Genomic DNA, 61712 nt, shown 5'->3' on the forward strand with positions numbered 1-61712 from the left:
CCAGCCTGTCCCACACAACCTCATTCTCTGTGCTGCAGCCTCATTGGCCTTCCTGCAATTCCTCAGGAGTGCACTGGTTCTTTCCGCCTCAAGACCTTTGCACGTACTCTTTACTCTGCCTGGAATGTCCTTCCCCTGTACTCTTCTTCACTTATTTCCAGTAATCCTTCAGATCTCAGGTCAAATGTCATTTCCTCAGGGAACTGTTCCCTGAGGCTTCTAGACTAGATCAAGGCCCTCATCCCTACACTCTTATAGCACCTCTGTACTTTTCTTCGTAGCACTTGTCTCAGTTTGTAACTATACATTTATTTGTGTGACATTTATTTGGATTCTTTACCTTCTGTAAAGAAGTGTCCATTTTACTTACCACTGTATCCTCAGCACCTGGCATGATACATGTGGTCGGTAGGCACTACTTGGTAACTACTGGATGTATGAATGAAGGGCGAGCAAATAAATGAAGTTAGAAAACATAGTGTTACTCTTGTACACACATTCATACAGCATTTGTATATGAGATACAGTGCCTCATTCTGGCCACTCGGCTCCCAAAGAATACGTATCAGAGTCCAGAGAAAGTCATCTAAATTGGTCAAGGGAAAAGCGGCGGTTACCAGATGAGGCAAAATTTAAAAGATTGTGGAAAGATGGAGGCTGAGGATACGATCCATGCATATGAAAATATCAAGAGGAGAGATGCAGATTTGTTTATCAAATCCCAGAAGGTCAGCGTGAAGGAAAATCTTTTGAAAACTAGACTGTGGACTCCCCAGAGAAAAGACCGTGTGTTATTCACCTCTGTATCCCCAGCACCTAGCCTGATGCCTGGCACACAGTAGGAGCTCAAGAAGTGTGTGTTGAACTCTTTTGTTGTTGAAGCTTAAAGAAGGTAGACTTGGGTCTGGGGATGCGATAGTATGTAATTATTCACTTGGGAAACCCCAGAGGCAAAAAAAAGAAAAGTATGAATCAGTCCAGGAGGGTTCCTTTACGTGTAGAGACAATAGCTATACAATAGACTGTTTCAGGGACATTAGGGCTATTCAAGGCCCATCCCTTGACCTTTTGAGACCATCCTTATGAGGGGCAATTATCACACACTCTCACGAAGTGCATCTTCTTTCTACCAGCAGGGATCAAATTCTAAACGACGTATATAAAGCATTGGTCTCACACTAACTCACAGTGTTATCTCCTTCAGCGCCCTCCAGACTCTTGGGCACATGCCCTGTTGGTCCCCTGGGCACATTCTACTCTGGTTTTTACCAGAGAAGGGAAAATCCCAGAAGGTGGTGCCCTTCAATCAGAAGTAAAAATGGCTGCGTCTCTCAGGGCAACCAGAGCCTGGACCTGGTATTCCTGAGCCCACAGCAGGGAGGCCATTAGCCCCTGTCCCAAGAATCCCTGCAACCAGCATCCCTGGCATTTAGCCTTCCATCCCTGGCACTTAACCCCCTGGCCCCTTAAGCAGGGACATTTCAAATAGTTTTTCTTGGAGCCATGGAGCGTTCAAAAGAATTCTTGTACATTAAAAAAATAAATCCTCCAAAAACAGCTATGGAGCTGCTCAACCTCACTTATTTCTTCCCTCTCCCAGCAGTGTGGTGCTTAAAGAAAAGGGTGAGGATTGGGATGTGTGTCCACTAGCCTCATTCCAGCCAGCTCCACTGGTCTCATCCTAGATGGTCTGGCAGTCTTGGGCCCCAGGAGGGGTGAGGGCGATATCTTGTCCCAAAGCTGCGCCTGAAGGCACAGACATCAAGAAAATACTTTGACTTTTGTCAATGGTGTGCTGACACGTCATGGAAACTAGTCCCAGAGGCTTCCCCTCTCTGGCTTCCCCCTCCCCTTCCAGCAGCCTGTAAATCACTGAGTATTAAACACTGTCTGGAGGACCCTTCTCCCCCAACCCCTACTCTGGGGCTCCCTGCCAGGGAGAAGGCTGCAAACTAAGCAGGGAGAAAAGAGAGAATGGGCAGCAGGCAGGGGTGCCCATCATTTATCAACCAAACGCAGCGGTCACTTTCCAGCCGTATTCTCACAGGCTGGGCAGGCAGTGCAGCCAGTGTTTTCTGGCAGTGGAGAGCACAGTCCAGCAAGAGTTCCCCTTATTTAGCTGCCCTACCCCAAAGGTGGGGAGACAGAGTCTAGGGGTGAGTCCCTTTATTTTTTGATTTTGGTGGTTTCAGAATTAAAACATACTTTTGGTCCTGGATAGATTCTTACCTCCTACCCACCTTCTTCTGCCAAGTCTTCCCAAGGGCCTCCTCTTGTAACTTCTCTTTTGACCCCACGAAGAGGTTTCTCACTTTACCTGGCACACTACAGAAGTGTCTTAAGAGTCTCAGCTCCGGAGCTCTGGCAGGCTTCCTTAAAGGGCAGCACCACCCTTCTGCCTCCTCGAATCTTCTCTAGTTTCTTCTTAATGGAAATCCCCTAGCTTCCCCATCTCTCTGTCCTCCCCCAAGGTAGGAAGCTTGGAGAAAGGGAATGGATTTGGTCCTAGGCTAGTCCACTGAAGGAGAGACATGCTTTTGCCAAGGAGAAGTTCCAAAAATTGTTCAACTCCCACACCAGGAACAGCTGGAACCTGCCAGACTCACCTCCATAATTTCTGAGCACTGCTTCCCTGCAATATAAACAAAGTCAGAGTTCTAGAGAGTGTAGGGCTGGGGGAGGTGACAGGGAGGCAGAGGAGTGGGTTATGGCATGTCTGGTCTGGCTTGTATTCTTAACCCTGACCTTCAACCTCTGGGTAAGGAGTGCACCTGTAGGTCTGCATCCCTCTGACCTAGTCCACTGAGCCCCCCAGCAGTGGTTATACACATAGTCTTTGAAAGCAGGTGAACCTGTCGCCTCTAGCTCTATAAACTTCAACATGTTTCCTGACCTCTCCGAGCCTCAGTTTTCTCACCTGTGAAATGGGGATAATTATACCCTCTGTATAGGGTAAAATAACTATGACTGAGGATTAAATGAGATTATGTATGCAAACTGCTTAGCCTACAGTAAGCACCCAGTAAGTGGAAGTTTTCTTCTATGCTGTGTAGCAGGGACACATAGCATGTAGCATCCTGATTATATTACTTCCTTCCCAGGGCCCTGATGTTACTGTCTCCACAGGTGGTGCAGGCTTCTTGGGCATTGTGAGGAATGCAGACTCACTACCAGTTCAGGGATCCCAGGATTTCTAATCTGTTTTGGGAAGAATTCAGAATTGGGTGTATAGGATCAAGAAATTGACAGAGTTGGTATCTAAACCCTGGCTTGACACCCAGGAGGTCAGAGAATTGGATGGAGCTTCTGGATGACACTTCCAGGGAAAGTGCCAACTTGTGTGATATTATCAGAGTAGCATGGAAGGAGCAAGGCCAAGCTGCTTCCTACCATATCCTTTATTGTTAAGGATGAGGAATCTTCATTTTAAAAAGGCTTCAGTTTAGCAAGAAAATTCAGTTCCCACTGAGAGGAAAAGAAGAGTTAAGGTGTGAACGTCATCCAGTCTGAATGAAGGAGAACAAACAAGTGAGATAACTAAGTCAGAAGACAGAAAGTGGTGGGCTGCAGCAAGGGACAAAATGTGTCAGACAAAGTACCGAAGGTCAAAATCCAGGCCATCTGGTTACATGGGAGTAAGAGGGAAGGGATATAGGGAGAGGGAGGACACTAGGGTGGGAGAGGTGTTGAGGGCGAGGACCCCCTCCCTACTCTGTTCCCATAACCTCATTCATTCCCTCAACCCTCCTTCCCAATCCCTCTCAGGCTGCTCTGCTCCTTCAGTTCTGACCCCATTTCCTCAGGATCTCGTTCCCCGAGGAGCCGGGCCTGACATTTCAGACAGAGGCTGAGGAAAGGAGGTAGGTCGGAAAGAGACACTGTGCATCTGCGTCATCTTATTTTCTGTTTTATGATTTTGGAACCTAGGGGCCAAAAACATAAGCATTTAGACCTTTACCAGGAAGTTCAGAGACAGTCTCCTGGGTACCAAGGAATATCAGGACTTCTCTATTCTCTGCTAAACAATTGCTGCTGACTATCAGATTTTGGAGAGTAAAAATGGTGATTTGGAATTCCCAATCTTGTTGGTTCTTGTGGCATAAATGCACAGGATGAGGGTCACAGTGCCCTGGAAGTAGGGCCTGGCAGCACCTTTGGAACTGGAAAGCTTCCCTTGGCTATGACAACCCCAGCCTTTTCTTAATTCAGTAGCCAGCAGGATAAGGCCTCCCTGCTGATCCTCTGATCTTCCAGAATTCCCCAAGCCTTTTGTCCTTGGTAGTCCCTCAGGCTCCTGCAGCTTTTAAGACCAGGCTTTATAGGGACTGCATGGGGAGTGGCTATACCTCTGACTCATACCTGTAGGAAAAATAACTCCAATTTCTTGAGTCCTCATTTATCTGTGACAGCTGTGGACATCCCAAGAGCAGGCTGGGATCAAGGGACTGAGCATTTGCTGTTGGAACCCTCTGAGGCAAATAATTCTCCTATAGATGAAAAACAATTTATTGATATACATGGTGTATATAATCCTACACTTTTGATGTTTTTGAGCGCCTGCCTCTGACCCAAAGTTCCTGAAAGCAGGACCAGGTCATGTCTCAATCTGAATAGGATCTAGCCGAGTGCCACTTCTGCATACAGGCTTCAAGGCCTGTGAACACCAGGGTAGGAAGCACGTCTCTGAACATTATTGTAATTCTTTAGTGCCTAGCTCTGTGTCTGGCACATAGTGGTCATTTCAATAAATTTGTGACGAGTGAACTAATTAGTGATAATCACATTGGTATGGATGATGGGGGGGACAGTGACAAATGTTTTCTTGCAAGCTAGAAGATGCTTTGTAAGCCAAGGCATCGCGCCTTAGCAGCAAACAGCCTCCCCAAAGCCTTGGCTTCTTTTATTGGAGGAAACAGACAGGGGTTGATCTTCAGATGAGGTCTTTATCCTCCCATATGCCCATGCCAAGAGAAGCTATCAATGATAGAGAAGGGAATAAGAGACAGCTGGTTGGGCATGATACCTGGGTAAGGAGAGGACAGGGATCTCCTATGCATGCCTTCCTTCTCACTCCTCCAGCTGGGTCAACTTTAGTGTCTTTTGCCAGCAACTTATCAGGAAGCACCATGACTCTCTGGACTGAGAAGATCCAGTTCTTCAGCTGTGCTACCTCCACTGGCTCTTCTTCCACTGCCCAGGCCCTCAATTCCTAGTACCTTGGCTTTGGAACAAAATTTAAACCCCATATCCTTGAGACTACCCACATTACCCTTCTCTCCAAGGGAAGAATGCATCTATCCAGTAATATGCCATTTTATCTTTAGAACAACTCTGTGAGGTTGATGGAGCAGAGGTGATTCTGGCGTAGGGAAAGGAAGCCACTTGCCCAAAGTATTTCAAGATTTCTCATTCCAGGGCTTTTACTCATAACACACACTGTGTGGCTCAACCAATAAAAATCACTCATCATCTCCTAAAACTGCCTGAGAATTTACATGTCAAGGGGTTCTAAAATGGAAAAAGTTGTCAGGCAAGAATAGATTTCAAGAGACCAACTAGTCCACCCTTTAGCTCTCAGGCAAGCCAGTGGTCTAGAAGTTGGTTGGGAACGTACTTGAATCTGGAGTCAAAAGACCTGGGATGTAAGTCCGGGGTCTGCCATTTGCTAAGTGGACAATCTTGGACAAGTCATCTAGCCTCTGTGACTTAGCCTTCCGTAAAATAGGGACAATAATATCTGCACGTTCTACCTTACATGCATATTGTGAAAATTAAATCAGATGATGTATGTGGAAGCTATAAAGTACTAGGCAAGTGTTAATTTTAACATCTTAGCCAAATTTACATCTGTGGAGACTTTTTATGTAAAATATAAACAGTAATCCTGTGTTCATAAGAAAGTTTTACAAGAATAGAGATTAGGAGTTTAGCTCTGGAGTCAGGCTGCCTGAGTAACCTTGGGCATGTTACTTCTTTCTGAAGCCTCATTAAAGAGAAGATGATACCCTCCTCATAGGTGTGACCATGAGCATTAAATGAGATAATGTATGCATGTGCTTAACATGTACCTGGCACGGAGAAAGGAGCTCAATGAATGTTAGCTGCTACCATTACTGATTTTATTAATGAAGATGTGAGGCAGGGAGGTCCAATAAAATCTGATAGAGATCTGAGCTAGGAATCAAAAGGACTCACCTTTTTGGGCCTCAGATTCCCTACTTGCGAATCATGGTTTTCTTCTTCCAGATTGTCACAAGGATTTGAAAAAAAAAGTATGTGAAGACTTTGAACTAAGTGGAATTGAGGAATGTTATAAATTGCAAGATTTTTTTAAAACTGAGTTAAGTGTATAAAGACTGAGTTTTTAATCGATTTATCAGTTTTTGTTCATTCCTTTCTGCCTTTGGTAAAGTTGTTCTCTTTATGGAAAAGGAGTACAGCATTTCCTAGTCAATAAAAAAGATTTCAAACGTCAGATCTTTCAGTAAAGCCTTCAAATCTGCAAGAGTACACTCTTTGCAAAGAAAACTTGTCTTCAGGATGTTCCGTTGCCTCAATTTGTTCTTGTATGTAGGCTGATTTTAATATACAACCAACTCTTGAATTTCCACTTTGGGTATTATCTGCTTTCAATATTTAATCCCAGAATGTCCTCTCCTTGCCTTGCAGCATGCTCCCAGAATATCTCCTTTTCTCTGATTAGTTAGTATGGCTTCAGGGAATATCTTCATTTTAACATTAAACTGGGCAAAACAGAAATAGAAAGATAAATCTGTAGCAAGATCAGAAATAGAATTCATAGCTAAATATAAATCTGGAGGGAATTATCCAATTATTTGGATGGTCCCTTATCACAGACAATCCAGGGTTGATTGCCTTTTACTTTTTCCGTATGTAGAACAAAATGGTTAATAAATACCATAAGTAATAATTTTTTTCTTTTGAAGAGTAATAATTTTTAATAGTAACTTAAATGCTGTTTTCTTTCCCAAATGTCTTCATATATATTATAGCATGTGATTTTCGCAACTGCATGCATTTTTTGGGGGGACCACCCAGTCTCATTTGACTTGTAGGTCAGAGAGCATTAAACTGGGAAGACAAGGATTGGCTAATGGAGTCACTGTGCAAATTTGGGCAAGTTTCTCAGTCACTTTGTTCCTTCCACGCTGCTGAGCTATACTTGGAATGGACGACTCTGAAGGGAAATTCCCTGCTCCTTTTCAGTTTAATTTAATTTACAGGCTAGCAGCTGTTTTTTTTTTTTTTTGGTTGGACCAACACCAAGTAGGGACTTGGAAATGTGGAGAAAGACAAATGTGGGTGTCACATGAGGCACGGTAGCCATTAAGTGCACGAATATAATGCAAATCGCATGCAAATATATGCAAACTTTGCATTAATTTGTAGAATCTTAGTTTGGAGCTTGCAAGCAGCACTGAGATCCTATGAGGATTCAAAACTAATGCTTTTAGGTTTAACCAAAAGTAATGCTTTTGACGTTATCGCTTTCTCGGTGCTTGCCAGGACCCAAGTACTCAAAGTTTGACACTCTTCCCTACCCCCATAATGATTTCTCTAGCTCTAGTGCTTGTAAGATGGAAATCTTACACCGGCCCCGCCCCCGCGCTGCCTGACGTCACGTGACATCGTATTTGCATACTACCTGGGACTGGGTGTGACGCTCCCCTTTTCTGCGTCTTCTCATTGGCGGCGCCAGAGAACCAGCCCTCTTCCGGACGGACCAATCAGTGGCCCCTCGGACATAGGAAAGTAGGCGGGGGTGGGGTAGGAGGTGAAGTCTTGGGCTGGATCGCTAGGCATATCAACCAATCATCCTCGGGAAAGGGAAGAGCAAGCCGAGGATTGGTTGGGAGGAGGGGTCTGGGGCTCTGTAGGCCAATGAGAGCTCTCGGCTGAGGGGGCCGGTCTCCGCCCCGTAGGGCAGATAAGCAGCTGCAGCGGGGGTTGGGGGGCTGTGTGGGGCTCGCTGTGGGGCCGAGGCAGGCAGGCGGTCGGGCGGGAGATGGCGGGGGCCGCAGCGGGCGGCAGAGGCGGAGGTTCCTGGGGGCCGGGGCGCGGAGGGGCCGGGGGGCTCCGGCGGGGCTGCTCTCCCCCAGCCCCCGCCGGCTCCCCCCGGGCTGGGCTGCAGCCGCTCAGGGCCACGGTCCCCTTCCAGCTGCAGCAGCCGCACCAGCGCCGGGACGGGGCTGGCCGCGCAGGTGAGCCGGGCCTGGAGCGGGTGCTGGGGGAGGAGCCGTTGGGGGAGGGGGGTGCGCGTGACGCGGGGGAGGGGTATGGGGAGAAATGTGAGAGTGAAGAGGATGGGGGCGAGGGAAGAGAAAAGGGGTCGCACAGAGTCTGCGAAAGCGGAGGGAGCGAGAGCGAGGAGCCGTGAACGTGGGGTACACTGCGCGGACAGAGTGTGCAGGGAGTCGGGGCCAGGAGGTGAGAGGAGGGTCCTGGCAGATGGAGGTTGGCTTTGGGGGCGTAACCGAAAAGTGGGCAGAGGTGTCGTGTGGGGGTGAGTGGAAGATGCAGGGGTGGCAGCGAGGTGTGAGGAAGGAGTGAGTGGCGCCTGATGGGGGCGCGCTGTGCAGAACTGGCGCTGGAGCGAGGAGCCGGTGGGCGCTGGACGTCTGCACGGGGAGGGGGAGGGGCATGGAGCGGAGCCCCGTGGAGCCATGTGTTACTTCTCCAACTTGAGGTTGGCTCCAGCATCCCGCTCTACAGCTCTGGAGTTCCTTTCCCCACGACTTCACGTGCGCTTCCCTTTATGCCACCTCCTGGAGCTGATTTCATCTGAGTCGTTGGAATGAGTTAGTTTAACGGCTTTTACTGCGGTACAAACGCTCCGCTCCGATTCCCTACATTCATCTTGGTGTCGCCCAGAAGTTGTATGTTCCCAGATCATTGATTTGCTTAATATGGCTGTCTCATTCCAACCATAGTGTGTGTGTGTGTGTGTGTGTGTATGTGTAGGACCTGAGCAGTTTGCCTCCTGCCTTTCCCTCCTCCCCCGACCTTGGCTGTTTTGTACTGGGCATTGCCAGCCAACGTGGCAGTGGGGTGAGGGCTTCAATCAAATACACTGTCACAAATACCCCCACTTTCTGAACAGCTTTGAAACGATGTCTGGATAGCAGCTTGATGTGGAGGGTGTGGGGAAGCTAGAGAGGAGCAAGCTTACCTTTGCTTTCACACTCAAAGCTGTGATGGGTCCCCCACAAATGCAGGCAGTTAGGAATGGGAAAAGGAACCTAGTTGCATGAGGAGGTTGGCAATAAGTTGAAAGTGAGGCTTGCATTTGATTCACACCAGATGTGAAAAGATCATTGCACACTTCCAAAGCCTCAGAGTCTACCAAATGCACAAAAGTCATGGTCCCTGCCATCTAACCGTTAATGGCATTCACTGAACCAGAGTTTCTTGAGCTTTTTGTGATTGCTAAGCTTAGTTGCTGCACATCCCCCTCCTGAAACTATAGCTGCTACAGTGCCTTCCCAGGTAGGAATGGGATAAAGAGGGTTTCTGAAGCAGAACGTCCAAGTCTACCTGGACCTCATTGTAAATGTTAGCGTTGCATCTTGGAACACAGAAACTTGGTCAAATCTGATAGCAAGATGGTAACCAACTAGTAAAAGTCTGCCTAGAATCTGGTGGTGTAGCGCAAGGCGGTGCCCAGACAAACTCATGCCTATCATGAACTAGAAAGAAAACCGCAAGACTACAAACCTGTTGCTTTTGTTTGGGCTTCCTTGGAGTCCAGGGAAGTTAGTAGAACAGCAAGCGCCAGAACCGTAGTCACTTTTAGTAGAAATCAACAGAAAGCCTGCTGTGTAGTAGCTGGAAATCTATTAGCAGCCATATTTTTTAAGAGCAGTTGTTTTGTGTCTACTATAGAACTAATATTAAAAGGACACACACTGATGGATGCTGTGGAAAGGAGAAGAGTGCAGATTTGGATGACTGGGTTCTTGACATGGCCTGTCCCTTTTACAGGGCCAGAGGCCCTAGGATACTGATAAAAACATAGGAAGCTGGAGCTCTGCATAACCTGTCAGGTGATTTAGGGCACATTGGGTGTTCTCTTGTTTATGGATTGGGCTGATGGGTTATTTCTCCACCTATTAGTATCCCAGAGGCGTTAGTAAGGCACTTACCTTGTGTGTAGTGGGATTATCTATAGATTTTTCAGTGAGACATGAGAGAGGAAAGGGGGATGAAGGAAAGAGTGGCCTGAGCCTGTGGACTTTTTGTGGCCAGACGTTAAGGGAAGGTACCTGGCCTTTGGTTTGGGGACACATCAGGTCTTCTACATGTTCACTTTAACCTTTATATGTGTTCAGATTGTGTCCGTTCCTTGGCCTTAAGAAGTGGCAGAAGTGGTTTCCTCTACGCCAGTAGGGTATATGTGGTAGAAGGAAATGCCTTGCGGTTATAAACCTTTAAGAGAAGGGCTTTGGGTGCCAGAATGCCTGGGTTTCAAGTCCAGGTTCTGCCATTTACTAGCTGTGTAGCTTGAAGGAAGTTACTTAACTTCTGTGCCTCCGGTTTCCTCATCGGTAACAGGTGAATAATATCTACATCGTAAGAGTCAAATGAGTTAATAGATATAAAGTGGTCGGAACAGTGCCTGGCACATAGTAGGTGCTATAAAAGTGTTTGCTGCTGCTTATCTTGTTATTCTCTCCACCTGGCCAAGGTGAGAGCACTGTTGGCCAGAACCCATTGCCTTTTCAGGCTTCAAAGAGCAAACCCATATTGGTCTGAAACCAGTACTGCAGGTTTCAGAATTTCAGGGCCTCCCTTTGCACTTTTATTCCCTCATCTTTTAAAATGAGCTTTCTAAACAGAACTCTGAAACCCAACTGTTTGAAAAGGCATGTGAGTGGGGACTGGGTTTCAGGAACAATGAAGTGTCGTCACTGTTTCTGTTTCCCATCTCAAAGTGATGTAGTGCTCAGGGCTGCGCAGTTATCTCTCCACCACACACACTGTTGTGTTCTTGAAAAGATATATTAGACCCTGTAAAAAAGGGTTATGGTATAAAGAGCAGGATTTACCTTCTGTGGCCATTCATCCATAAGGGATGTCTTCAGAAAGTGAGGAATGGCTTCATTTTTATGAGCCTGGGCTAGGGTTGTGGAAGGCAGGAGAGAGTAGAGAGAAAAATGAAAGTCAATTCTAAGAAATCTAAGAGCCACTAGGTCGTAGAAATGCAGGATAAATTTCTTACTGCAATTTCCCATTTAAGTAAATTTTCATTTGGGTCTTGTGTCAGTTGGAGGCTGCTAACTTTTATGTTCTTTCAGGACCATTGATGATGGACAAAACAGGACTGGGAGGTGAATTGTTCTGGGTTCCAGTCTTACCTTCCTGTTTAGTGTCTCTGTCTCCATATCCCTAGAATGAAGATAATGTTTAATCCAGTTTTGCAAATTCTTCTCCAGTGGACCAGCCCCACTGGGGCCAGCTGAGTGCTGGGGGAGCTACTCTGTACCTCCTCTGCCCACCAGAACCTTCTTAAACTAGGGTTTGGCAATTACAGCCTGCAGGCCAAATCCAGGCCTCTGCCTGTTTTTGTAAATAAAGTTTTATTGGGACACAGCCATACTCCTTCATTTAGGTATTGTCTGTGGCTGCTTTTGCACTACAGTGACAGAGTGGAGTGGTTGCAATAGAGACCATGTGGCCTGCAAAGCCTAAAATATTTACTGTATGGCACTTGACAGAAAAAGTTGGCCTACCCTTGTCTTAAACAATGTTCTTGACCATTATTCCTACATAAAGATCAGTTTCAAATGTGTCTAGTATGCACCTCCTCAGAAAATCCTAAGGAGGTAAAGAAAACTAACAAGCCTGTATCCCCACTCATATTTTAGAGGGAAAAGAAAAGGGGCTCATCAGGTTCCGGTCAGTTCTCAATCTTTGTGGAAGATCAGCACATCTGAATCCAGGCTGCCCACCCTCACCACTGTCAGGTGACATGTGTTCAGTAGACATAAACTCATTTGGATTTACATAAAAGCTTCACTGTTAGGCAAATTTGCACCCCCTCCCTCTTACCCTCCTCCTAGACCTAACAACCCACAACTACAGTAAACACATTTCAGAATCAGAGGGAAATTACTTTAGGCTTATCTCCTGTTTTGGACTTTCCTTGTTACCTTTTCTTTTTCTGAACAGATCATTGAGAGCTGGCAATTGTCATGGCTGCCCTAAAATACTGGCTTCCCCACAGGGACATAGGACAGGTTTATTTCAAATGTCAGTTAAGTTCTCCAGGATGGCTGGTTCAATGAATATAAGGCAGCATTGTTATTAGCAATGCTATTGGTAATTATTAAACTCCTTTCCTTGGCAATGGTTTGAAAACTTAGTCCTTGGGGGATGGGTGTTTAGAGAGGTATGGAACCACATAAAGGAGGTTGCTTATTGGGGACCCTGAGAGAAAGCCCTCATCAGACCATGGCCCTTCTGGACCCTGGTGCCAGAAATAGCCTGGAGATTAGAATAGAGTGCAACTTCTCAATGCTGAGGAGCCATTTCGCTATAATGAAGCTTGGGGGTGCAGTTAAAATCCCTTAACAGCTACAATTGTCCCTCAGAAACCTGTGATTGAGGCAGCTTCTGTTCGGGAAGCATTAAACACCAGGCACTTCCCAGCCTGACACTGCTAACTTGCTTTTGACAGCTTGGCTGGCACCAGGCACATGGTCAGCAAAATGCACTGCTGAAGTATCTGACTGGTTAAATGTTATCGTCAGTGATGGCATCCTTGAAATTGCGGACCACAATACCTAACTACTTTATCCCTTTGGTACCAAAAGGAGTATGAGTCCGTGTGTTCTTCAGTATTTTGGATAGCAAAGGATTTTATATATATGGGAAGTTCTCCACTTATGTAACATAGAGCTAGGAGATTTCAAATCATTTGAGGTCGGTGGAGGAGGGGTGAGAACAACAGTGGGGTGTGGTGGTAGAGGAGAACATTCTCTCTGGTTCCAGATGTAGATGGATCTCTAGACAATTTGAGGCGGGATTGCAAAATTTTCATAGTTATGGTGGCAATATGAGTGTTGCCAAAGTGGTTGATGGGCTTTAATAGCTAGAAAACACTTTACCTGCATTTTGTGCCAGTTTATACTGAATTATGTGATGGGCACCAAGGCCACACTATTCCTTGATCTTAGTGGAACTGTTAGAAATCGAGGGGCCTCCTCCAGATTCTTAAAACTCTCACGTAGAGCCTTTGTGCCAAAGGATTCAAACTTTAGGGTGTGACATATTCTGGGGGCAGGTCTGGTTTTTGAGTTCTTATTGACACTATTACATATATCAAATGCTGTTTGACACTAGCTCAAACACTTTACTAGACTTACCTGGGCCTACTCTATTCCATAGGTAGTTTGGAGCCCTTTTAAGGGGCTGGAAGGGAACACCTTGTGTTTCCTTCTGAGTTCAGAGTGAAGGTGTGTGCCCACCAGCAAGTTCATTTCTCTTTGTGGGTTAACAAGTTTACCCTGCTTTGAGATGGTTAGAAGAGAGAGCAGGGAAGAAGGGAAGCAGAGGAGAGATGAATGGGAGATCTAGTCAACTTTCCGTCTCTGCCTGAGTTGAATCTTCACAGAGGGCTCCATTATTTGGTTTGCAGAGTTATGAATTAACCAAACATTAGCCAAATCTATTCACACTGTTAGGTCAAAAATAAATCCTGATCTCAGAGAGAAAAGAGTTTTGGATTATATTTGAAGTTATAAATTATCTGTGCTCTAGTTCCTCTCCAGTCGTGTGAAGCTCGTGAAGGGGCCGTTGTTCCTGGGAACAGCTGTATGGTGGGAGGTTCTGCACAGCTGGCTGCTCACACTCAGGCCTCCAGCTTATGGTCTCCACTAAACCTCCTGGGTTTGAAAACTCTTCCTTTGGCACTTTGCTTTCTCCTCCCCACTTTTCCTCAGGGTCACTACAAAGCTGAATGCCCAGCTTGGAGTCATTTAAATGTTTATCCTCAGGCCTGAATAAGCCTCAATTGACTTTTACTGTGTGGGAGCACCACAGCCAATCAAGGGTGGCTTTAACGAACTTAAAAGAATGCTATCAAAGTATTTCATAATAGGAAAACTTTTAACTCCAGCCCCTGGGGAACCTGGAACTGAAGTCCGGGCTGTGTACAGACACTTACCCTGCCCTGCTCTGCTCACGAGCCCCAGACAGCTGACACTGGGGGTGGATGGGGAGCGCCTTGGGCTCAGCCCAGCCTGCACATTAGCAGTTCTTGCTTCCAGCTCCCTAGTAAAAGCTGTGGGGGCTGGGGAAGGCCTGGGAAGACTCCTCCGAGGGCTTTGGTTGACCTGAAGCAGCAGGTCTATGAGCAAGAGTCGGGGAGTCTTCTCTCAGAGGCTGCCTGAGTGTGGCTTCTTCGAGGATGGGCAGTATTTGGCAGGACAGAGATGTAAGTTTGGGATGCTTCTTCTCTGACCCTGAGCTCCCTATCTTGCGAATGGTGGGTGGCTTTTCGGGGAGAATTATGTTAACAAGCATAGATCTAGTCTACCACCAGCTCTGCCACCTGAACCCCTTATTGTCTATCCTAAATGAAAACATGCAGGAGAGCATTGAGGTCTAGCCTCCCTAAGAGGCAAAGGTAGGATTAAACATACAACTCTAAAAGCAAATTACTAACACGTCCACAAGTGAATAAAATATAAATTCAAACTGGAGGAGGCATAGAATGAAGGAATAGTCAATGTGAGGTAGGGTTAATTAGAGAATTACTAGGATGTTTCAAGTAGGCTTTTTTTTGTTTAATTGGTCAGCATATTATTCTCCCTAAGATTAGGTTTTTACTCTCTCCTCTCCTTTCCCTTTCAAAAGTGGCATTGTTGTGGCCTTGTCTGGTCAACTGTGTTCCTTAACTTTCTCAAATCTCTAGTCCCTTCTGCCCCATGCTGGAAATTGTGTGCCTGCCTTTTTAAAAGGTAGGCACCTCATGTTTCAAGTTCAAGTGCCATGGAACTCACCCTGCAGCTTGAACAGATTTGAGTGTTTTTGCAGAGGGAGGGCCAGGGCAGATGGGGAGTGTCGTGCTCAATAAATACTTGTTGGATTGAGTTGCTGGAAAGGCAGCAGGGGTGGGGAGAGTGAGCCACACTTCCCCCAGGCTCACTTGAAATGGTCTTTTCCACTTCTGGTCCCCACACACTGTGCCCCCTTTATAATACCTCTCTGCAGCTACTTACAAGGCAACCCCCCCCCCCCCCCGAAGTGTTAGTGTTCTCTCTCTCTCTTTAAATCACTGGTCTCCTATTCATCCTGGTCATTGGGCTTGAAGCCCAGCTGGTGGCAAAGACGTGGCATTTCCATGGATGTCATTGCTAGGCCTGTAGGTTCTCCTCTCCACATACTTAAAGCCAGAGGGTGAGCTTGGGCAGTTAGTTACCAGGTTGATCCATGGAAACAGCCAATGTTTGGGATTTTGTTATGAATTTGTAAAAAAGCCAGACTACCTGGCTTTAGGCTTAGATGTGGATATGGATGAGAGGCCAAGGAAACTGAGATGAATGCTGGATATCCTTACACCCCAGATAGATTTGCATCAAATTCCTAGTAGTGCTATAATGTATAGCAAAGGAAAGCAGGAAAACGAAATCAGAACCAGCAACTTTTCTAGGCTAGGGAGCAGAATCGTCTATTGGCCCCAGGGTGGCTTCAGAGGTGTGCCCCCCTCTCCTAAGCCAGACACCATTCTGTGATACGAAGCACTGCTCTTTCTCCTCCTCTTCCCCCATCCAAATGGGGAAATGCTGGGAAGAGATGCTCATTATCATTCCCCAATGATACACATGTCATCCATGGAGTCTGTGTTCCTCTGCCTTTAAAGTTGCCAACCATGGGCCTGGTGGCTTAGTCAAAAGGGTTTTATAAACCTGCCTGGCTGGGGGTAACTTTGAACAGAGTGAAAATGTAATTGGGAGGAAAGAAGGCAGCTTCTCTTACCTCCTCCTCCCTTCTCTTCTCCCCTACCTCACACACTGCCCTCCCGTTAAGAGTTTTCTGTGCTGTGTGTGTGTTTGATCACCCACACAGCTTTGAGAGAACCACTGCTGATAACACGTGCGCTCCCTTCCCCACACCTGAAAGCTGGCTAAAAACCTGCCCCAAGGCCCCTGTTTGGGGATTGTCTTTGTAACTCATGCCCATCAGATATGACGTACAAACTGGGGTTGAGGGTGGAGGTGGATAGCATTTGGCATGACAGAGGGGATGCAACCAAAGAGCTTTCACAATTTTACGTAGTCTGGCTTTAGAGACTGGGGAGAGGAGGGCAATGTGAGTCACATCGTCGGGTGTGTGCACATCTTAGTGCTGAGAGCAGCACCTGGACTCATTCTTGTTAGAACTGTAATCCTGAGTAGTTCTGTGTTCACAGCAGAAGACTAAAACAGCTGCTTCTGTGGAAAGAAAGAGTGTGAATCCCAACTCTGGAAGGCCCCAAAATTCATCTGTATTCTTCCAGGAAGTTGAGAGTATAGATAGCTTTAGTTTTGACCGTGTGTTCCGTTTGTTTAGCTCTTTGTTGCCCGTAGTCGGTGCTCTCGCATGTTTCTCATCCATCCTCACAGCAGTCCTGCAGGTGCAGGTGGCAGTCACTCGTTTTCGCAGATAAAGAAACAGACCCACAAAGGAAGTGGCTTGCCTGAGACCGTGAGCCGATCCCAGGGCTCTTCCCACAGATGTGTGGAGAATCCGTTGTGAATTTCCTCCCAAGCTGGCGTCCTCTGCTAACTGCCCAGCACATGCCCAGCTTTTGTTTCCCTTCTGCTTGTATACCTGTATTCCAGGAGCAAAAATTCATTTTTGTTCAATTGACCAAAAGAGAATTGGAAAGGAAAGTGGACTGCAAAGAAGTCCGTTTGTTCCTTCAGCACCTCATAAGTGACTATCCACTTGGTGTGGCTAATTGGAAGGTGATGGTTATTACATATTCTGTGTGATATGGTGGCAGCTTTTGAGTGTTTCTAACTGGTTGCAGATATGCAATTTCCGCATGGAATGAGAAACTAACCAAGGAGTGATAGGGCCCAGGAGGCTGGCAGGGTTTTCCTGCCTCTTTGGGGTCGTGGTCATGGTTACTGAGCTTGGGGGCATGTCGGGGAGATACTCTTAAGATGGAGCTTATAGGAAAGGGTGTCTTTCTTGTGTGGACTATGTGGAACCCAAGAAAAGCACCTGGGAATAAATGTGGATGGTGATTCCTGTGGTGGGGGGTAGGTGCAGGGGCATTGCGTCATAATGACAACTTAGCCCTCCATTTAGGGAACCCCTGGTGCAAACCTCCCCCCAACCCGCCGCCGTGCTCTACCTGAGCACGTCTCCCTCTCCTAGCTTTGTTTTTATTTATTTATTTGTTTATTTATTTATTTTGGTGAGGAAGATGAGCCCTGAGCTAACATCCGTTGCCAATCTTACTCTTTTTGCTGAGGAAGATTGGCCCTGGGCTAACATCCGTGCCCATCCTCCTCTACTTTATATGGGACGCCGCCACAGCATGGCTTGATGAGCGGTGCATAGGTCCAGGCCCGGGATCCGAACCCGCGAACCCTGGGCCGCCGAAGCAGAGCGCGCGCACTTAACCACTACACCACCAAGCTGGCCCCACCCTCTCCTAGCTTTAGGTTCACTGGGACTGGTGTCGTCATACGTGATAGTGCCTTTATGGGACGAGCATGTGCCCAATAAGGGGAATAGTGGAGACTTGAACCCGGGAAAAATCTCCATCTAGGAACTTGGTATCATGGCGAATTGCCTGGCCTGCTTCACAGAGGTTATCTAACCCTTCCGAGAGGGTTATGGGCAGCTCTTACCTCCTTACCTCTCTTACAAAACCAGATGTTGTATAGAATTCTTGAATGTTCTAATAACTAATATGCGTATGTAGAACCTTTCTTTCTCAGTTACTCCCAACTTCATAAGGTAAAATCCCATTATAACAAATATTATAAAAATGATTCTGTATAATAAAGCTATTTACATGGTTCATATAAATGCTTTGTTGTTGTTTTTTGTGGTTTTTGTTGTTTAAAGAAGAAGAAAAGAGTAACCAACTATCTTATGTAACGAGTACTTTTCCTGGTCCCTGTCCATGTAATGGTTCATCTCTAAACCAGAAAGTGCTTGCCGTTTGCATTGGAGGCAGGGAGAAGGGAGCGGAGCTGTGGAACCATCACCAATCAGCAAGGCCTCCTTTGCTTTCTCTTCATCTTGAACCTTCCACCCTCCAATACTTCCTTGTTTTCAAACAGAACACCACATAAAAACCCAACAAAGGATAGTATGTATATGTATCTGAATGTGAGTGTGTGTCTTGAGTGTAAATGTGGGAGAGTGTGTGTGTGTGAGTGTGTATGTGGAAAAAAAAGTGCACATGAAAGAAAGCAGATGATAAAGCAAATGGGGCAAACGTTTAATGGTAGGTGAGTCTGGGTAAAGGCTACATGAGTGTTCTATGTGCTATTCTTGTGCTTGCATCTGTAAGTTTGAAATTATTTCCAAATAAAAAGTTTAAAAAATGAATATATATATACAACTAATTTGACTGTACCAAGAGTTCTTTAGAATGGAAATTTTCTTCTATCATCCTTATAACATCTCTTTTCTCCCCGTTTAACAGACAGAACAACCGAAGCCCAGAGAAGTTAAGTGACTCGTCTGAGTTCATGTAGCACACTGAGGCAGAGGCAGGACTTGGACCCAAGTATTGACCATTATAGTAGGCCACCTCTCAGGAGACTGTACCTTGTCCTTACTGCTCGAGCTGGACAAGGTTGGCATCAGATTCTGAGAACGACTGAGTACCTGCTGCCGTGTGTCCGAGCCCAGTCCATGCCCAACATTGACCCAGCAGAGGGGTCAGCAGGGTTGCAGCAGTCTGCTGAAACACACTGAGCATACTCAGGATGTCCAGGTACCTTCTAGGGAAAACTGCTTCCTTATTCTAAGAAACGCTCTTACTCTGCTCTTTACTCTCTTTATTTCTTAAAATACACGAAATACACGTGCCAGAGCTGTGGAGTCATACTACTTCGCATTTTTATAGTAGAGATCTGAGGGGGAAAGGACTTGAGTTTGGTTTCGAAAGTGTTGCCAAGTTATGGGCCTGGGCCAGACAGCGTTCTCAGCTGTGGACCAGTCGGTTTGTTGACCGACTGCCTTGTGAATGTACAGGAGCCTGAGGGAGGGCATTTGTATGGTTTAGTGTGCCATGTCTTACAAGTGGACAGGAGTTACAACTTCATACACAAAGGGAGGGCTCACTCTTAGTCAATGAAAACTTTCCACTAACCACAGGGCCCAAGGAGGGGTGGGTGTGGTAATGACTGCTGAGCAGACAGAGGCAGAGGTTCAGGCACTGCTGTTGTTTCCCAGACCCTTTTCTCTCGCACCAAACCACGTGTTATACATCTGTCTGTGCTCCTTGAAGGCACTTGGATTATTCTTGACATTTTTGCTTGCTGATATTTCTCCTCAGTTTCCAGAATTGGGGTAAGTGAATGAGTCCTACTCTACTTCTTAACAGAGAAAAAACAGTTTTTTGAAAGTATTTAGTTTTAGCATATGTCCTTTATCTGAAATGCCTCCCCACAGCCACCCTAGAGCCATGAGACTGTGGTTAAGTTGGCATCAAAAGATTTTTTTCATGGGCTCCAGCCAGTTGTGTGAAATAGACCCATGAGCATTTACTATCTTATTTTTTTGTTATTAGTGCTGTCGAGTTGACTCTGACCCCTAGCGACCTTGTGTACAGCAGAGGGGAACCCTGCCGGGTTTTTTTGCACCATCTTCTCATCTTCTAGTGCTATATTAGACAATGCTCTGCTGCCACTCATAGGGTTTCATGGCCAGTTTTTTCAGAAGTGGGTGGCCAGGTCCTTCTTTCTAGTCTGTCTTAGACTGGAAACTCCACTGAAACCTGTCCACCATGGGTGACCCTGCTAGTATTTGAAATACCAGTGGCATAGCTTTCAGCATCACAGCAACATGCAGCTGCCACAATATGACAGGTATGGTTCCCTGACCAGGAAGTAAACCCAGGCCGCAGTGGTGAGAGTGCCAAATCTTAACCACTAGACCACCATTAGTGTATTATTACCCCAGCTTATATACTTAGGTTGTTTGTCTTTGGCAGTTATCAAGTTATATAGGCTATCCCCACTATTCTCTGATTCTTCTTGGCTCTGTCCTACCCCAAAATAAGTGTCGAGTGGATGGCATCCAGAATCAGGACAATATGCAGGAGGATGAGAGAAGGCTGCCCCAAATTCCTGTTGGGTTGTCTGCAGCTTAGAGGTCTGTGTGGGAGCTGCTGTGCAAATGGCCCAAGCTGTCTGCCAAGAGGGGACCATGACAACGGAGCCTTTACCTTTCAGTTCTTGGTGGCACGGATAGGACGACTTGGTAATTAACATTCTAAACTGTTTTCCTGGATCAGATTCTCCTTTTGCTTCAGAAGGATAAGCCTTTTCTTTACCTGACTTATAAAAGAAGGTGACATTACTGCTAAGCAGCTCTTGATTTAAGAGCAGATACAAAGCCCATCTTATTCTGAGAAGAGAGTATAACTTACCTTCCAGCGATGTGTGTTGCCATGCCCTCCTCTGCCTCTGGAAGCACACGTGGAGAGGTGACCTGACAAGCTATGACCTTCTGCTATGAAGTCATCAGTGGTCTCAGGCGTACGTTGATAGTAGGAAAAATCTTCGAGGCTCTTTCTGGAGGGGCCGTCTAATCTTGCTTTTCAGACTAGATTTACCCTGGAGGTGCAACATAACCTTTGAGCCGCCCTTAGGAGATCTGAGCAATCAGCAAGACCAGGGATTCAGAGCAGGGGCTGCCCTGGAATGTTGCCCCACACACTTTGGGGTTTTTCCACCGATAGGACACGGCCTGGGAATTTGCCACTGATTTGAGGTCAGGCTGGGTCAGTTCTAGAATGTCACAGGCCAGGTAGGGAACCACTAGATGGGATGTAGTGGTCTCTTGGATATCTCCTCTTTGAAGCTGGGGACACAGAGTAGAATTTGAGTAAGGAGATGGAGACAACCAGAGAAGACTTTTTGCAAGTGGAACAGAATGGTTCATGCAGATTTTCAAGGCTGTGAGTGTTGAGCAGAGTAACCCTAATAGGATTTTAAACCCTGAAGGCAAAGCAAATTTTGTGATTATAACTTCCTGGCCCTGAGGAACATAACTGAGCGATTGCTCTTTATAAGCCCCCCTCCCCACCCCCCAGGCCAGAGCGAAATGAACCAGAGTTAGGGTTAAGAGCAGAGGTCTTGACAGATTCCAACCTAGTGAGGTGTAGCAAGTGAGCAGACCTGCCCTCTGAGCTCTGATGTCTCCTTGGTGGTTACTCCCAGCTTGCCCAGTCATGTGACCAGACCTTCTGCTTGTGGCTAGCCACAGGTAAATTGAGCGCTATTTATACTCTCCTGCTTGGGGGAGGAGGTGGGAGAGATCATCTGGGAGCCCACAACACAGCTGTCTGATCAGCCTAGGTAAGGCAAATCTCCCTTTGACTTTGTTCTTTCCCCCCACTTAACTTTTCTTGCCCCAGATAACAGCATGGGCTCTGAGCTTTCGATTTAGCTGAATTGGTCAGTAGTCATACCTTGTTTGCCCTTTAGTAGTTGGGCAATTCTAGAACTAGAGGAGGCTCAGCCTCTTCTGGTGTAACCTCCTGCCTTCTGGAGGTGAATATTGAGACTTCTGGGGGCGTGTAATTATCTCTCCCACGATCTGTTCAGGGGCAGACTCTGCAATCTCCCTCATTCAATTCCGATGAGCAAGTTCTTCCTTTTGTCTATCTAGACTCTCCTAACTTTTTACTGCCCTTCATTTTTACACCTACACAGAAGAAGACTCATAAATTCTAATTTATTTCACCTTCCTCCTGGGATCTAGCTCCCTTCCCCCTAGCCATTTTTACCCATCTTCGCTGGGATCTCGCTGGTTTCTACATTCCTTTTGAAGAGCAATAATGGCAAGTGAATGGCCAGGGGTATCTTGGCTGAATATAGCTGAGGGTTATATCCAACTCCAACTGTGTTTCTGGACCCATAGGAACCCCTTCATTCTGCCCACAGTCTCAGTCTTGCTCCTGGGATGACGTGATACTTCTTAATTTAGTTTCAAGCCTCCTTCACTTAGTGTCTTTATTCTACCTTGCACTGATTTACATCTTTCAATTCCTTGCCTCCGATTAAGCCTCATTCACTGTTTCATTTCTTCTTGCCCACCTTCTCTGTCCTCAAATTAGAAATCCAAATCATTGACCCAATTGAATTTGACTACAGGCTGCCAAGATGGAAATACTAAAGGGTTTAGATCCTTGCTGAGGAGCAAATTGAATTTCTGTCTTCCCAAATCAAGCCAATTCTTTTTTTCTCACAACTTTATTTTGGAAAAATTTCAAACCTACAGAAAGGTTGTCAGCACAATGCACAGCCATTTATCTTTCACCTAGACTCGCTGATAATGCCACAATTTTGGTATCTCTCTTCTTTCCTTCTGTGTATTATGTATATGTGCGTTGAGACGTGTACACATATGTGCATCCATATGCACTTGTTTTTATTGAGGTAACATCGGTTAATAACATTATATAAATTTCAGTTGTACATCATTGTATTTCAACTTCTGTATAGACCGCATCATGTTCACCATGATGTTGTCATTCGTTACTGTACACATGTCCCTTTAACCCTTTTACCCTCACTCCTTCCCCTCTGGTAACCACCAATCTGTTCTCTGTATCTGTGTGTTCATGTGTACTTTTTCTGGTGAACTGTTTGAAAATAAGTTGCAAATATCATGACACTTCGCCCTTTACTCCAAGGACATCTCCTGAGAATAAGGACGTGCTTCTACAGAATCGCAATAACATTATTACACCTAAGGAAATTATCTATAATTCGATATCGTCTAATATCCAATTCATTTTCAAATTCCCCCTTGATGGCTCTTTTGTTTTTGTTTTTGATGCAGGATCCAAAGGTTCTCCTTTGGTTGTGTCTTTTTAAAAGGTCTATCTAGAATTCCCCTCCCACCCCTGTTTTTTTGTTTGTTTTTTTGGTTTTGGTTTTTTAATGACTGACTTGGAAAAGTGTGGACCAGTTGCCTTCTAGCTGTCCCACCTTCTGGATTTTTCTGACTTTGCTCATGGTGGCATTTAATTTGTTCCTCTATCCCCTGTATTTCCTGCAAATGGGAAGTTAGATCTGGGGCCTGATTCAATCCAGGTAAAACATTTTTGGCAAGAACATTTCATGGGTGAAGTTGTGTACTTCATAATATACCACTTTGGGAGACATGTAATGTCAGAATGTCCATTACAAGTAATGCTAAGGTTGATCACTTGAGATGGTGACCACCAGGTTTCCCATTGTAAAAGTACGTTATTCTCTTAATAAGTGGTTTATGGAGTAATACTTTGGCATTATTTAAATATTTTGTTCCCCACAACATTTCTCCTGGTAGTTTTGGCATTCATTGATGACTCTTCCTGATTGAGATATTACTTTAGGAGTTGCATAAAAGGCGGTTCTGAATTAACACTAATGGATGTGAGTATTGACATGAGCTGTTCAGAAGAGGAATAAAAAATTTTTTCTTTTGGGTTTTGGAATCATTGGAGGGAAGGTATCAAAATGGGACCATCAAATTCAGTCAAAGGTAGGTATTTTGTGTGTCTTGGGCTGATATTAAATTGAATATCAGTTGCTTACTCATATATTGCTATCTGGTAGTTTGCTTGAGGTTGGGGAGAAGGCAGGCTGGATGAAGCTAAAAATAAGTCGTGATTTGTTCACAAAGCAGAAATTATTTGGACTTTCTGAACATTATCTGTAATTCTATTCTTATTTCCTTTTCTTTCTTTCACTCGTTTTCCACTTTCCTCACGAGAAAAGGGATCCCTCATTTTTTAATTGTCTTCTTCCTCTCCTTGCCCAACATGCCCAGTGGGTAAAACAATGTTCCTGAGACCCAAGTGTGATCATCCTGGTTCCTAGCAAGGGAAGGGACTAGAACCTTCTCAATCCTTGGAGTAGTTCCTGAACCAGGGCAGCCAGGCAGTCGTGACAGTTGAGTCTGACAATGAAACACAGGGGTGGGAAATGTACTTTCAAAAGTCTTCTGTTGGGAGGGAAAAGGCCTACATCTCAATTTGCTCTGCAATGTTGGAGAAATCAATTCAACCCTCTATGTGAGGGCGTGTCATGGGCCCCCCACCTGTAACACCTTGGAAGCTCTTCCATGGGAGAATTCATGAGTGTGTGTGGCGTGACACATTCAGAACAGAAATCAGGATAGTTTCAATCACAGTTGTCCCCTCACAGGATTTATTGTAGATGAACCCCCCCAATCTCTGGTTCTTCCTTCACCTCATTTATCCTAAAAGAGCTGATTGGATGTCATGATTTCTTCTCTACTTGATAGGAATCAGATTGTTGTGAGAAGTGAAGATACTGAATACTCATGCCTGTCCTCTGAGTTTATAGGCCACCCAGAAACTCATCACTCCCAAATGGGGTGATGAATTTTGTTTAGAAGGAGAGGGCTAGGCTATGTGCGTGCTATTTATGCCCTTCTGCAAAGGCCAAGTAGATCCCAAAGGAAAGCGTGCTCCAATCAGTAGCTGCTGGTATTTTGTTTTATTTTAAAAATGTTGAAATCCTACAGAACTCCTCTACAGAAAGTTCAGATAAAAGGTGAAAAGTTCACACCACTTCCTTTTCTTCTAAGTGCATTTTCTTGATAATTGAACAAATGTCTAAGTAACTGCTATCTACTCATTTTATACACACACACACACACACACACACACACACACACTCTCTTTGGGATCACTCCTTTCCTCCTTGCTGATGCGAAGAGTTAGCATATTCCTTATTTTTTCCCCATGGTGACGTCTCCAGATGGGTTTCTCTTGGCTCTTCTCTCCAGCTGCCTACAGATATGGTCTGCATCCTGAGCAGTCAGACACACAGCCAGAAATGCTTTCATGTGAGCTACACACTTAAATACGGAGTTAGTAATTAATTGAGAGCCTGGCCAAGAAGTTTTTCCTGCGTATACAAATATCATCACTCTTTTCCATTTCTCGTTAGGTAAGCCCTCATGGTAAGGGGAATGTGATGTTACTCTTTTTTCTTCTTTCTTTTTAATCTAGTTTCTTGAGTTTCTTCTCCCTTCTGTGGTTGAAATGAGCTATTGCTTGCTGTTGAAAGAAGTCTTCAAAGCCCCAGGTTTAGTTTTCCCAGCTGGGGTGGATGGGGTCTCCTTGGGCTTTCCAAGGAGGGTATCTAACTCTTGTACAGTCATATTGGGGATTTCGGTTTGACCACAACTTCCCTCCAAACCCCACATGTCCCTGAGTTAAGCAGTTAAGCAGCAGTGGACCACAGGGAGCTCAGAAGACTGCCTGCACTGTTTAATCCCAGCACACATACTGAAATGGAAAAATAATCCCTGTGAAGCTGCTAGGAGGAACTTCCCCTACTTACTGCAAATCTGTTATTGGGGAAATGTTTAGAAATTCTGAATCCCTGTTTTACTTTGCTCCTCTCCAGATGAACATTCCCCCCAAAGTGCTGCATCGCAGCTAGGAGATGGGGACAGGGCAGAGCCTGCTCCCCCCATGTCCAACCATATGCCCTGCCTCTGGGCTGCCCTGCCCCTGCCTGCCTCTCCTTAAGTGAAGATCAGTGACTGAAAAAAGCAGATTGTAGAAAAACATGTATAATATGATCTCATTTTGTTAAAAATACATACGCAGACATACGTGCATGGAGAGAGATCAGGAAGGATGTGCACAGTGGTGATCTCTGGGTGGGAGCATGCATGGTGTTTGTTTTTCAGTTTTTGCTCACCTGCATTTTCTTATTTCCTCCAACATATGTATAACTTCTGTTATAATAAGAGTTATTTTCTCTGTAAGAGGGGAGGCGGGAAGACTAGTGCTAATAATGCTTCAAAGCCCAACAACATGAGAAAGTGAGTCATAACTTGTTTGTTGGACCAGCTAGTTGTTGAGTTTCTGCCATGCGTGAGATCTCATTGGCTGTCTCTCTGCAGTCCTTCTTAGGTATTTTGGGATCACTGGGCCTCCTGCTAATGGAGGATGAGTGGAGAGTAGCCTTGTCTTATTTCCCAGGCTTCTCTCTCCTACATTGTCCCAAAGATAGTAAAATAAGTGAAGTAGCTGCCCAACCAGGACCCTTCGGTCAGGGGCTGGTTTCTCCTCATAAGCTGCTGAGCCTCCACGCCACAGTCTCTCTCTGGCCAAGTTGAGAAGGGCAGCCACAAACGCCTCAAGTCCTGCATCATGTGTTGCTTTCCTTCTTCTAAGAGCTGTCATGCTTCTCCTGCAGGTTCCTGGGGTGGGCATTTGCTGGTGTGGTCAGGCCTGAGCTGATTTCCAGCCAGGGATATGAGGGAATAGCAGAGACAGATTGGTGGTCCTTCTGAAGAGGCGTTGGCTGGGGGTACCTTCAGGTGCTGTGGGACTGGATCAGCCTTCCCCTCTTCAGCCTTGCCAGCAGCTTCTTGTCCTGCTCCTTCTGTATCAGCAGTGCTTATAGCAGAGCTGGCTGTGGTGGGCGCTCAAAATCTGCTTACTGAAGGAATCAGTTTACTGTGGAGTGCCGGACCCCTCTTGGCCACTCTTGGTTCAGTATCTTGTCTGCTATTTGTGCACTTCCGCCTTATTGACTATCCAACGCACAGACGCTTGACCGCTGGCCATCTCCACTCAAGAGCGCCCTCTCCCCAAAGCCATACAAATGCAGTAGTTGGGAGACAGGCCCACATGGTTCTGGAAGATAGAACCTAAAGTTTCTTATCTCTGGTGTATGCTGTTGTGTTTTGTTTTTTTTCCATTTGCTGTTGCCCAAGAACCAAAGCATCCGCCACTGCTCAGCTGCATGGTAACGTGGCCTGGCCCCGTGCCAGGGTGCTTCGCCAGGTGGTTGGGCTGTGGAGGCTGCTGCATGCGATGGGCCAATAATACCCCACAGTGCTGTAAACAGGACACTCCACCCTCCTGCAGCCACCCCGCCAGTGCCCCACCAGCCTGCTGCTTTGTCACAGCCTGTCATGATATGAGCGTCTCTTCTCAGATAGGGGAGCCAATTGTCCCATATCCCACACACCGCGTTTCCCAAATCTGAGAGGGGTACTTTCCAGAAATGAAACCAGTTCATCTTCCAGCCACAAACAACCGTTGTGACTTCTCAACGCTTCTTCTCCTTTAACCATAATCACACAATTGCAGGGCAAAACCCAGTACCCAGATCTTTCCGGTATGCCCATGAGGGAGGGATAAGCCCAGGAGCCTCTATTTCAACTACACTTGCTCGTGAGATTTCTTAGGGGGCGTTCCCAACTGAGGTAGGTCTCAGTGTGTAGCACAACTTGAATGCTGACGTGCAGCTGCTGATGCCCATGTCCACAAGCAGCTTAATTCTCCCTGCACCGTTTATTCAAGGTGGTGTGCGTGCTGGGTCGGACTGTCACTAGTAAAGGAAAGGGGATGGTGGTGGCCAGAACTCACACTGCACGTCTTTTCTGGATAGTCTCCTCTTTCTCGGCTCCCTCTCCCCCAACTTTAATCCTAAAGGATTGTAGTGGGGGGAGGGATTAAGTGACAGTAATTGACTTGACATAATCTATCTACTGAAGACTTGAAAGCATTTTTGTATCGCATCTTCTGTTCTTTACAGCATCCCTAAGAGGTAGCTTAGACCAGGACTGTGCGCCTTCTTGCCAGTTGGGAGAGCAGGCCCAGCGAGGTTGAGTGGTATTGGCTGCAGTCGCAACACAGTGATGGCAGAGCTGCAATCAGAACTAGGTCCCTCACCTCTGAGCCCCTCCCAGCTGACCCCTTGGTTTAGCCCTTAACCAGTTTTGGTGCCCAAGTTAGCAGGTGCTCCCCAAACCGTTGGGGTTGAGGTTTTTGAAATAAGTGGTAAATTTTTTTTTTCTATCAAAATCTAATCTTTTTTTTTTTTTTTAAGTGACCCCCTCCCTTATTTTTTGGGCGTGAAGGAAACATGGCATTTTAGTGCCCTCAAAGGGACCCAGACATGCCAAGAATTTGGGAGGTTGGGAGGGGAGGGGGCCTTGCTGAGGGCTCTGAGACAGAAGGTAATTCTGTCATCTTGTGGGTAGTTAGTAGCTGTGCCAGCATCCTGCACTAGGATGTGGTCACTGTTGAAATAAGGCGGAGGCCCAGTTGTCTCATTTAAGGAAAAGAAACTGAGGCAAGTCCTCCAGTTTGACTTAGAGGCAGTGAGATCCTTGCAGGTCTAGCAGAGCAGAGGGGTCAGAGGTGGCTGGTTCTGGATTGGGGTGCTTGGTGTCTCCCCATTCCCATCTCTTCCCCCCTCCCTCCCTTCTATCCTTCCTTTTGTGTGTGTGTGTGTTTCTTATGGAAGAGCAAGTCAGGACCCCAGGACCTCAGAGTCTTTGTGAATGACTTTGGTCAGAGGTGACCAGACAGCATGTAGAGTTGACCAAAATGGGTGGTTGGATTCTCGCACCAGATTCCAGGATTCTGGGTTCTCCCTAGCTGTGGGGTTCCTGGGGGTAAAGTACCACCTCTGATTACTGCCCTTGAGATTGGACTCCTACGATAGCTCATGAATGGGGTGGGACATGAAGGGTGGGTACTGGGAACTGATGTAAAATGGCTGTGGTTTAAATAGTCCCTAGGAAATCGTATATATATTTTATTGATTGATTGATTGATTGATTGATTTGGTGAAGAAGATTAACTGGGAACTAGTAGAATGCCTTACCCCAGGTGTCAAAGACTTCTTCAAAAAACAAACTCAAAACACAAAAAAAGGCCATTGCAAACATCTGGGTCAGGCCTGCCATCTCCTGCCTTACTCTCCTTCCCTGAAAAGGAGCTAAAGAAGCAGTCCTTCCTCCAGGTGTCAAGGCAGGTGTCTCTGCAACCTCAGAGGGTGTTCCTGGCCTGATGCAAGAGGGCTGCGAGCCCCCGTAGTTGATTTCAGAGGAAGGAGGCCTGGATTTAGATGGACTGCTGCTGATTTGCTGGGCGACTGGGTCCAAGTGCAGATGGGGCTTCTCTGTGCCTTAGGCTCCTTAGCCGTCTTTCCCAAGCCCCTCTTAGAGCTGACAGGAGAGTAAACGATTACACACAAGAAGAGACTTTGTGGGGATGGGGCAAAACGTGAAAATACTGTATAATCACAAGAGAGTATTTAAAGTCTTGATACGGAAAAAATCTAAGGGAGATTTTGCAGAAACTTCTGCCGAGGGGCTGGGAGAGGTGGTTCCAAGAAATCTTTCTCCCCATCAACTCTTTCTCAGCCCTGGAGACATAGCCCTCGTCCTTCACACAGCGATGACGCAGCCTTAGAAGTATGGCGTGCTAGCTTTTAAGCCAATCTCTTGCTCGTCTGCTTCCTGCCTGCTTCCTTACTTCTCTGTCATATAATCTTGTGAACTTACTTTCCAGGGCCCTTGCCTCATCGGTGGGCTGTCATAGACAGTCTGAGGGCCACAAGACAGCATTTTGGTGTTTGACCTGTCTGTTGATGTGGGTCAGAAGCTCCCAGAAATATCCAGTTGCCTCCTTTTGGTCTTAAACCCAGGATGGGAAAATGAGTGGTTGAAATGATCATGTAGGAGATGAAGTTGGGCCTTGAACCCAGCATGCCTGTCACCAATTTACTGGGCGACAAGGCGCAGGGAGGGAAGGAAACAGGTTGGGCCTTTCTGAGCCCAGAGAGAAAAAGAAACAAGCAGCTCTGGAGGCTTTACTCGATGTGCAAGGTAGACTAACTTAGAATCCATGGTATGATGAGAGCAGGTTTACCCTTGTAGTAACAGTTCTTTTTTTTTTTTAAAGATTTTATTTATTTATTTTTCCCCCAAAGCCCCAGTACATAGTTGTCTGTCATAGCTGCACATCCTTCTAGTTGCTGTATGTGGGATGCGGCCTCAGCATGGCTGGAGGAGTGGTGCCTCGGTGCGCACCCGGGATCCGAACCCGGGCCGCCGGCAGCGGAGAGCACGCACTTAACCGCTAAGCCACGGGGCCGGCCCTGTAGTAACAGTTCTTTGATTTTATTCAAATACTTGGGCGCCTGCCAATCGCCAGCCATATGCTCTAGGCACCGCGGGGGGTACAAAGATAAATTAGAGACAGTGCTTGGCCGCAGGTTGTTTATTATCCAGAGGTTACAAATGCCCATAATGACAATGGTAAGTACTAGAAGAGTACAAAGTGTTGGGGAAAATCAGAAAATTCTGAGACATTCCTTCCAGAGGATCCAGGAGGCTCCAGGGAGGTAGAGGCAGAGGCTCAGATTTCAACCCTGGACATGTGCAAAACCTCGGAGGAGGGAAGGCCCAGGACATGGGTGGGAAATGGTGTGTAGTGTAGTTTGTCCGGGAATAGAGACCTCGAAGAGGAGTGAAGTATAAAGGAAAGGTAAGTGGGACCGGAACATGAGGCTTTGATGACTGTCTCTCAAAGGGGGCCTTGGAAGAGTTTTAACAGAAATGTCAAGATCATTTAAAAGGAGGTGTTGTAGGTCAATATATATTGATTTGGAGAAGTGTTTATGGTATAAGGTGAAAACACCTTGCAAAACAATATGTGTAATATGATCCCAATTTGTATTTTAAAGCATCTATACACACACACACATATACATGCAGAAGGTAAGGCCAACAAGGATATATATCTCATAGTATTATCAACGACTATCTCTGGATATTGAGAGTTAAGGTTTTTTTCTTTTTGTTTATGTATTTCTTTTCCACAGTTCACACTTACTACTTTTTTAATTATGTCATTTTTAATTTGTTTTAAATAACGCATATTATATGATGGCTGAGGAAGGTAACTTAGAAATATGAAAGGAATCAGATAAAAACTGAGACTAAAAGTTGTCCATGTAGTAACATTTATGATATCCAAAGTGGGAGGGGGAAGACCCCTCAAATGTCCAATAATATGGGAGTAGCTAAGCAAACTGCTGTATGTCAATCTGGTGCAATATTTGTAGTCTTTAAAAATAACAAATATGTAGATTTTCGATGCTTGGAAATGGGTATATGAAATGGGTAGAACAAAGCAGAACTTAATGTAGTACATTTCATATTGATTACAACAATGTATATAAATACTTAAATGGATTTGGAGAATGTAAATAGTGTTGTCAGTATCTCTTTTTATTGTGGTAAAACATATATAACAAAATTTACTTATTATTGTTATTGTTTTTTTTTTTTTTTTTGTGAGGAAGATCAGCCCTGAGCTAACATCTGCCAATCCTCCTCTTTTTGCTGAGGAAGACTGGCCCTGGGCTAACAGCCATGCCCATCTTCCTCCACTTTTTTATATGGGGCACTGCCACAGCATAGCTTGACAAGTGGTGCGTCGGTGCGCGCTGGGGATCCAAACTGGCGAGCCCCGGGCTGCCACAGCGGAGCGTGCACACTTAACCACTTGCGCCACCAGGCCGGCCCCAGCTTATTATTTTCTATTAATTTTATTTTTTGTTTATTTTTTAAATAAAATTTTATTTAACCATTTTAAGTTTACAATTCAGTGACATTAAGTACATCCACAGTGTTGTGCAACCATTACCCCTCTCCATTTCCAGAACATTTTCATCATCCCAAGCAGAACCTCTGTGCCCATTAAACAATAACTCCCTATTTCCTTCTCCTCCTAAGCCCGTGGTAACCTCTGTTCTATTTGTGTCCCTATGAATTTGCCTATTCTAGGTACCTCATATAAGTGGAGTCATACAATATTTGTCCTTTTGTGTCTGTTTTATTTCACTTAGTATAATGTTTTGAAGTTTCATCCGTATTGTACCATGTATCAGCATTTCATTCCTTATTGAGACTAATATCCCATTGCGTATATATACCACATTCTGTTTATCCGTTCATCTGTCAATGGGCACTTAGGTTGCTTCCACCCTTTGGCTATTGTGAATAATGCTGCTATGAACACGGGTGTACAGATATCTCTTTGAGACCCTGCTTTCAATTCTTTTGTGTATATACCTAGAAGTGGAATTGCTGGATGGTGTGGTAATTCTATGTTTAACTTCTTGAGGGACTGCCAACTTGTTACTGTCTTTTTAATATAAAGCTCTTCAAGTTTATTTATACCTGCAATCCCTAGTTCCTTTGCTGTGCTTAATGCACACATGAATTATCAAGGGCTTAGTACAGATGTGAAAGCCTTTCGCTCTGTTTAAAGGAAAGAGCCTTATAGATCTTAAGATAGTAGAGTGTTCTGAAAGTGGCCATGGAAAACATGGTCAACCCAGATGATTGAAACTTACAGATGATTCCAGAACCCTTACATTTTATCAACAGTTTCAACTTTTACCTTCTTTCAGAAAGCTTTAACCAAGGTAAAAGTAAAATGAGTAGACTTATAATTGCTTTATTTTTGTCCCATGTAGCCAGAAGTCAGAGACAGAGGCGAGAACCAAAAGACTTGGATATTTTCCTAAACTGGATTCCTCAGTCCTGTGGAGTCAAAAGTTGCTGGATTTTTCTCTCTGTCTCAGTCACCTAGGCTCCCTGGAGTTAACCAGTCTTGAAGGAAGTGTGAAGAGTCTTTCAGTTAACTGGCTTGAATTTGTGCAGTGCATAGGAACCCTGCAGTGGATGCTGGAGGGAGCAAGAAGGACAGGAGATAAAAGACGGAAGAAAACTTGGTTTTTGTTCACTTTGACTTCCCTCTTTAATGATGGGAAACAGTCCTGCGCTCAGGAAACTCAATGTGGAGACCTAGGAGTTCACAGTTCATAGTCCATTAAGAACAGGAAAAAGATAGAGGACATGTATAAAGTAGCCCCTAGTCCAAAGTAAAAGGGTGTAAATTGTTTCCAGTGATAGAGACCAGCTGGTTAAGTCAGGAAAGTTCTCGTCAGACTGTGTGTGCTTTTATGGGCCACTTCAAATTCTTTTAGGAGGGAGGTGGATACAAGTGAAGACGTGGCAGTCAGGCGAGCCTTCCTAGAAGAGAGAAGGTGGTTACCACGTCTCCTTTCTCCATGCTGATGTCAAGGTGTGCGGGCTATGCTCTCTTCCAGCCAGCGTCCCGTGTTCCGTGGCCCCAGAAAAGTCAGTGTGTAGGCCTCAGCCACCCCAGGTCCGACGTACATTCTCCCTGGACACCATCCTCAGCTCCTACCTTCTGGGCCAGTGGCCACGAGATGTTGATGGGGCCTTCACCTGCTGTACCAATGACAAGGCCACCCAGGTAATGAAGCTGTCTCCTAATGGGATAAAGGATAAGGATGGCGGGGAGGGCAGGCTGAAGAGGCCTTTGGTCTACTTACCAACTCTCAGTCATTGAAATGATTTGTCCTGAGTTTGGGTTGTACGTATTCACCATGTAGCTTTTCATCATCTAATGTTTACCAGCTTGGTTTTCTTTGTAAACTTACATGAACGTGAGTTTGCATTCCACTTGATTGGTGGAAGAGAGACGTCAATCTGGATTTTTCAGTTTGGCTTTGAGGATTCGTGTGTGGGTAAGGAAGAGGTGACTTTGGAATTTATTCTAGGTTTTAAAAAATGAGATTCACCTTAAGAAAATTAAACTGAGGCCAACATTTAATTGAGTCTGCATTCCCCAGACAACTGGAAGAGGTGCCCAAAAAGTGTGTTGAGCCAGGATAGATCCCACTGGAGCAATAGGAGTGGGAGGTTCTCAGATAATGGAGAGTTGATCCCTAGCCAGCAGCCTCCTCTGGGATTTCAGTGGGCCCATCTGAGTCCTGTGGCGCCCAGGGCCCCTCTTCAGGATTTTCCTTCATGACAGTCTTTTGATTAAGAATCCTGAACTTGGAAGGAATCTCCACAGACCATCGAGTCCATTGGTTAGCTTTTGATTAAGATAGTGTTAGCCTGAGCAAGAAGTCATCTCGTATGTGAAATTATACAAAGATATTTCTTAATCTGATTCGGGACTTCAACATTACCAATGAAGTTGTTGGGAGTCAAATTTTCTCCTTTTTGATATAATTTAAACCCATTCCTGTTCAACTTCAGAACAAATGAGTTGTTCTCAGGAAAGAGGAAACAGGCTGGGAAGAACAGGCTGGGAGGCAGAGCGGCGTCCTGGGGGTGCTGGGCAAGTCAGCTCTTCCTCTGCGAGCTGGGGGTCGTGTGCCCGCTCTGCCTGCTCACAGACGGGGTGACGGCCAAGTGCATTCACTTCACCCTGCCTCCTCCTCTGAGCACATCAGTCGGTTCCTTTCTTTTATTTATTTTTTTAATGAGATCCATTTTCAAATGTTATTAGTGAATGTTTGAATGCCCAGTACTGTTCTTGGCATGTTCAAGTGAAGAATAAGGAAATGAGAACATGGTTTGGCCTCTGTGAGTCTGGATGCCAGTTCCATGAAGGCCAGTGAACAGATAGCCAAGGGATGAGAAGGGGCCAAATGTCTAGCACAGTTTATAGGAGAATTCTCCTGGGAATACCCTACCTTGAACCAACAAGATTGTGCTACAGTTAAAATCGATGGCCTGCTATAGACTATGAACAGAATGTGGAGGGAAAACACCCTTCAGGTAGCAGACGGAGGAGGCCTACTTCCTGGGAGCCCTGGGCACTGTTGTTCCCTGTATCCTTTGAAAAGAACAAGTTGGATAGGTTATGCTTCCCGCTCACAGGCCTGGAGCACACACTCCTTTCTCTTTTGAGAGGAGTGTTTAGTCCTAATAATGTATCCAGTCAAGGAGGGCTTCCTGGAGGAGCAGGACTTGAGGTTGCTTCAAGTGTGCAAGCTCACGACTGCATCCCCCTTTGTCAGACAGCAGGCTTCCATGTAGCCCGCCTCCCCCTGTCTCTGTCATTTCCTGCCACCAGCCTTCTAGGAGGCCTCCATCCCACTCCTCAGATAGCATTCTCTGTCAACTCCTGGCAGGGCTGGCCTCACATGGTCCCTGGCCGGATTTGGAGGCATGGGCTCTAGGCTGTGTGTTTGTGCTCAGGCTCCAGCCGCAGGCCAGATCTTTTATATAACAAGTCTGGGCTTCTTGCCACAGCAAGACAGAGGTCAGCGATGCGCCTCCATGGGTCTGGCAAGGCCGAGCTGTGCAGCTTTCCTCTCTCCCCGGGATGGGCTCCAGCCCTCGAGGAACTCTTAGCAACCTGTCAATATTGTGGCTGCAGTCAGGAGGTGGGAGAACTCTGATCAGCGTAGGCATCCAAACCAAAATATGTGCTCTGCCCCAGCGTTGTTCTTGGCCTTCTGGGAATTTTCTGCTTCTAGGTTTTGGGCTCCATTCAAATTGCTGCCTGAGCCCTCTGGCCTGGCACAAGTCACCTTCTTCAACACTGGCATTACACTGTGAAGACATCTCCCTAAGTGACTGGTGTTCCTTCCCTGCTGAGCATGGGACTATCACCCAGAAAGGACTGGACCTGAGGGAGAGGTTTTACTGGGGAGATACAACGGAGTGTGGAGAAGGATAGAGGAAGGTAGGGAGGCAGGATCTGCCCAAGTCCTTGAAAGCTTTTACATTGTTAAAAATAGATTGATGCCAGAACCTTCCCCTAATTTCTTTGAGCTCGAGGAGGGCAGTTCCCACCCCTACCCTTGCCTTCTGCCCTTTCTCTTCTAGCCACACCAGTGCGCACATCCACCATATCTGGCAGGCCCTCACTTCTGCTCTCCTACTTGTCCCCCGACCCCCGCCCCAGAGCCAGCAGCCAGAGGGTGTGTTTGGAGCCACATCAGCCCTGGCATTCCTGGGGGCATGCCTTGCAGTGAGGGCAGCAGCCATAATGATGGTTTAGGCTGAGCAACTCCCCTCTCTGAACCCCCTAGAGCAAGCAAGGGGCCTGCCTGTTTCAAGCAAATTTCAGAGCTTGGCAGCAGGCACAGAACACCTGCCGTTTAGATAGCCAGGCATGCTGCATCCTCAAGGCTTCCTCCCAAGGCAAAAGATGGGGTTAAAAGCTCTCAGTTCTTGAATATAGCAGTTCCGGTATTCCCTCCCTGGGTTTAGCTGTGTTTTTAGCTCTCAGGCAGGCACAAAGGTAGTCCCCAACCAATTTAATGTCTGAAAGAGAGAGCTGGGTTACCCAATGGTTTGGGGTAGGGGAGGAAAAGAGGTGGATGGATCTTGGGAAATTGGTGGTTCTAGAGAGGAGAACGAGGTAGGAATATGGTCGTCGGGGAATCGGGGGTGCTTTGGAGCTGCTGCATGTTCTGAGCCAGGACGAGCAATGGGAGAGGGATCACCAGGTCTCCCAGAGATCAACTTGGTGAGTACAGGAAGAGCTTGGGTGCAGCGGGAGCTGGACGCAGAGTGGCCAGCCAGGGAGAACTAGGAAGGCTTGTGTGTGGAGTTACCATCATCTGGAGGAGGTTTCTTGTGTCATGGAGGACTTTGTCAGGATTCTCTAGGTCCATCTGAATATGTTTTCCCCTCTCTGGAGCACCCTCCCCCCAGGTCAGCTGGTAAACCAGAGCTGGCTGCCGAGGGCTTTGGGCTGGCCCCTCCTGGCGGCTGGGCCCGGGACAGGGCGGGTGATGGCAGCACATGCCAGTGGTTGTGGTCACCCCTCTCTCTTGCTGTGCAAAGCAGTTGAGTCTTCTTGCACTCTTCTAGAGGGAGGAAGTGGCCTCACCACAGCTGGGGTGACTGTTTGAGCAAAGTTCCCCCACTGGTGTTCTCATCCTGCAGACAGACAGGACCCTGGGTACCTGCTCTGCCTGCACTGCCCCCCCACTCCTCCCCTGCCCCGTTTTCTCTGCATGCTCCGGGTGAGATGAGGGAACCTCTATGATAGACTCTCTTCTTTAGGCCTGACTTACTCTTTGAAGAAAAAAAATGACAAACCTCATGGAGTGTCCTGCAGGCCAGAGGCGGAGGTGGCATGCTTTGGGAAGACTTCCCTTTCTGTGACTTTTCCCTCCCTACCTGTGTACTGTCCTCCTCCGTTTCCCATGCCAGTGCCTCAGCGTTTAGTGATGACACACAATTCAGCTGCCCGTCACAGGCATTTCTCTGTGGGTTTGGGGGCCTGGGCACCGCGCCTGTTTTCCAGACTAGTGAACAGGGTCAGTTGTTCAGCATATGGTTTGACAACAGCACAGAATATTTGAAAATGGGTCCATGATGGAAAATCTGAGGGTTGCATAGTGACTATAGGGCCAGAGATGGTAGCCTCGGCCACCTGCAGCCAGAGTTCTCAGCGCTGGCCGGCAGACCACCCTCAGAGCCTTTCCTGCCTCTTTGTCTGGCCAGAGTCCCGGGGGGCTGATTCCCTGCTGAATTTCAGGTCAACACACAGTTCCTGACCATCTATACCAGGCCAGACACCACGCTGCCCTGCACCTCCACACAGGTACCCTGGGCTGTCTTCCCAGGAACCAGCCAGGCTCTGCCAAGGTCACTGGAGACAGCACAGCCAGGACTCTTCTTGCCTTAGAGTCTAGATAGATACTTAGTTGAGTTGTCGGCAGAGAAACAGGTTGCAGTTTGGAGAGTTTTCAGCTCCATCCCACCCCTCCTTCTTGTTATATCAGCCGCTCTTTGGAAAGCTGTCCTCCACCCCCACGCCCAGTTATCCTTCCACATGTTGCTCTGGGATCTCAGAATCCCAGGCCAGGCTTCCTTGGTCTAACCCACATCCAGTTTTGTATAACCCGAGCATCATTGGCATAGTCAGCTGACGCCACTCATGGCTAGTAAGTAGCCCTGCTTCTCCCTCAGCTGCTCCCTCTGGGCCAGGGTGTTAAAATAAATCTGTTTCAGTGTGTGAGTCCGTTTGACAGACATGGCTTTTTGGTCTGCTGAGCTCAAGCTCTACCCTTCTTCCAAATGATCATCCAGAATGACCACTTACAGTGCTGTCACAGCATGGCTTGACCCCTGTTGTGCCATAAAGGGTCACTCTCTGAAGGGTAGCCTTCCTTAGCTGTGACTTTTCTATGCTCCAAAGAGACCTTGGCCCAGACCTCTATGGTGAGACCCAGAGGAGGAGGGGCACTGGAAATAAGGGGCAGGGCATGGTCCCCACTCTTGACGCTCCCAGTTCAGTTGGAAGGGCCAGAGCCCACACCTGTGCATGTGCCTGCCTTAAGAATACTCAAGGCCAGCATCTGAACAGCTTCAGACATAGGATGACCTACTGTATTAGGTTCCTGAGGCTGCTGTAACAAATTACCTCAAACTTAGTGGCTTAAAACAACAGAAATTTATTCTCTCATCATTCTGGAGGCCAGAAGTCCAAATTCCATTTCACTAGGCCAAGATCAAGGTGTTGGCAGGGCTACACTCTCTCTGGAGGCTCTCTCTTGGAGATCATTCCTTGCATCTTCCAGCTTCTGGTGGCTGCCAGCATTCCTTGGCTCCTGGCCACATCACTCCAGTCTCTGCCTCCATGGTCACATCGCCTTATTTTCTTCTGTGACTGTCTAATCTCCCTATGTCCCTCTCTCATGAGGATACTTGTAATGGCATTTAGGGCCCACCGGGATAATCCAGAATAACTTTCCCATCTCAAGATCCTTAACTTAATGGCATCTGCAAAAGCTTGACCATATAAGGTAACATTCACAGGTTCCAGGGATTAGGACCTGATATCTGTGGGGGCCATTTTTCCATCTCTCACCCTACTGACCTCATCTCCTGCTACTCTGCCCCTTGCTCACTCTGCACCAGCCACAATGGCCTCATCATTCTCAAACACACCAGGCTTGCTCCTGCCTCAGGGCGTTTACACTTACTGTTCCATCCGTCCCTATCACTCTTACCTCAGATATCCACATGGCTCTCTCCCTCATCTCCTTCCTGTTTCTCTTCAGATGTTACCTTTTCAGTGAGAACTTCCCTGACATTTAAAGTCATGTTCCCCCGCCCAGCATTCCTATCCCCTTTCTTTGCTGTATTTTTCTCTTAGTACTTATTACTGTTTAAACTGTGTCCCCAACTAGAACATTAACTCAAAGGGGTCAAGGATTTTTGTTGTTTTGTGCCTTGTTGTGTCCCTGGCACCTGGAACAGGTCCTGACACGCAGTTTGCATCAGTAACTGTTTGTTGAATGCATGAATGATGCATACCCTGAACCCATCTGAACAGAGGAGATGCAAAGCAAAGGAGCAGTCAGCATGAGGTAGATGAGTTAGGAAAGGGTTCCTGAAGGGAACGCTGGGAAGAGTTGGTGGGGTGGGCCATCTCAGATGGGGGGACCAACCTTAGAGGTCAAGGGGCAAGGTAAGAAAAAGGAGAAGGAGCTCGGTTTACCTAGGGAGAACCGAGAGCCAAGTGTGGAGAGCCCAGGGGATGGAGGGTAAGAGGGTAATATCTATGGCCAGGGGGTGATGTGTTGAGGTGAAGTGATGGCCTTAGCAGCACAGTTTACACAGAGGAGGCAGCGGTTGCTGGGAGACATCGCTGAGCAGAGAGGAGTTGGGTGAAAAATGGATTGAGAAAGGAGATGATCCTAGCTGCCCTGAATTTTCACATCCTTTCTAAACTCCAGTGCTAGCCTACATTTCTCCTTCCACCCCCTCACGTGTCTCAGAAGAAGGCAGTTGAAGAGTGTGCAGGAGATGTTAGTAGAACAGGTGGCAGCCTGAATATGGCTGCTTTTTCCTGCCTCTCACCACCCACCTGTGAGTACAGAACCTTCCAAGAGGAGGGGCAATGGGCACTCTCACCTTAGCCTCTGTCGTCTCGCTCGTAGAGCCTCTGCCACCTTTCCAGGGATGACAGGCTCGTGTGGGACTCAGAGCTTTGATTAGCAGAGCTAGCAATCTATAGGGTTGGCTTTGGAGCCGGGGGAGGGGGGAGCATTGGTGTGCCTGCTGGTGTGCCTGCTGGCCCAGGGGCCATGGGAGAGATGGACTTCCTCCTCACTTTTCAGTATATGCAGCAGCCTTTTCCGAGGCTCTGTCTGCCAACACTCTAGTTTAGAGAGATGTGGGCATTTGGAAGTAGACCAGCTGCTTGGTTTCCATACACTGTCAGAGCCAGCTTCACCTCAAGGGCTTTGGGGTATGGCCTGAAGGAGATACTTCCTAAAGGAGGGGATTGTGGGGGAATGGCTCTCTGGATAGTCTCCCTTGTGCTAGCATCAGGAAAGGAAGTTAGGGCATTGTCTCACCCTGCCTATGTTGCACAGCCTGGTAAAGGTCCTGATGGGTGGGCAGCTAGGAGAAGGAAGAGCCAGGAAGACTCAGCCCCCTGTGGCCCCTCTCCACTGCAGCTGTCGCCCAGGCAGTCTGCTCCCACAGTCCCGCTCAGCCTGCCCCGCCGAGCTCTTCTAACAGCTGTTGGGTGGTGAGTTGTTGGTTTTTTTCCCTCTTATCCTCCCCCTTTTCTGTTTGCAACAACCTCGGGGGAGGTCAGCAGATCTGCTGGAGGAGACGGTTCCCAGGCCCTCATGGTTTTGGCAGCTTGTGCGAAGAAGTTAGAGAGGAACTGGTTCCACTGGAGCATTCCCCCTTGGGCCCCTCCTTTGGAATGGAAGTGGGGATGTTGGTGGTAGGGAGGGATCTTGTCCTCCTCTGCCTTGTGCTTCAAGCCAACAGCTTCCTCCCTTGGGTGGGGGCTCAGGAAGTGGGTCTACAACTCCCCCTGCCTCCATCTTGGGCCCTCAGTCTTCTGTGCAGCAGGGGAGGGAGGATGGCAGACTGAGAGCCCAGTTCTCATGAGGGGCAGAGCAGGGCCCAGGAGAAGGAGCCGTGATAAAGCCAAGACGGGTCAGGAGTCAGGGCTGAGTTCAGCACTCTGGCTCCCTCCTTCCTGAAAATGTCCCCTCCCCTGCATATTCAGGAGGACTTTGGGGCTCCCAATGCTTGCTCTGTGTATAGGGAAAAATCACGGAGCAGGCTCCAGGCACTGCACTGCACAGAAGGCTCCTGCTTCGGTCAAGGATGGCGGGCGGAGATCTCTGTTGACCTTTTTCCTATTAATAATTCCTTAACGGAGTTCCGTCTAGTAATTCGTTTTCCTTAGGCTCCCAGGAACCGGGCCTGTGCTGGGCACATAGAGGGGGAGAGAATCAAGGGTGCCAGTGGTTCCTGGAGCCTGTGCTCTCTTGGAGCTGGTTGGGGTGGGGAGGGGCAATACTTGTCCTCACTGTTGGGCGCATCTGGAATAGCTGGGGCCATAATCCATGTGTGAAAGTCATAAGAGAGTAAAAAGCGGGTTGGCCTTATTGGCTCATCAGGGAGGGTTTCCTGCAGGAAGTGGATTGGGAAAGTGGCAGTGCAGGTGGAGAAGCCTGACAGAATGACAGAGGCTGGCCGTGTTAGGAGGTTGATGAGCAGATAAGAGAGAAGCCGTCAAAGAGCCACCAGCTCTGTCCAAGAAATGGTGTGTCTGCTTCCCCAGAGCATGCCTGAGACGCTGCTCCGTCTCACTGGGTTTCTTTCCCTGCAGACCCCCCTGTCCTGGCAAGAGCTTGAAGGCGAGCGGGCCAGCTCCTGTACACACAAGCGTTCAGCGTCTTGGGGCAGCACAGACCACCGAAAAGAGGTAACTGCCCCCTCTGACTCTGTGGCCAGGGTAGCCGCCTCTTGTCTGCCCCAGCACCGCGGATGCATCTGCTCCAGGGTGGACTCACATTTCCAGTCTTGCTTGCCTTTTCCTAACAAGATGGCTCCCTCGTAGCTGCCTCCCAGCCTCCTGGTGGCCAGGCCTTAGGAGCCCAGACCCTCCTGCCAGCAGGGGCTTGGCCAGCGACTGCTGGTGCCCTCCAGCAGCCAAGCACAGGGTGGAGCTGCTGTCGTTCTCACTTTACTTGGAGGCTGGATCCAGAGAAGCCGTTCAGAGACTGGAGAAAGACAGGGAGTGAGTTCCCAGGAATTGGAAGCCCCACCTCATTTACTACTTTTTTTTTTTTTTTTTTTTAAAGATTTTATTTATTTATTTTTCCCCCAAAGCCCCAGTACATAGTTGTCTGTCATAGCTGCACATCCTTCTAGTTGCTGTATGTGGGATGCGGCCTCAGCATGGCTGGAGGAGTGGTGCCTCGGTGCGCACCCGGGATCCGAACCCGGGCCGCCGGCAGCGGAGAGCACGCACTTAACCGCTAAGCCACGGGGCCGGCCCCTCATTTACTACTTAACTGTTCATCCAGCCTTATGTGTAAAAGAAGAGAAAAATAGTTATGTGTTCTAAAACACTTTTTCCTCTCCAGCTCTCAGGAGGGCCCCCATTGTTGAGGTTGAGTAGAGAAAGCCACAAAGTGGAATTCCAAGGCTCGCAAACCAGCCCCTCCTGTCATGTCATGTGGCAGCCCCTGAGAGGGCCAGCTTGCTAGGAGTCACCCTCAACCCCTTTACAAGGGGAGTAGCTTCTGCCCTCTTGGTTGCAAGAACAGAGAGAAAATATGAAGTGAATGCTCTACAAGTTTAAAGCTGGTGGGAAATACAAAGTGTTTAAAGTTTGTAATTATCAGAGTAAGCGTATTATTGACACTAAGCATGGAGTCGTGGTATGAATGATCCCCAACAGCAAATCTAAAGCACTTTCTTCTTGGCAGTCGTCATAAATTGTATGGCTACGGGCCGCAGGTCTACTTTCTGAATTCCGTTTAATTTAGGCCCATATTTCAATAGCTCTGCATCTCCTAAGCATTTGCCAGCTGAGGGCAAGTAGGTACAGAATTACATATGTGACAGGGATAATATCAAAAGTGTTGATGATAATCCATAATTGTTATAGGATATGGATTGGGACAAAACCTGATATTCCTTCCTGAGAGCCTGCTCTTTGCTCAGTGCCGTCTGCTTTAGAATGGGGGGAAATCCTTCCATCCTTCCTGTCCCAGGGCCTTTGAGATAGCTGTGAATCTACTTTGAGGAGTGAATTAAAAAACACCATTTCCCATTTCTATTAATAGAATAGTGTTCCATGCCTTTGGAATCTGTGAGAGACAAAAATGGTTTCAGCGTTGTGTATTTTTAATTTTTTGGAAACTGATCCTTCTATGGAACACATGGTAATTCAAAAAATCAAATCATCTAGTTAAGAAGGTATCCAGCTTGCCCAGTGAACCTGTCATCACGGTTCTGAACACCACCGAGGTATTCTGAGATGGAGGATTAACTTCCATCCCCCTTTTGTGTATTCTCGTGGCCGCTGGCAGGAGCCACGCCTGGGCGGAGGGACCCAGCGCAGTTTTGCTTTGCTTCACGTGCCTCTCCTCTCCCCCTCTCTGGGCTGCCAGATTACCAAGTTGAAGCAACAGCTGCAGAGGACAAAGCTGAGCCGCAGTGGGAGAGAGAAGGAGCGGGGCTCCCCGCTCCAAGGGGACCATGCCGTGCGGGGAGCGCTGAGGGTATGTTTTCTCCCCCTCCCTTTCCCCCCTGTGTTGTCCTCCATGGTGGGCCCCCCAGTGTGGGCAGATCCTCTTAGGTCAACAGCTACTGAGCCCCACTGCGTTATACGTGGTCACATGGGTGCCAGGTGAAGTCCTTGTGCAACCGTGGACTTGCTGTTCTAATTCTCTCTCCTCCACCCCTGCACCCTCGACAGTTGAGGCAGTCAATAAAGCGCACTCAAGCCCTCTCAAAGCTCCAACTGCTGGAGAAAACCCCAGTGAATGAACCTGTTGCAATCTGTAACTGTCCCCAAATCCTCCTGTACTCGCTTGGTTCTGCTGTGTAGACATGACTGTCATGCCCTGGTCATAACTGGGAACTGTAAGGGGCTTGGTGAGCTTTAGTGATTGCTTCGTTTGCCTCCTCCTCAGGCGTCCCCTCCCAGCTTCCCCTCAGGGTCCCCCGTCCTGCGACTCAGCCCCTGCCTGCACCGGAGCCTGGAAGGGCTCAACCAAGAGCTGGAGGAGGTGTTTGTGAAGGAGCAGGGGGAAGAGGAGCTGCTGCGGGTGAGTAGGGGCCGCGCCATGGATGTGCTGACGGGCAGCATCTTGCTGAGTCTGGGAGATGGGACTCTTGCTGTCTGAGGGCTCACAGGCTCTGGCTACATCCGCAGAGCAACATGCACACCCCAGCCTGCAGAACGAACACAAGTTGAGTTTATTAGACTCGAACCATTAACCCCCAGAACAGCAGGGCTGGGTGGGTGTAACTGGGGAAGGCTTTCTGGTGGTGAGTGGAAAGAAAAGGAGCAGGGGTTGGCAGGGAGGAGGGTCCCCAGCTGGGAGTAATGGGAGAGGCCTCACGCTTCAGCCTCAGCACCAGCTCACTGTTCCTGGCGTCCTTGGTGCCATCCCTGTCACCCACCTGTGCCTCAGGTCAAGCCGCCCCCTTGCCTTGTTACCACTTCCCTTCCCTCCATCTCCACCTGGTGACACGCCTTCATCCTTCATGCCCGGTCCCCTCTTCAGACCTCTCCCCGCCCCACTTCCAGGCAGAATCATTTGCTACCTTTTCTGCTGTCTCAGGCACATTTTTACATGGACATAGTGCAATTGGGGAATGCCAGTTGGGCAGTATTAATATAAGTCTAATGGGCACACTCCTCAGTTTATGATTTACCTCCTAGTTGATTTTTAATTTGTGTATATGTAGGATTTTATACCCATCCAAACACACACATACAACTTGGTGAGCTGTGAGTACAAGTATCACTGAATGTTATAAAGGGGAGGGGTATTCAGTGCTTGATACTAATCTGCTTACTTGTCCTGCAGGGGCCTACCCTGGTTACAGTGCCCTCATGTCATTTATCTTTGTGTTCAGAAGGTCCCTGCCCTCATGAGGGGTGACACATTGATGGACCCACAAAATAAATATGTAATCATAAATTGGGCTGCAAGTGCTGTGAGAGAGAAGAATGAAGTGCTATGGGAGAAATAGGAGGGGTTTTTCTTAGGTTGGGGGTGGTCAGGAAAAGCAGTGACTTGAGACATTGGTGTCCTGTTGTCACTGTGTTGTGAATAGAGGACAAGCATGACAGCACGGGGCAGACCCTAATGGTCACTGCAGCTCTGCCGGCCTGAAGAGACAGGCCTGCGAGTCGTGACCCGGCCTCTTCCCCAGCAGATCCTGGATGTCCCTGACGGGCACCGCGCCCCAGCTCCCCCTCAGAGCGGCAGCTGTGATCACCCCCTCCTCCTCCTGGAGCCTGGCAACCTTGGCAGCTCTCCCTCCATGCCCCTGGCATCCCCCCAGCCTTCCAGCCAGAGCAGCCGTGAGGAACACCGGGGTGCAGTCGAGGAGCTGGCAGCCATCCGCAACGACAAAGGTAAGTAAGCGGAGGAGGCCGAGTTGCAGGGCTGACACGGGGGTCAGGGGCATCGCCACTCCCTTTTCCACTTGTAATCAGTTTCGGGCCCAGCATTTTTACTTACTAACCAACCAGAATATCTTTATGAGTCATTTTTATTCTGTACATTATACCAGTAATAATAATGGTCCTTGATATAGATTCTGATTTATACTTTATATAAAGTCTTTGTGCCTATACTTTTATTTAATCCGCCCTGTGATCCAAAGAAGCAGTCCCTCCCAACCGCATTTTTTGGCCGCGGTTCAGCATGCCGAAGAGGAAAGCCCGAGTCTGTCCACGTGTCCACTGTACCCTTTTCCAGCAATACGTCTCAAGGAGGTTGTGAAGGATATAAAATAAGACAATGTGGTCTCTTGCTCAGGGTCACATGGTTTGACCTGGCTCAAAATCCAAGGCTTCTGCCTCCAAATCTCCACTTTCTGCTGTGCCCTGACTGCTTCACCGCGAGGACGAGCCACGAGTCCTCGCTCCCCATAACAAGGATCCTTACATTCTCTAGCACTGTTGCCTGCCTCGCCTAATTTGATTGTCACAGCAACCCCGTGAGGTAGGCTGGTCAAGGGCATGATCTAACAATACACAGAAGTAAATAGAGCATAGAGTAATAAGGAATAAGTGTGAGATAAATACAGATAAAGTCAATATTTGCAACCTAGGCAAAGTACATTCGCTGTGTGGAAAGTGAGAGGAATTTTATCCCACAAGTGGGGTTGAGTAAAGATTGCTTCTCTGAGTCAGTACGAGAGCTCTTCCTGGAAGAAGGGATAGGTTTTCAAGACTGTGGAAAGGAAGAAGCTGTGGTATGTTGGCAGGCAGGGCAGTGCAGTCTTGGAATAAGGGAGAGACAGAAGTTAAGATTCCTTTAAGTTTGAGACTTGGAGTTCCAATCGCAGTCTATCTCCTGCGAATATAGAATTGGTATTAGACTCAAATTTTTCCATCAATTCAACTGTATATTTTTATCCTATATAAGAGGATATGTATTTTTGTGAGCTGCCTCAAAGGTTTTTTTTTTTTTTAAGGTAGAGTACAGACAGACAACCTGGATTAGCATAACTGCTGCCCCTCACCCTACCATGTCTCCCAGTCTCCCAGTCTCCCAGGCCCTTTACACCAAGGGCTGACCTGAGGAAAGCAGACAGCTTCCTTCAGCCACTGGTCTCAGCCTTACTCTCTTTGCAGCCTCCTCTCCAGGCCACCCAACCGTCCCTGAAGATGGCAGCCCATCTCCAGTCCTTGTCTTTGCCGCCTCCCCTCGGCCCAATCACAGCTACGTCTTCAAACGGGAGCCCCCAGAAGGCTGTGAGAGAGTGCGTGTGTTTGAAGAGGCCACGTGAGTACATCAGAAAGACAGGGCGTGCCAGAGAGGGACGAGGACGGGGGGTTCGCCTGTGTTGTCCTACCTGACAGGCCCTTCTTCAGGCTCAGACTCTCCCTCGTCCTAGAGATGGTGTCAACTTCAGATTATCGGTATTGCAGTTTTTCCATGATCAAACTTGTTGACATTACCTACTCTGAGCACTTAAATCTTTGCTTATCATTATCTCCATAGAAACCTGCTCTCTGCCCACATGCCAGCCACAAGCGCAGCAGGAGCTGGAAAGGAAAGAGATCTGAAACCTAAACCCTTTGTTCCTTCTATTTTTTTTCCATCCCCGGGGAAGGTGTGAGAATTTGCTAGATCATAATCAGAGAGAGAGAGAACATACTAATAGTTCTCTTCAGGCAAAGATTAGAAGAGTCTCATCTCCACTGGGGTGGCAGAGGGAGCCTGAACAGCTTCCCAATTGCTTCTGAGTCTTCACCCTGCAGCTGCAGTGGTTCAAGTGTCATGAACTCCCGGACAGAAATTTCCAGTCCTTGCAAGTAAGGACTCTGGAATATTCCCAAACCAGACTGGACAATTCAGAAGCCATCCTTACGTGGATTTCTTTACTACAGTTCCTCCTGTTAGCGCCAAGAATCGAGAGCCCACCTTTCCCAGTGCCCACACAGCCCCTCCTAGCAGGCACCCTAAGAACTCATTTCATTCTCCCCGCCAGCTTAATATTCACAGGGGCAGATTCACAGTGGAAGTTATGGTTTCGATGGCAGTCAGGAAGTTTAGTCGTGGTGTGAGCTTAAAGACTTAGCTAAGACAGGGTTTGGGGCCTTGATGGCTCCATTTGTATCTCAGATGAGGGAGAGGCCCACCCAGCGTAGTAGCAGGTAGTACATATATACCCAGAGTGGGAGTTTGGGAGAAAACCACGGCCACCAGGCATCTCTGCACGAACCCTGGGTCCTCTGGGGTGGTGTGGGGGAAGAGGCCAGACCTTGTAGCCTAAGTAGACTCCGGGCTCAGTACCCCTCCCCAGTCCACATTGTGGTTGAGTCATTACAATCTGGAATTGCTTGTGGAAATCAGGCTGTTGCTTGTCTTGATTCTTTTGTAGACTCATAATGCCAGAGGAGGTCTGAAAGTCATCTCTTCTAGCTTCCTGCCCCTGTGTTAACCCTTCAGAGCAGTAGTGAGCTGTCCGTTATTTTCTAAGAAATCCTGGGATAGAAATTTTCAGCTCACTAGGGTCTCTTCATTGTATGAACTTTCCTACTGGGAAGTTCTTGTGTTTAGTAGCGGTTCTTCTGTCACATTTTCCTCTTCCTAGCTGCCCACCCTGCAAGATGGCCTGGATTTCCTGGGGAGAGAACCAAGCTGTTCAGGGTCCTGCTGGTTGCCCTCATGTCCTTTGAGCATTACTTGGTCTCCTCTGGGTCACCTTCCTCACGTGTGCATGCACACACCGAGAGCACCCTCTCCTGCCCTTTCTCCACCCCTCCATAAAGTGGGATTCTTGAAACCCGTTCCCGTCAGGGGACACTTGCCACTGTGGAGTCCCCTGGGACCCCAGGCCTTCACTTCCTTCCACCCTCACTCTGCACCAACCTCGGCCCTCATCCTCATGCCTTGGTCTTCTTCCTGGGTTTGGAATTATTAGAATTCCACAATCAAAGTGGTAATCAATTTATCAAGCTATACACTAAGTATATACATTTTCTGTATATATATTATACTTCAAGAAAAAGTTAAAAAAGGTTGTCAATGGGAACTGCTTGTAACAGAGCTTCCCCATCTTCCTGTAATTTGTCTTCTCACCCAGAATCATCACAACCAGCATTTCTCAGGGCTGTTTCACCCTCAAAGCATGCCAGACACTCCTCATCTTTTTTTATCATAAGTATTCCTTACTTGAGAACTCTCGGACTTAACCTCCTTTCATTTTCCCTACATGATCAGAAGGGTAGGGTTGATTCTTTCCACGTTAAAGGTGAGACAGGTCAGGCCGAGAGCACGGTGAGTTAAAGCCTAGGTCTCCTGATAAGGTCTGGCTGCCTTTCTCACAATGATTGCTATCCTTTCCTCCCAGCAAGGGTTTGAAAATCACATCTTTCAAATGTGCTCAAGAATGAGATTCTTTAGGCCAGTAGATTTCAATGGGGGATAGTTTTTCCCCCCAGGGGACATTTGGCAATGTCAGGAGACGTTTTGGGTTGTCACAACTTAAGGGGGAGGGGGGCAGGTGCTACTGGCATCTAGTGGGTAGGGACCAGGGATGCTGTTAAACATCTTAGGATGCACAGGACAGCCCCCGACAGCCAAGAATTATCCAGCCCAGAATGTCACTAGTGCTGAGGCTGAGAAACCCTGCTTTTAGACTATAAAAAATCTTTGCGTGAATCTCTGTTTTCAGGCAAGTGGTCTGCCTCCAAAATACTGTTCACTGATGAAATCTCTCAAATTAAAAGATCCCTTGGTCTGCTCTTCTAGAATTACATTGTCAGGAAGTTCTTCTTCCTGTCTAACTTCAGTCCCTCCTGTTCTTAGCTAAAGTAGATTTCCTGTTGTTTAGCAATATTTCTAAAAAATGGGGAGCTGAAGGGCCTCAAGACTGATCATTGCTCAGTAGCCTTTCATTTTTTGGACAAGTTACCATCCTGTTTGAACAGAGACCCAGCTCCCTACTCCCCTGAGGCCGTGACATCTCTCATCCCTTCTCACTGGCTGTTTCTGTGTGTGTGTGTACACGTATATATGTCTATGTGTTTCTCTCCATCCTCCAGGTCCCCAGGTCCCGACTTGGCCTTCCTGACTTCCTGTCCTGACAAGAACAAAGTCCATTTCAACCCGACCGGCTCGGCCTTCTGCCCTGTCAGCTTGATGAAGCCCCTCTTCCCCAGCATGGGCTTCATCTTCCGTAACTGCCCCTCAAGCCCGGGGTCCCCCCTGCCCCCCGCCAGCCCCAGGCCACCGCCTCGGAAGGATCCTGAGGCTTCCAAGGCCTCCTCGCTGCCGTTCGAGCCATGGCAGCGCACCCCGCCATCGGAAGAGCCCGTGCTTTTCCAGAGTTCCCTGGTGGTCTGAGGGCCCCACCCCCACCACTTTACCATGGAGACCAGTGCCTTGGTGGCAGGCCCCTCCCTAGCTCCCCTGAGGAGGGGGATGAAGGAGCCCTTCCCTCTTGGCCTTCGAGCACTTTCATTTATTGTGTCAAAGCCCCAGGTCCTCTTTCCGATGGACACCGGCCCCTCTGAGTGTGAGGGGACCTGCCTTCTCCCCTAGCAGCTGGGCAGCTCACAAGTCACACCTGTGTTCTTGCCACTTCTCTCACTTGGTGGAAAACTCACCCAGAAGGTCTTGGGTCCCCCATCCCTGGGTGTGAGTCCAAAGGACTATATATGGGACCCTTGTCCTTGTCATGGAGCGAGCTGGCCATGATGGAAGGAGAGGGGACACCACAGATTTCCTTCCCTCTCTTCCATAGACACAGAAGAGGAGCCCCGAAGATAGATACCCCGTCCTCTCAGCCCCCATCCCCATGCCTCCCTGTCACTGGAGGAGCTGACCAAAGCAGCCCTAAAGGGCCATAACACTTGACCAATCCAGCTGCTGGCAGAGGGGGAACCAAGCGTTTTCCCAAGTGGTGTTTTCATCTCGCTTTCACCCTAACTGAGATTGTCTTAAGCAGCAGCCCAGCCTGCCTAGCCCCAGGTGGCTAGTGGGGGAGAGGGAGAGCTGGCATTCCTCCAGGTGGCAAGTGGCGACTTGACACCCTCCACCTGCCCCAGGACTGGGTTGGATTAGAAAAATGCCTATTTTTCTTGTATCAATGTAGAAACTCTATTTTCTCCCAAAGACACTATTTTTGCAGCTGTTTGAAGTTTGTATATTTTCCGTACTGCAGAGCTTACACAAAATTGAAGAAGAATGTTAATGTTCAAGTTTTCTTATCTTGTGTTTAGAAGTTGTTTTTTGCAGATCTTGGTGTTAATAGACCAAATAAATAAGTATTCCCAGCAGCTTGAGGTTCTGTTAAATATTTTTTGAGAGGAGGGAGTGGGATGGAGATCGAGGGTATTATATTAATCACTTCATCCTTGTCTTCAAGAGGAGCCTTTACATAACACAATGACATGGATGTGGGTGTTGTGTGGATGAACAGAGTCCCCATCCTGAAACCACTAGGCTTGGATTCTTTACATGGACATATAAATAGTGGGTCCATGGAAAGGCTGTCCAGAATGAAGAGGTGGAGGTGGGGTGAAGGAGTCAGCGGGGAAGTCATCCATTCTTGGGTGAGTCTGGAAAAGCTCCCTAGGGAGAGTGGATTTCAGAGAGGAAATGTGGGTGCCCGAGGGGAGACAGTTTGACATTGTGGGTGCTCCTGGTACTGGCAAGGGGAACAAGACCAGGGAACGGCATTCAGGCTGAATCTCTTGGCACAGTTTTAGGGAAGCTTTAGCTCCTTTTGAGTATTCTTTCCATCTCAGAGAGTACTCACAAAACAGAGGGTAGAAGAACTTGTTCTCGTCCTTTTGCAGGATCGCAGGTTATAGTGCCACACCTGTAAGAGCTCTTAGGCTTTGGGGGAAAATAGGAATAACCATCTCAACATTCTGATGGTGCTTTGCAATTTACAAAGCATTTTCACAAAAGACACATTATCCCCATTGTATGGGTGAAAAGTTGACTACTCCAAGGGCAGTCATAATAACTACAATTGCATCTATCTCATAAGACCTCAAGACAAACTCCTAAGCCAGCCTATCCCAGCTACCATTTTTTTGACTTGGTAAGCATCAGATACCTTGCTAAGTGCTTTACATAAAATGTCATTGAAATAACAACCACCCAAAGAGAGAAATGTGATAAATCCCTCTGTACTAATGAGGGAAGGACACAAAGTTCCCCCGAAGACAGATATGAAGTTGGGGAGCTAGGATTGGGAACCAGATCATTTGAGTCCAGTGCTCATGCTTTTCATCACAGCACTCTCCCACTTGTATTATATGCCCATTAATTTCAGATGAGGAAGCTTGACTCAGAGGTCAAGTGAATTGTTTGAAGTCCCAGCTGGTAAAGAGGCAGAGTTGGAACTGGAACCCAGGTCACTCACCCCAGCTGCTGCTTGGCGCCCTGGAATCACAGGCTGATTCAGTGGAGTAAGCCTCTGGGCAAGAGAGCAAATGTGTAGGGGTTCCCCCTCCCCTACTGATATGAAGGAGACAGTGGGTTGAGGACAGACCCTGTCTTCTATTTCCTACCCCTCCCCCTAAAAGATGTTTGGCCTACCCCCAAAGCCCTAGTGAGTCAGGCCCGGAGTGATGGGTGTGGTGCTGCCCGGAGTTTCCTTCCTTTGCTTGAGGCTGTGCCAAAGGAGCAGGCTGCTGGAAGGGGAGAAGGAGCCTCTACCCAGACAGGAGCCCTGGGTGCAATTAAATGGGGGCTTGGGGTTGGCAGTGGAAAGACCTGGGGTCAGTCTTGCCCTAGCTCTTGGTGCCAGCAGGTGGAGGCCCAACACTTGGATGAGGGAGGGGTCCAACAAGGAGCTCATTAATGGGAAAGAATCTAGAGGGCAGCGAAGGGTTTGCTCCATTGTTGGTTGAGTTGTAAAACCCTGAAGAAAATTCACATCACTAAGCTTCCATTTCCACCTCCAGGATGTGAGGAAATAAGATCAGAGTTGAGAAAGAATAATGACTAATAAAACCTTGAACTTGCACAGCACACTTTACAGTTTATAAAACACTTTCACAAACAGCTCAATTGATCTTCAGAACAGTCAAGAGGAGACAAGGCGGCTATCACTAATGATCTATCCCTAGGTTACCGACTGGGAAAACTGTGGCTCAGAATTTAGGTGACACGTGTAGGTTACCCTGCCTTTAAGTGACAGAGCTGGGGCAGGAACCCTGCTGCCCTTGGAAGCCTAGTGATGCGCCCTAGGAGGAGGACCGCTCTCAAAAGCCGGGCCTTCAATGCTCTTCTGGTAGAAGGGGAGAGTCGCTGACGCTTGGAGGCCGCTAGGGGGCGCTAAGTCTCCATTAAGAGTTTCTTGGCGTTAGGACCCAGCAGAAGCCTGACCGCCGACCAGGGGAAAGACTTTTCGATTTGCCTTGCCGGCTGCACCTCCTCCTTCCCGCCCACCTCTCTGTCTTCGCACAGCGCAGCCAATTGGTGACCTCCACATCCTTATACGTCATCACTCCACGCCCGCGTTTGTCTTGGGCCACCCCGTCCAGCTCTGGGTCGCAGTCGTCCTCGGAGTTGCCTGATCGGAAGACCTCGAGAGCAAGGCGTTAACCTCAGGGCATGTGGCTCCCCTGACCACCAGGGACGAAGCCAATGTCCCAGGGCGTGTCTCCGTTCCTTGGCAGCGGTTGCTGGGTTCTGAGGAGGTTCCTCCTCGGCGCCCCTGAGCTGGCAGTTCTGGCGGTGGCTGCTGGGCCCTGCTGTGCCGCGGTCGCATGCAGCTCCTATGAGGTCCCTGTCGCCGGTCGGCGATGTCCGGCTGGAGCTGTCGCCACCGCCGCCGCTGCCGCTGCCGGCTGTGAGCGGGTCTCCGGTCGGGTCGTCCGGGCGTCTCATGGCCGCTAGCAGCTCGCTGGTGCCCGACCGGCTGCGCCTGCCGCTCTGTTTCCTTGGCGTCTTTGTCTGCTATTTTTACTATGGGATTCTGCAGGAAAAGATGTGAGCGGATCCCCGGGGCCGTAACGCAGACATTCCCATCTATTCCGCCCCTTCTCCCCAGCCTTGTTGCCCGGTTCGCGGTCCTCTCGGCCCTGGCCCGGGTGTTCTTTCTGGCCCTCCCGCCCTGCCAGCACCCCGACACCTTTGCAGCTGCAGCTGAGCCTCCCCAGATTTCCAAAACGCGCAAGTTGATCTCTGGATTCTCGGGACCTGGTTCTTTTTATTCCCTTAGTTGCATTTTTTTCCCTGTTGGTTCTAAGGGCCTGGGTTTTACGAACTGAGACTTTTACTCCCACACAGGTTTCCATCATTTGTGCCCGCTCCTCTTTGGAACTCCCAGATGCTTGTAGACAGCTGATTCTTTCGTCCCGGGCCTTGCTGTTGTAGCCCAAATCCCTTCCACTGCCGGCGTACCTCGTTTCCCCGTCTAATTTTCCACGTTTCTTCTAGCTCCATCCTTTATGGATATTCTTTCTCTAAGCTACGGGATCAACAGGCCGAGATGTCTAGTTTTTAGACTCAATAAAATTAGCCTCTTTTGTAAATAAGCCCAGTGATCCTTACCAAATTCTCCCTACATCCAGAGAGGCAAGAGAATTTCAAAGCTTTCAGTGGCTCTGGACATACTAGATGACCCTGAGGGAAATATACTAATTCTTTCCCTTCCTTTCTCATGCATTTCATTTTTAGAACAAGAGGAAAGTATGGAGAGGGAGCCAAGCAGGAGACGTTCACTTTTGCCTTAACCTTGGTCTTCATCCAATGTGTGATCAATGCTGTGTTTGCCAAGATCTGTGAGTACCTAGATAGTAATCTGTTGTGTGCCCCCTCACGCTGTATCCTGGGCATTATAATGGCTGCGATCCAACCTTAAGTTCTAATTCTCAAGACCCTCATCTCCTTTAGCGCTTACACAGCCTCTCTGTTCATGTATAAAACTAATGGCTTTGGAAAGAGGTAAAACCCTATTTTCCTTAAATTAAACCTACTTCTGAGTCAGAAATGTGCAGAGAATGGGTCTTTTTGTGTTCCAGATTCCCAGTGAGAATACTTAAATTTTTTTTTTCTTTGTCCCTTTTACTTTATGTGTCAGCTTCAAGCATGTTTTGAGCTTTCTCTCTTTGTTCTCTGGGGACTAGCAGCAGGGCTAACTAGTCCCTTGAACTGAATGAGCCCCCACCCCTGTCCTGCGTGTGGTCTTGTGTTAGGCTTAGGTGGGATTGGAGAGTTGAATAATCTTCAGATATTTCCCAGTCTAAGAGGACAGAAATAGCTTGTGCTTCTTGTCTTATTTTGACAGACAAGTTCCTTTCATGTGGCTTTGAGTTTTGCTCAGTGGTCCATGGTAGGCCCACCAGGTTTCTCTTGTGTGTTTTTTTGTCTTCTCCCAGTGATCCAGTGTTTTGACACTGCCAGGGTGGATCGCACTCGGAGCTGGCTCTATGCTGCCTGTTCTGTCTCCTATCTGGGTGCCATGGTCTCCAGCAACTCAGCACTACAGTTTGTCAACTACCCAACTCAGGTGAAAGGTCAGGGTGGGAGGAGGGTTGGGTGGTTTGAAAAGGACTAAGGATTCTTCCCTCAGGTCTGTGACTTAAATAAAAAGAGAGTGTGTTTGAGAAATTCAGAGTGTGAAGAACCACAGATCTGAGGTTTAGTGGTGGTGGGTTGGCCATGATCAGGCTGCTTTCTGAGGCTGCAGTCTCTGGGGCAGGCCCCACACTTACTCATCTTAATACAGCAGCTAGCGCAGTATCTGGCACATCACAGATGCTCAGAAATGATTTGCTGTATTTAATTTCAGGTCCTTGGTAAATCCTGCAAGCCAATCCCAGGTAAGTGGAAGAAGATGGTCTCCATCTTCCATCCTCTTCCTTTAGTAAGCTTTCTCCTCCTCTGCTGTAGTGCTGTATTCCTCCAGGCATTGTCATCCCACTATAACTATCTCCAGGAACTTCCCTCCATCCATTCCCCCTGCCCATCTTGACATCTGTATCACTTCCTCTGGTGTTAGGTGTGCATAAGCTGGTAATCCTTACTGGGAGCTAGAGGCTGACCTAGTCGGCTTCACATGGTCATTCATTTTGGTGTCCTTTGTGTTTACATTGTCATTAGACATCCTAAATCCCATTTTGATTGTCATTTTCTTTCTCCCAACCTCTCTCTCTTCCCTGCTGTCCCAACCCTTGCCCTGTTCCTTCCTGGACCTTTCACCTTTGTTCTCTACCTTTTCCCTGCCTTATACTTGTTGTTCAACCCTGCTGCTCAGGGGTCTCTATCTAGGTGCCAGCCTTGCACCCTCCTCTTGTCCTCTATAGGCCTTCCTGATTAGACATTGTTTTTTCCCGTGAGTCTCCTGGAGCAGAGTGTTGGGCTCATCAGTGCCTATGGATGCCTGACTTTTCCACTCTGTTTTTCCCTGTAGTCATGCTCCTTGGAGTGACCCTCTTGAAGAAGAAGTACCCAATGGCCAAGTACCTGTGTGTGTTGCTAATTGTGGCTGGAGTGGCCCTTTTCATGTACAAACCCAAGAAAGTAGTTGGGATGGAAGAACACACAGTTGGCTATGGAGAGCTGCTCCTGGTATGTGATCCTGTGGGAAAGGCAGCCTTTCCCAGTGATCTTAACCAAGGAACATCCCCACGGAGGCAGGCAGAAGGCCACTTACATGTCTTCAGGGAGATCGTGATGCTCCTTGCGCCCCATTTGTGGTCTTTATCTCTTGCTGCATGGCCTGTGGCTCTGCTAAGGCCATAGTGGGAAGCCTGACATATCTAACTACAGCTCAGCTCTCCTGGGGAAGGGATGACTCTGAGGCCTGTGTCTAAATGCTGGTCTAGGATCTCAGACACCTGAGAGCAAAGAGGGAAGGACTAGTGTGTCTCTCACTATGGCTTTCCAAGAAACCTGGAAGCCAGAGTTAAAAATAATACTATAGTCGGGACCGGCCCGGTGGCTTAGCAGTTAAGTGCGCGCGCTCCGCTACTGGTGGCCTGGGTTCGGATCCCGGGTGCGCACCAAGGCACCGCTTCTCAGGCCATGCTGAGGCCACGTCCCATATACAGCAACTAGAAGGATGTGCAACTATGACATACAATGATCTACTGGGGCTTTGGGGAAAAAAAAAAAGGAGGAGGATTGGCAATAGATGTTAGCTCAGAGCCAGTCTTCCTCAGCAAAAAAAGAGGAGGATTAGCACTGATGTTAGCTCAGGGCTGATCTTCCTCACAAAAGGAAAAAAAAAAGAAAAAATAAATAAAACTATAGTAGCTATTGCTTATTATGTATTAGGCACTGTTACAAATTTTTTGTGTATTAATTGGTTAGTGTTTACAACAATAACCTCATAACAAATAGTATTATCTTCATTTTACAGATGAAGAAACTGAGGCAAATGGTAGTTAAATCACTTGCCCATGGCCACATGGCTGTTAAGTGGCAGAGTTAGTGGTTGACTTTGCCTGGGATTCTAATCCAGGCAGTGTGACCACAGAATCCAGTCTCTGGAGTACTCTTCTCCAAGCCAGGAGGCTAACGTGCTCAGACTAGATTTCCTCTCTCCAGCTTTAATGGAAGAATGTGTGTGGCTCACCACAGCCTGTCCTAGGCCCCTGCACACCAGGCTTCATGGCGTTGTGTTAGGCAGTGGTAGGCTTCCTGCCCTACTCTGATTACATTATGACCATGTGGCTCAGACAGCCTGTCATTCCAGTGCCTGGGGGAAGGAGGGAGCTAGCATGGTCTCTGCCCACCCTCCGTCCATAACCGAATGGCAGCATTTTGGTCTGAGGACTCTGTCTTAAGGCAGCAGCTTTCTGAGGTGTCTCAAAAGTGGGAGTCCTGTGTCCTGGGTTAGGGAGGGGCCCTGTTGGCCTTCTCACTGTAGGCTGCACCCTTTCTTTCCCAGCTATTATCTCTGACCCTGGATGGACTGACAGGAGTTTCCCAGGACCACATGCGGGCTCATTACCAAACAGGCTCCAACCACATGATGTTGAACGTCAACCTTTGGTCGACATTGCTGCTGGGAGCTGGTAAGGAGCAGTTCTGCTATTTTTGCCATGTGTCACAAGAGGGTGGACTGCCCTTGTCTGGTTGATCCCTAGCTCAGATGCCAGTTGCTAACTTGCCCAGGCCAAAGGCCTGCCTTGGTTCTAAGATGCCCTTATGTCCAAGCCCCTGAGAAACCTTCACCATCAGGCTCTGCTTGCAACTCATTACTGGCACAATCAGGGGTAGTAGACCTGTGCCAGGTATCATGGCAGGACACACAGTAGTAAAACATGGAGGTGCCCTGGGAACTCACCCTCTTCTGAGGGAGATGAGACATTGGTATGTGGTGTATACTGAGTATAGTTCCAACCTGAATGCATTTGCTTTTAAATCAGTGCTGCCTAACCTTTTTCAAATCTGGGACAGTAGGAGGTGGAAGTATATTTTGTACAGCACACTGGGGTTAACAGAAGAGGCTGCTGATGGCTGGGGGCAACCAGTGCTGGGGGCTGCCTTGAGCTAGGGATGCGTGGATCAGTAGCTCCACAACATCTCAGGATCTCTGCTTTCAATCACTGTGGCAGAAGTCACTCGTTAACTTCCAAGCCTTTCTCGGAAGAGTCTTTAGTTAGTTTCTCTAATCAGAAAAATAGGAGAGGGACGCCTGATGGGACAGTACAAACTCACTCCATACATTTTCCCATGCACCACCCTCCTTACAGAGTACTTAAGGGGGCCGTGTGCAGGGGGGTGTGTGAGCGTGGGCACACAAGATGTGCCATTCATCTCCTGACATTTCTTCCTAGGAATCCTGTTCACTGGGGAGCTCTGGGAGTTCTTGAGCTTTGCCGAAAGGCACCCTGTCATCGTCTATAACATCCTGCTCTTTGGCCTGACCAGTGCCCTGGGTCAGGTGAGTGCCTTCAGAAGGAACGGCGTGGCTTCGCCAAGAGACTGGCCTGGCTGGGAGAAGAGGGGTGGCACGATGAGCCCTGATGGCCTGTTACAGACTTCAGACCTCGTACAGATACCCAAGAATCAGGCTGACCCCACCTTTTTGTCTCCCTGTAGAGCTTCATCTTCATGACAGTTGTGTATTTTGGTCCCCTGACCTGCTCCATCATCACCACAACTCGAAAGTTCTTCACCATTTTGGCCTCTGTGATCCTCTTCACCAACCCCATCAGCCCCATGCAGTGGGTGGGCACTGTGCTTGTGTTCTTGGGTAAGTTCCATCCAGAGCAGGCGTCTCTGGGCCACACAGAGGGACAGTGATGGAGCTTTATGTCTTTTTCCCTAAAATTTATGTGTATATTCATAAAATTTAGTTATTTTAGAGAAAACATTTTTAAAAGAGAAAAGGAAGCATTACCTCTAATCCAGCCTTCCTAATGAGCATTTCATTTTAGTGATTTCCTTCCAGGATGGGTTTCCCCAGACACTGAGCAGGATAAAATTATGCTTACTCTCTGCCAATTAATGTTGCTATGGATGAGCTGAGAGAGCTAGCTTACAAGTTTTGACTCTTAAGTTTCTTTCAGTCTTGCTGTATTTTATATATATATTCCTAATTACCAGCATCTTACAGTATATATAAGTATGAGTGATTTTTTTCATTTGATGCCATTCTCTTCTCTGAGGGAGTTTTATAAAACCAATGTTTGGAAATTAATTTTATTTAAAGCCCCAATTATGGAGAACGAAGGCTGACACCCTCCGCCCCCCAAATCATTGGTAGGTTTCATTTCCCCTCATAAAGCTAAGCCCGTTTTCTCCCCTTCCATAGGTCTCGGTCTCGATGCCAAGTTTGGGAAAGGAGCCAAGAAGACATCCCACTAGGAAGAGAGAGACTACCTCCACTCCAAGGATATTTAAGTTATTATCTCCAACAGTGACATCTCTTGGGAAAATGGACATAATAGGGATAAGGGACTGGGTTCCAGTGTTTTTTTTTTCAAGGAAGCAAAATGACATTCTAAAAAAAAGGACTTGGATTTTAACAAGACAGAGTTGGCAGTTTCTTTTCTTGATGACCTGGAGCACAGCCTATCGCAAGTAAAGAGAGAAAGAGGGAAGAGGCGGGGCTTGCTGCTCATTGCCCAAGCTGCTCCCTCTTGGGTGTGGTTAATTTGGTTGAGTGGCTAATTCCCCGACAGCCTAAGCATTATGGGGAGGAACTTGCATAGATTGTATAGTTGTGCTTGCGGCCTCTGTTCCCACAGGGGAGAGTCAATATGCTGGGACAGGTGGCTGTCTGTTAGAGCCAGAGAATGTAAAAATCGCTTTATCTCTTAAAGCTCTGGTGGGCAAATATTTCTTAAAAAACTACAGATGTATTCTCTCCTCAAGAAACTTCTCTTGAGGTTGGGGTAAATGAGCCCGAGCCACAAGAGTCTGCTGTGTTTTCACATTGCCCCACTGCTGCCCCTTCAGCCAAAACTCAGTCAAGACCCAAGAGGAGACGTATGTCATGAACAGCTTGGGAAGGTCTGATTCCCTCCCTCCATCTCTGTGTCTGTTCTCAGTCCACCTGGTCCCCTCCTGGGGAGGCTGGATTAAGCCTTCCTATTCCCCTGTCCCCTTCAGCTACTAAAGCCTTGTAGTCTTCTGCCATCCTGGCTCTGCCATCGTGTCACCAGGCCAGCTTCTGCCTGTTGAAAGGGATGCTGGCGTAAGGCATGGCGGCTGAGTCCTGGCACAGAGCCGCTGTCAAGTTTTCTGGGTGGCAGTGGGGGGAGAAGGCGGAGCATGGAACAGAGCCACCTGCCCACTGCTGCCTTCAGAGTTGGAAATCGCAATCCTCCACGGACCAAACTTTACACATGAAAGTGCATTTCCACCAGCTGCAACTTTTCCTCCATCTGTTCAGCAGCCCGAGCATTGGCTCTCCAGATGGGAGCCCAGCCTCCTTCCTGAGCGGTTGCCTTACCACCCCCCCGCCCAGCCTTTCAAGCCCTGCCTCACTTGCACTCATCTCACTCTCCAGGGTCCCAGGTGTCACTGCAGCTCTGCCCCTAAAGGCCCCCTCTCATTTTGAGCTCCTCCTTGAGAGAAGAGGTTTTAAGTGCATGTGGCTGAACTTCCTTTCTCCACCCCTTTCCTCTGTGTTTTTCATCCTGAAGGTTGCATCAATGCGGTCCTTATCTACTGGACTGATAGTTCTTCCAAACTGTCTTCTGTGGATTGGTTAGGTGGTCAGAGCATGTTACCAGGGCCAGGGGCCTACAAGCAGTCCACATCTGGGCCTGTGGTTTTAAGGAGACATTTTCCCAGCTATCAGACCAGTCCCCTCCACCTCTGCCCACTGCCATTCCCAACTAGCTGTTTCAGACATGCCTGATCCTAGTCACCAAGAGCAAGACAGAATTTCCAACAGCTCAGCATGGCTCTCACCTGATACTAGAGCAAGTCTGTCCTACCAACGGTGGGCTAGGAGCCCACTTCTGGTTTATTCATTCAGTCCCCTGTCCATTCATCTAACACCTACTTCCTTCTGTGTTCCACGTACTGTGAACAACAAGCTGGGAGTTGAAAGTTGAGTAGGACCAGTACATACCCTCTAGGGGGTTCGCAGTCTAATCGGGAGATGGGTAGACAAATCATTCCATCTCAGAAATGCAGGGCTAACAACGAAGGAAGGTGTCTGGGCAAGGTGAGGCTTGAGTTGGAGAGAGAGTGGGAAGATGAAAGGAGGAGGAAATGGAGCTTTGGCTCCACCACGCAGTTGGATATGGAGTTTTGAACTGGCTTCTCCCCATGCTCTTGCCTGGGTCAGTCAGGTGAGGGCACACGGGCAGGCGAGTGGCTCTGCAGTGAGGCATTGCTCGGCTCAATTGGAAGATACTTAAAAGTGTTATGTAAGCTGCCAGTTTTTTCGGGGTGGCATCCTTACCTACAGGATCAGAGGAACTGAGAGTGCCAAGTTAGACTAAAGTCAGTAACACTCTGTTAGCTTATAATAGGGCTGATAAATGGGAAATACCAGACAAGTTCAAACAAAAGTATTGTTGATCGCTAACCCTGGGCGGCCTGATGCCTCAGGTGTCTAAAGATCAAAGGACTTTCATCTGCTGTTAATTCTCAGCTATGTGTAAAAGGGAGGGAACCAGCACACGTTCTCCCAAGCACTGTTTTTAGTTTGGGTGTATTGTACTTATGTCTATTTTGGTTAGACCATCAGGTCCACCTCAGCTGTTTGTGTTCAGGCTCATGGTAAAGCGGTTTTTCCATTTCCTGTACAGCTCTTAGCCTAGGGCAGGGGGAGTGACCCACAAATGTGATTTGAGGTAAAACCATAGAGAAAGCTATTCTGGAATTAAACATTAAAAGGAAGAAAAGTTATACATTGTTTTTCAAAGGATTTAAAGGGGCAGGAATTAAACATTCACTGTGGATAATCTTTAAAGGGAG

At 47.7% G+C, this 61712-nt stretch overlaps 2 protein-coding genes across 3 annotated transcripts; both read left to right on the top strand.

The window, feature by feature from the left end:
- The first annotated feature begins 7992 nt into the window (after positions 1 to 7992).
- FAM117A (family with sequence similarity 117 member A) lies at positions 7993 to 50638 on the top strand. Of its 2 annotated transcripts, none has more exons than XM_087441015.1 (8): positions 7993 to 8222; positions 33162 to 33331; positions 41483 to 41578; positions 43275 to 43385; positions 43800 to 43934; positions 45052 to 45256; positions 46484 to 46634; positions 49403 to 50638. In XM_087441015.1, exons 1-8 carry the CDS (start codon positions 8027 to 8029, stop codon positions 49701 to 49703), a joined length of 1365 nt encoding a protein of 454 aa, XP_087297141.1. In that variant the 5' UTR covers positions 7993 to 8026; the 3' UTR covers positions 49704 to 50638. The 2 variants fall into 2 exon arrangements, with proteins under 2 accessions (XP_087297141.1, XP_004434717.1); XM_004434660.2 differs by having other exon boundaries at positions 45055 to 45256.
- Positions 50639 to 52909: 2271 nt separating this feature from the next.
- On the top strand, positions 52910 to 59307 carry SLC35B1 (solute carrier family 35 member B1). Its single transcript, XM_004434659.3, has 9 exons — positions 52910 to 53309; positions 54000 to 54103; positions 54701 to 54831; positions 55114 to 55144; positions 55735 to 55892; positions 57217 to 57343; positions 58109 to 58215; positions 58374 to 58527; positions 59089 to 59307. Exons 1-9 carry the CDS (start codon positions 53098 to 53100, stop codon positions 59139 to 59141), a joined length of 1077 nt encoding a protein of 358 aa, XP_004434716.2. The 5' UTR covers positions 52910 to 53097; the 3' UTR covers positions 59142 to 59307.
- Positions 59308 to 61712: the final 2405 nt, after the last annotated feature.

Source organism: Ceratotherium simum, chromosome 16 (genome assembly GCF_057802395.1).
Source record: "Ceratotherium simum simum isolate JZ-2026a chromosome 16, ASM5780239v1, whole genome shotgun sequence".
Taxonomy (NCBI): Eukaryota; Metazoa; Chordata; class Mammalia; order Perissodactyla; family Rhinocerotidae; genus Ceratotherium; species Ceratotherium simum.

Excerpts from the sequence above, each read along its gene's own strand:
- FAM117A (XM_087441015.1), top strand. The coding sequence starts at position 8,027 with ATGGCGGGGGCCGCAGCGGGCGGCAGAGGCGGAGGTTCCTGGGGGCCG. Across the intron at positions 8,223-33,161 it reads GGACGGGGCTGGCCGCGCAG|CCAGCGTCCCGTGTTCCGTG; the intron begins GTGAGCCGGGCC and ends GCTCTCTTCCAG. Across the intron at positions 33,332-41,482 it reads CCAATGACAAGGCCACCCAG|ACCCCCCTGTCCTGGCAAGA; the intron begins GTAATGAAGCTG and ends CTTTCCCTGCAG.
- SLC35B1 (XM_004434659.3), top strand. The coding sequence starts at position 53,098 with ATGAGGTCCCTGTCGCCGGTCGGCGATGTCCGGCTGGAGCTGTCGCCA. Across the intron at positions 54,832-55,113 it reads TTGTCAACTACCCAACTCAG|GTCCTTGGTAAATCCTGCAA; the intron begins GTGAAAGGTCAG and ends ATTTAATTTCAG. Across the intron at positions 57,344-58,108 it reads GACATTGCTGCTGGGAGCTG|GAATCCTGTTCACTGGGGAG; the intron begins GTAAGGAGCAGT and ends ATTTCTTCCTAG.